The following is a 60,948-nucleotide window of genomic DNA, read 5'->3' as shown; positions in this document are numbered from 1 at the left end:
AATTGCCTGAAGCACCTCTTACAGTCAGGGAAAGAGAAGCAAAGCCAAGATTCCCCCCCCCCCCCCCCCCCACCCCACCCCACCCCCCAGAGTCACCAGGGGTCTGTGGATTCACGTCTAGTGCTGCTGCAGCCAGATCCTAACTTCCAACATAATCAGGAAACCTTCAGCACCATCTCGCATCCCAGTTCCAATACCTGGTACCCTGTCAGCCAATATCGCGCCAGTCTCCAGCAGTCCACCGCCTGGTGTGCACCCTCAAACACAGTCGCCAGCAGCCCGCAACCTGCACAGTCGCAGATTCCTCTCTGGTCCACCACTGTGCTCACCATCCCATGGGTCATCCTCTCTGCTTCTCCTTCTTAAACGGGGTTGTTCTCCGCATTTTCTGGTGCCCTGTGCCAACCTTCTGTTTCCCCAGAATCTGCAACCCCTCCTGGCACCGCCGTCTGGATGACGCCGCTGCTTTCATGGGTGACGTAACCATCTGCTGCAAATATGAACAGATCAATATTAGCTTGGGTGAGGCAAAGATACTAAGGACCTTTGATAACATACAGCACCTAATAGCCTGAATATGCCTGAGATTGTCTGATCTTGGAAGCTAAGCAGGTTCAGGACTGGTCAGTACTTGGAGGGGAGACTGCCTAGGAACACCAGGAGCTGTAGGTTTTTGGGAGGGGCGGTGGACAAAGTGGCAACTCTGTCTTCCTTACGGGAGATAAAAGTTAAAGAATTTAATGCATGTTACATTCTAAATGAGGTAGTATTGCATGAAAATAATGGAACCTTTATCTTTATTTCACTGGGAGGTGTGGGAGGAGAAGAAAACATTACAAGTCGTTTTATTTACATCTTGTATTTGATCTCATACCTCGACTATGCCTTGGTCACAAACATCAAGTCTTTCGCTCGTTTCAAGCTTAAAAGCTCCATAATCAACCATCTGTTGGGTATTAATGTCCACCAAAGTATTAAGCTTCGTATTGGCTTGAACTAAAGCCTTACCTATTTCTTTTATTGTAGAGGATAACTTAGATTCAAGATTCTTAATAAGCATATCAACTGGAATAGATTCAGGCAAAATAGAATCCTGCTGTTTCTGTGTCGCCAAAGGGTCTTCTATTTCCTTCCCTTGGTTTAACTGCTTTTCTTACAGTATGACTGCCTGTGGAAACCCCTGCCACAACCTCCGCAGCAGTATCTGGAGGCTGATGGCCAGGGTTATCCTTAACCCATATTACATCAAGAGCCTTCATTACATCGATGTCTGTTGAAGTCTTCATTACTGGTGGTGCATTTCGCAGCGCCACCGCTACATCAATCGGTAGACGTCTTTTCAGAGTCGGGTCTTCAACTGGCAGCGTCCCAGCTGTTCTAGCTGTCAAAGATTCACTGACAGCGCTCACAGCGGGCGTTGATTCACGCACACGCGCCCTGCTAGCCCTTTGTTCCAAGGGCTGCCGGGCGCCATCTTTAAAGAGCCCTACCGACAAAGAGCGGAGATCCGTTGCCGAATCTTGTACCTCTCTTCCTGGATCCATTCCACGCTGAGTCCTGGCTTCTTGTATACAAGTAGGCTCAGATAACCTCGGGAAATGCAGTTTCTTAACAACCTGTTGCCATTTTTTTTTACTTCTTTTCAGCAGTTGTACCATTAGAAACTGATTCAACATCTCTAACTATTTCTAGGCTTTTAAAAAGTTTTAACGGGCACTTATAGACAAAACAATAACAAAGAGTCAGGAGAGAAGTGGAAGGCACGTCTGTTCCTTACGCCATCTTGCCACGCCCCCAACATTACAAGTCAAAATCATCCTGATTAAGAAATCACAGGTTTTGTATTTGGGGAACTAACTATTGGCATGTGCAGGAAGTTACAGTTCTCGGTGCTTGATGTGAGTTGCACACAGAGAGAAATGGCAACTGAAGCAAGTCTTGCATTTGTTTCTTCAGCCTGACAGAATACAGTATTTTCAATTGGGAATGGGGATTTCGGGGGGGGGGGGGCAAGGGATTAATGAATTCAGTAAACAAAAAGGAAACTGGAGGCCCTTACTGGGTCAAGCAGCGTCCATGGAGAGAAATGATCAGTTGGGGCAGATGGAGTGGCCATTTCTCTCTGTGGATTCTGCCTGACCCATTGAGTCTTGCTGCTTTTCTTTCCACTCTCAAGATTCCAGCGTCAGCAGGAAAGAAATGGCGGAAAAATGAACCAGGATAACAGGAGTGGCTTTCACGGGCGTCCCGAAGCCCTTTCTATTAGGTCATTTCACGGAAATAAGCAACAAATTGACCAAATCTCATTTATAAAAATAGGACTGGTGGTAGCGAAAAAATGTATCGCTATCACTTGTGTGTGGTCATTGACCGAGCTACCCAGTGAATTGGGTAACACTGATAAATTACAGCCTCAAGGTAAATATTTTCTTGCTTGTTCCAGTTTTTACAATTTGTGTATCTATAATTGGTTAATTTGGCAATGATAAATGAAAACTTCCTGTCTCCATGTTTGTCATTCGTGTTCACTCTAAGCATCTTTAGCCATTAATATCAATTTTTAGTATGTTTCAAAGTGCTGGAACTGCACATAAATAGCAACAAAGGACCTCAAGGTTTTTATTTGCATTCAGCTCAAAGGAAGGGTTTCATGCATAAACAAATAATATTCACAGAGTAATTGGCTGAAGATGATTTTTTGCTGTGTCAATCAACCAATCAAAAGGATCTCTCAATGGCCATGGGAGAGCAAATGGTTTCAGGTCTCACTCTTTACTTTCAACCACATTCATTAATGTGACAGGGACTTTCCCCCTGTGAAGGGGCCCAGCAAGGGGCTCTGAGACTGAAGAACATCCAGGCAGGGGGCTGTTGGTGACTCGAGGCCAGGAACCCACATTGGCTGGTGACTGAGCTCAAGGGACTCACACCCAGGTGCGGACTGTTGGAGACTGGCTGAAGGGGTGCCAGGTATCGGAACGGAGATGGATTAGGGTACCGAGGGTGCTGGGAACTTCCTGTTCATGTCAGAGGTGCGTGCATCTGGAGCTTGGTTTGCTGATGGTTTGGATTTGAAGGCTGTGTGGCCACGGAGTCTGCAGGAGTGCTGAAGGTGAATCCATGGACATTCAGTGACTCGGGGAGGCAGTGGGAGGGGGGACCTCTCATTTGCTTCTCTTTCACTGACTTTAAGGGGTGTTTGGGTATTACTGCTGATAGTGAATCTTACAGTAGATTAAAGAGATTTCATGTAATATCACATTTTCTGTTTTATTACATGACAATAAAATAATCTTGAAATCAGATTTAGGCTAGTACTCTACCTTCATGAATCTGGAATGCTAACTCTCTTTCTCTCTCTTTAGCTACAGAAAATTCCCTACCTGCTGAGAATTTCCAGCAATTTCCGCTCATCTTTCAGATTCACAGAGTTGGCCCGGTATTTTTCCTGTCACTTTGTTCTGCGATTAATTAACAGTAATGGTTTCTGGTTTTCTGCCAACAAACTGATGGAGGCAGGAGGATGTCAGCCAAGTGATTCATGATCATTTCAAGGCAAGAACTTACCCAATATTTTAGGTATGGACCCATTCTGTTGAAAGGTTTCCAAAAGAAATGAACAGATTTCCAAAGGCATTTCTCTCATTTCCTATATTTAGCTTTCATTTTTTTTCATAAATTCTAGGATTTCTTTTCACTTTATGCTAAAGTTATCTTTGTTTTTCTCTTCACACATTTTAACCTCTTTCAGTGGCAGCATGACCCAAATGCATCTAGAACAAATATAGCAAATATAGGCCCATTAACTCATCAAATCCATGCTAACTATCCAGCAACCATTTCAATGAACCCATCTTATTATCCCCAAATCCTCTCCCCATATACACACACACCAATTTATATTAGCCATTGATCTTTGGAATGTGGGAGGAAACTGGAGCCCTTGGGGAAACCCATACTGGAACGTAGATGGCTGGCAATGTCACTTGCTACAAAAAATATTGATCTTTTGGTTACTTGGTACTAATGATCTTGCTAGCCTTTTGTAAATGTTTCCTTTTTTTTAGTTGTCAACTTTGTTCACTTTTCCTTTCAGACCTTTAAAGTATTTTATTCTTTAGCAACTTCTAAACAGACCAAGTTCAACTTGGCTGGCGAAGGCCTTTGGTTTAGGACAGGTTTTTCAATAGCTAACACCCTGATAATGAGCATGTTCCAGCCTGATCATATATATTTCCAGATGGGAGTCAAAGGAGGAGATGGGGTGGGGGGGGCTCTAACATTTAAAATTATTGCTGGCTACAGTTGAAGAGGAAGTCAGAAAATGCAAGGTTTTTTTTAAATCTGAGAAGACCAGCAGGTATTAATAGGGGGATTACAAGTGTGTGAGTCTAATGTTGATATTAAGGAAGTTAAGGGGGGAGAAAAAAATCTGTTGGGCAGAATAATCTATTTTGAAGAGGTAGGAGCTAATCAAAGATAGCCAACTTTGTTTGGAATAGATCCTGTCGAACCAATTTGCTTGAATTGAAGAGAAAATGGAGTTTTGAGTATCACTAAAATGTAGCAGATCAAAGATGGGGAGCAAAAGGATAACCTTAAATACAGCACGGCAATGCAGTCAATACTGCAAAAGCACTTTCAACTCTGCATTAACTCTTATTACACACTCTCCTGATTTTATCTTTTCTCTCATTCTCACAACTTCTTCTTTCAGCCACAGAATAAACAATATTATGCCTTTAAGGCATCTGATGCCACATGTTCCTTGCAAGATTAGAAATAAATAATGGCACAAGGGATTTATGGTAACCTTTTGGGGAACTGTGATTTGACCTAAAACTGTACTCACATTGAATATTTTGAACCTGACATTATTTTGTGGTTTTCTTTGGCCAATGCACACTCAACATCAATTTCTATCAGCTTATGAATATCAGAAAATAAAGCAGAGTTGATAATTATGAGATTTGGGCACTTACTAACACTGAATTTGAGTCCACAGTTTTTAATCTGGATTCTTTCTGTTCACTATGTGCTAATGCATGGAAGGTGGATTGGAAGGGTTTAGAACACGAGCATCAATAAGTCATTTGGCCCGTCGATCCTGCTCTGCCACTCAATAAGATCATCTGATGATAGGCTCATCTCCACCTACCTGCCCTTTCCCCACTGTGGTGGAACCACTGTGTAACTGTTAGTACTGTCTAATATAAAAGTATTATATGGGCTGGCCCGCCCCTGTAACTCCTCCCAAGAATTCCCATAAAGGTGGTTACACCCAAAACCTGTCTTGGAACTGGGCCAGCAACATGTGAGATTTGTCTGCAGTTTATGGTGATTAAAGCCTATTAATCACGACTTCTAATCTGATGCGAGTCATTGATAGTGTATCACCCATATCCCTTACTTCCCTACTATGTAAAAAATCAGTCCAACCTTGTCTTAAATATATTTACTGAGGAAGCCTCCCCAGCTTCAATGGACAGTGAATTCCACAGATTCACCAACCATTGGGAAAAGCTGTTCCTCCTCGTTGCCATTCTAAATCTACTACCCTGAATCCTGAGGCTATGTCCCGGTGAGTATAATCTCTCCTCAGGCTAACCCCCTCATCTCTGCAATCAACCTGGTGAAGCTCTTCCACGCCACCTCCAAAGCCAGTACATCCTTTCTCAAAGATATTGATCAAATGCAGGCAAATGGGATTAGAATACCAACTGGGACAGTATGGGCCATAGGGCCATGTTGTTTGACTCCATGACTCTATCCCAGAGCCATGTAGTTATGGCAGCACATATAAACTACTTTCCTGTAGAAGTAGGTTTTCAGACATCTTTTTAGTCTGTGGTTTCTTTGCAGGTATAAGGGATCTCCCACCCTGATACAGGAAACACGACTTGAGTAGATCACCTTTAATCCACTTAAAGCATATTACTCTCCCTTTGGCCATGTGGATTTCCATCAACTGGTCCCATATTGGGATTCATGTTCCAACAGGTTTCACTCTCTGTCTTTAACTATGTTACTGCAAACTTGTGATGTTATAACATCATCATGGTAAACACAATGTCGCGGCTGCAGTATGAAGCCCTAAAAGTATTACATCTAAATGTTTATATGTTTGGAGACTAATTTAGAAAAAGAAAGTATTTGTAATATTCCAGATATGAAAGAAATATAATCCAAAATACTCATATGGACACTCACTTAAACTATTTCTTTTGCTCTCAGGCCCCCTCCCTTCTAGCCTATTGCTTAATACACTTTTGCTCAGAAGACATTCTTAACAGGATGGTTCTACAGAGGTTCTCATGGTTGGAGTGATCAGAATCCCAAGGGCCAGGCATTCAGAAAAAAGATAAGAATTTTCTCACTAAAGAGAGGTTCAAACCCCTCCTTCTACCACTGCCTCCTCTGAGCAGGGCTGTGGAAGGTCAGTCACTGAGCATATTCAAGAAACAAACATTTTTTTAAGACTTTAAAAGGAATCGGGTGTTCTAAAGTAAATGCAGGGAAGTTGAAGGTCAGTTAAAGAAATTGACCATGATTTAATTTAATGGCGCAAACAGGAGAGGCTGTATGGCCTACTCCCATTCTAACACACTTGGAACATTAACTGGCCTGTTCCTCAAACCTCAATCCCTTGGGCAGACTTTTCCCCCAGTCTTACCTGACCTGCCCTCTCGACAGGAGAAACCTGTGAAACAGGAGTGCTCAAGGTGCACTGATCCAAATCTAGACATGTTTTTTTCTGCTGTTTAAAGAAAAATTGCAAGGTGTGGAATTTTTAAAAATTCCCTCATTCTCTTTTTTTTAAAATGATTTTCAGAAGTTAATTTTAGGTCATCCAGCAAAACATCACGAAGAAAACAAAACTATTTTAGTAATTGATCAAACATGAAATTTAGCACATAAACAGTGTTTTATAATGCAGCATTTCCCATGACAGTTAAAGCTTCATCAATAATGCACACACATTTCTGGCTTTGTGAACCAGGTTAATGGGAACATCCTCCACATGGTGGCACAACCCAGAATGGTGTTAGGGCCCAATGACAGCCTTAGTTTGAAGCCAAATCTGAAATGTATTTCACCCCACCCCCAACTCCACAATGTTTTGAAATTTGGATGGAACATAATATTCAAGTCTGTAACCCACAGAAATTAAATAAATTAAATACAAACCTTTCAGATTGGTGTTTTAGATGCGGCGAGGAGGTAGGAACTTTTTTTTTCATATCCAACTTGGTTATGCTCTGAAATAAGACAATTTTGGGTAGATTTAGTAAACTTCTTTTTAACCCAAATTACAGGAACTCAATTTCCACAAAACCCAGAATTATTTTCATTTAAGATCATTACAGGAATAAGACCCAAATTGAAACTGTCCAAATATCAAATAGAATTTGTTATAATTGCACTGGCAGTGGCCAGAAAATGTATATCTGTTGCATGGAAGTCTGATTCATATTACGTTGTGCACATTGGAATGCAGAGATATATAGTTTTTACCTACAACTTAAGAAATAAGAATAACATATTTTTACAAATTTGGCAACCATATTTACAAAGCTCAGGTGTAAATCTTTAGACTTGTTCTTCCCAACCATTGAGACCAGTGTTGAAAATTAAATAGAACATGAATTTATGATCCATGGTGTGTGCGGTGCTTTTCAGCAATCGGTTTTCTTTTTTTTCTTTCTTTGCCATCTTATCTTTTTCTTGCTTTTCCAGACATTCATTCATTCATTTCTCTCTCTTTTTTACTTTGGGGTCTTTTTGGGAGGTGGAGGTTGTGGGTTAATACCATCATGAAGTAAATATTGGACAATAAATCTGAAATCTGCCTACTTTTGGCCCATATTCCTCTGAACCTTTCCTTTTCAGATGTGTCCAATGACCTGTTCTTGTAATATGACGATAACACAAACCTTGGGTGAAGATGGGAGCAAATATTCAGCCAATGGAGTGAGTGTCTTGGTCGTGCTTTGCTCGTAACAGCTGTTTGAATAAAGTTGTGTGAAACAGCACTGGCGTCGCCCAGGGATGAAGAACTGGTTGATGCTTTTTGACGTTGGGGTGACTCTCTTAAAAGTGTTTCCTTATCCCTGCTTAGTAAAAATCTTTACTTAGCATATTTAGCTGTAAACTTGGGAGAGGGGGGTTGAGCCATGGATAGTGTAGTGGTTAGCGCAACACCGTTATAGCACCAGCAACTGGGGTTCAAATTTAAATTTACCTGAATTACCTGATTAAAGTCAACTTTACACAATCAAGGATCACAATAGTGATTTTTTTTTCAAATTGCATTTCAATTTGCACTGTCTTGTTTTTTAAAATTATTTATTCTTCATGCTGATCCATTAGTTTGGTACTGTAAGAGTGAGTCTCAAGCAACTAGAAAACCCACTTATCCGGCATCTACCAATCCACTTAGGTGCCAGATAGCAGGGGTTTTACTGTAACTACCTTGATTACACCAAGTCTTGATTCATCCACTAGCATTTAGAAATGCTAATGCTCAAATTATTTCTGGCGTAAAACCTATGATAGTTTTGTTGAATAATACATGACTGAGGTTGGTCAAATCATGGCAGTGGCTGATCTGGATTACTGTAATCCAGAGTTTTCATACCTATGGGTAATTTAGTGGGTCCAAACCCGTAATTGCACAGTGATAAACATTCCAGCCAGGCAGGGCGAGTTAAAATCAACTGGGCTCTGACTCTTGGGGGAGGACGTGTCAGAGCCCGGCTGAGTTAACGCGTTACTCCTACTGTGGTCAACTCGAATTACCAGGGTCCGTTAGTGCTTGTGTCAGTCTGTCAGAGCCCAGCCGAGTTAACTCGTTACTCCTACTGTGGCAGTGTGAATGGTCAATTCGAATTACCAGGGTCCGTTAGTGCTTGCGTCAGTCTGTCAGAGCCCGGCCGAGTTAACTCGTTACTCCAACTGTGGCAGTGTGAATGGTCTACTCGAATTGCCAGGTACCGTTAGTGCTTGTGTGCTTGCGTCAGTCTGTCAGAGCGCGGCTGGCAGGGCTGTTAGCGCGTACCTGTGCTTTAAATCGTCACAAGATTACTTTTAATACCTAATACAATGTAATGCTATGTAAATAGATGTTATACTCTTTATTGTTTAAAGAATAATGGCAAGCTGGTCTGTGGGTTTGTCCTAAGTTTGAACAGTCTGAAGCCTATTGCAGTAGATTTTTCCACAGTCTTTTATACATTGAGCGTGTATGTTTTATTCCTGCTACGATTTTACTGCTCTGTGTTTGTAATACATCACTTGTGATGTCACTGCTGAGGTGGGGACCCCCCTCCCTTTAAAATCAATGAACTGGGTAAATCATGGTGCAGTATGCCCGGTAAGTTTACCCGCTTCCTAGGAGGGTTGGCAGTGTGAAAGGGGGTTTAGATAGTGACTTGCTGGGCAAATCAAAGCAAAAATATGTATTTTATTTGGTAACTGGAATAGTTTGGTATGTTTTCTTTCTTTTGTGGCACAGAAAAAAAATTGCAGAATTTCACAAAGTCGTATTTTTGCAAAATAAATCAAGTGTAACTTAATCGGCACTTCATTTCAACTATGCTCATCAATTTCACCTACTGGAAGGGTGGAATAGTTCATCAGGGCTTATACAAACACAATGCAATTCATAGAACAAAACTAAAGTTATACTGTCACATGTTGAAACGTTGGAAGTCAAAAGCAAATTCCTGATGGTGAGGAACTTGGGACATGGTTATGGAAGATGAAACACTGTTCCTAATCTTAATAGTTTAGGTAAATAAAATTGTGCAACAGTAATCCTGCTTCCTAATGACCTTTTCTGTAAATAGTATGTTCTAGCTTGTTAATTTGATATATGCAGTGATCAGCTTTCCAGTTCAGTAAACTATTCAAGTATTAAGCAATTGATGAAAAATTTTAATCCTATTGGCATGGTTAGTGTAGCAGTGAAACACAAAGTTGTTACCAAAGCTGAAGGAGTATTGGATGCAGCTTTACTGATCTGGAACAAAAAACAAAATGAATGTGTTTCCCATGGCTATGCAGTGATTTCCAGCACCAATATGTGGGCAGCAGGAAATGTAGATGAAGTCGATGGAGGGGAGAAGGGTGTGTGTGTTGGTCTAGGATAGTATGGAGTGCTCTCCATACCACTCAGGAATACATCCACTGATTGGACAGCAGTGATCAAAGATGTTGGGACCTCTGGGTGGCAGGACAAGAGACATGCTTGTAGCATTCTGGTGGTACTTCCTTGAAGTCCCTGGATATGATGGACATTCCCTCAGATGCTTCAAGTCTGTGGATGGAGGTGACTAGTTCATAGCTGTGTTTGAGAAAGTATCAAGTTTGGTGGGTTCAGAGACGATCTGGACACAGAGGTTACAAACAAGGTAACTTTATTGAACACATGGGAGACAAACAAGGATGGACATCAAATGATACTTACTCTATTACTAAACAACTATATAGACTATATATATATAATTTTCCCCTGCAACCGCTGCAACTATATATATATAATTTTCCCCTGCAACCGCGTCTGCCTGTCCCGCATCGGACTTGTCAGCCACAAACGAGCCTGCAGCTGACGTGGACATTTACCCCCTCCATAAATCTTCGTCCGTGAAGCCAAGCCAAAGAAGAAGATATAGACCAGTGGTTCTCATCCTTTTTCTTTCCACTCACATACCACTTCAAGTCTTACCTATAAGTGCTATGTGATTAGTAAGGGATTGCTTAAGGAGGTATGTGAGAGGAAAGAAAAAGTTTGAAAACCATTGCTTTAATCGTCCCTCAATGACTCGCTATGTGCACGGTTTCAGAACTCCAAAGGAAATGGGCCTATGACAATTTTTCTCAAGCAAAATATTTCAGTAACTTTGGTCTAAAGCAGTGATTCTCAACCTTCCCTTCTGAAGTGCCAGTTGATGAAGTAGACAAAGACGATGTGGTCAAACAATAACCATGGCTTTTATGAGCAGAAACTCATGGTACAATAATGAAAGACAATAGATGCATATACAGTTATATCCAAGGGAAGTGTCCTTAACAGTAGAGATAATGCACAGCCAATGTTAGTACAGCAAGGCTCGCCAGAGGGGGGAGACAGGCAGCTTGGCAGACATTCACCACAGTCTCCCCCTGGCAGAAGAAGGGTTAAAATCAAAAGGACAGCTGCTAGGAAAGACTGAAGCAAGCAATACATGGATATCATGTTTGGCCTTGAGATACTCTAACAGCAAAATACGCCAGTATCTAGCAAGCAATTGAAATATAATGAGATGTTTTATGAATATGTCAGCCTATCAGGTCGTTTACGAATTCTGGTGCTTCGTCTCAAAACAGGTGGCTCCTTTGCAACCTTGGGAACTGGTACAGGTCCTGGGTCAGTAGTGTGGGAAAGAATGACTTCTGGACCTGCTCCAGAATCGCCAGCATGAGGCAGTGGAGCCTCAGCATGGCATCTGAAAATTGACTAGGGGGTCACTGCACTACTGCAAAGTCACTTTTTTTGTACTGGCTGGTGGGGGGGGGGGGGGGTGAGTCCAACCACTTTGAGTCCAACCTCTCAGGTTCACTCTAAGTAGGGGTGCGAGGAAGGGGTGAATCAGACAAGGCCAGATCTCTTAGGGGTACAGTGTCAGTACTCCTGTCTGGGAACCTAACATGAGCGTAGTTGGGGTTAGTATGGAGTAGCTGAACTGGTTGAACTAGGGGGTTGGTTTTACACACCCGAGCGTGGCTCTTCAGCAGCACGATTCCAGGCTCAGATAAACAGGCTGGCCAGTCCATCACAGTTCCTGATTTCCTAGGAAAGGCAAACATACGTTCATAAGGTGTTTGATTTGTTGCAGTACACAATAAAGTCCGAATAGAATGTAGTGCCTCAGGCAGCACCTCCTGCCACCGGGCTACAGGGTAACCATGTGTTTTTAAAGCAAGATTAACAGTCTTCCAGACAGTAGGATTAACCCTTTCGATCTGCCCATTGCCCTGCGGGTTGTAGCTCATGGTACGGCTGGTGGCAATTCCTTTTCATAGCTGGGCTCGCCGCAGTTCAGCGCTCATGAATGCTGAGCTTCTGTCGATATGAATGTAATTGGGAAAAACAAAAATGCTGAAAATTCTGTCAAGTGATTTAATGACAGATGCTGACGAGATGTCAGGGGAGGATATCGCAAAGGGAAACCTGGAATATTCGTCAATTACAGTAAGGAAATATACATTTTTTGTTGTTGGAAGGTAACGGTCCTTTAAAATCTAAGCTAATCCTCTCAAAAGGTCGGGTTGCCTTGATGAGAGCGGCCTCTGGAGCTTTGAAGTATTGTGGTTTGCATTCTGCGCAAACAGGACAGCTTTTAGTCAGTTTCCTGACTTCTTCCAGAGTAAGGAAGGTTGTTAGCCCTTATGTCGTGGCAGAATCTCGTGATTCCTGGGTGGCACAGTCTGCTATGAATCTCTTTTGGCCCGTCCAGCTGAGCACCAGCAGCAGATCGTGACAATGCGTCAGAGGGATCATTTAACCTGCCTGGTCTGTACTGGATCTTATAATTATAAGTTGAGAGTTCTATTCGCCAGTGTGCCATCTTATCATTCTTGATTTTACTTTTGTGTTTAGTACTGAATGAACATGTTGGCTACAGATTTCTGATCAGTGACAAAAGTAAATTTTCTACCGGCTAGAAAGTGTCTCCAGTAGCGAACAGCTTCAATAATAGCCTGGGCTTCTTTTTCCAATGGCAGGATGTTTATTTTCAGGTCCGTGTAATGTGCGGGAGAAGAATGACACAGGTCTGCCCTTTTGATTAAAGGTTCCTGCCAAGGCACAATCTGACGCATCAGTTTCCACTTGGAATGGGACTTCCTCGTCAATGGATGAAAGTGCAGCTTTGGCAATATCAGCTTTAATTCTCTCAAAAGCCTTCAAGGCCATTGGAGAGAGGAAAAGATTTAGTGTAAACAGAGGGCATGCCTTTGTGGCATAGTCCCGAACCCATTTGCAGTAGTAGGAAAAGAATCCCATACACCTTTTAAGGGCTTTTGGTGAGTTTGGGGGCTGGTAACTTCTTTCCGGGTCGGGGTGGATTTCGTCCTTGAGGACAATGTAGCCCAGAATGGGTAGCTCTGTCGCACTGAACACACATTTGCCCTCGTTAAATGTTAGGTTGAGTTCTTTAGCTGTTGCTAAAAATTTCTTTAAGTTGTTGTCGTGCTCAGCCAGTGTTTTCCAACAGATAGTGACATTATCCAGATAGGGAAACGTACCCTGTAACTCATACGTCCTAACAATCTTATCCATTTCCCTCTGAAACACTGACACACCATTAGTGACTCCAAAAGGTATCCTTTTAAAGTGGTATAACCCCCCATCAGCCTCAAAGGCTGTATAGGGTCATTCCTTTTTTTTTAATGGGGATTTGGTGGTAAGCTGCTTGGTGGTCGATCACAGTGGAATACACTTTGAATTGCGCTATCTGATTAACCATTTCATTGATGCGTGGCAGGGGGTAGGTATCCAGGTTAGTGTAACAGTTGTTTGTCTGGCTGTAGTCAATAGCCAGTCGATTCTTAGTGTGACTTTTCACAACTACCACCTGGGCTCACCACAGACTCTTACTGGGTTCAATTACTCCCTCTTTAAGCAATCTCTGGGTCTCAGCTTTGATAAACTCACGATCCTCTTTGCTGTAAGAACGGCTCTTAGTGGCAATCAGCCAACACTCGGGGGGATAGATCACTGAAAAGGGAGGGAGCTTTGATCTTTAATGTGGACAGACCGCAGTACCTAGCGCAGGGGATGGTAAGTGTAAGTAGTGGCCCACCAAAATTTAACACAACACTCTTCATCTGAGATTGAATATCTAACCCCAGTACCACAGGGGCACAGAGCTCCGGCATAATAAAGATCCACACATCAACCAGGCAATGTCCCTGGAAATTTAAAGCAACTTTACACTTGTCCTGTACAGTTTTTGTAAGTTCACTACAAGCCATCGATATCTTTCGGTTTGCTGGATATCTCCGCAAGCTTAAGGCTCTAACAACTCTCTCGTGGATGTAGCTGTCACCATTCCCCGAGTCTTTTAGACAATCAAGAGTCTCACCATTCACCTCCCCCTTCATAGTTAACCGTTCCAGTCCGTAACATTCCCCAAACTTTGGAGTCAATTGAGCTATCACAGGGGATCTCACCTCGCCATCACTTGAAGTCGATTCAGCCTGCTCGTCTGAAGATTCCCCCTTTTCACAGTTGTCTTCCATTCCTGGAGCTCCAGGATGTATTTTCTTGGTGCTTCTCTTCTTCTTCTTATCAGTGGGAGTATTTTTCGCCTTACACACTTTAGCAAAGTGGCCAACGTTCCCACAATAGCTGCAGGTAGCAAATGGAGCCGGGCACTTCTGTCTGGGGTGCCAGCTCTTATCACAGAAGTAGCATTTTTCAGGAGTTTGCCCTTTTCTTTCCTTCGGGGTTCCAGCACTCTTGGATGTTTTCTTTTCGGTTTCTAGCATTTCACTGGAACGCATGGAACTTTTCAGTGTTTTGGCTAGAGTGACTGCCCGGTCATAGGTTAAGGGATCCGTCTCCAGCAGCCTCTGTCGGATGTAACTGGAGTCAATCCCGTTGACAAAAGCATCCAGGTTCAAGGCATTGCAGTGTTGTTGCACATTGACTGCCCTGACATCACATTCATTTGCCAGTGAGTTGAGAGCCAGTGCACAGGCAGCATCACTTTCCTGGGTTTCTGGTGTCTAGTCTGCAACTGGTGTCGAGCAAGCACCACATTCCGTGGCGCTCCATAGTAAGCAGTCAGACGTTCCCGGGTTATAACCAGAGTGGTAGCTCCTTGCGTTACGGCGAAAGGGTCCTCACCCAGCAGAGAGTTCAGGTGGCCCCACTGTATCGCCTCATCGACCACGTTGTTTCGAGCCATGAAGTAATTGAAACAAGCAATCGAGTGGTTGAAAATTTCTCTGGTCCTCGGGGCATACTGGTCGATTATCAGCTGCTCTGGTTTGAGGACTGCATCCATATCTGCTAATAAAATTGAAGTGCCAGTTGATGAAGTAGACAAAGACGATGTGGTCAAACAATAATCATGGCTTTTATTAGCAGAAACTCATGGTACAATAATGAAAGACAATAGTTATACCCAAGGGGAGTGTCCTTAACAGTAGAGATAATCCACAGCCAATGTTAGTACAGCAAGGCTCGCCAGAGAGGGCGGGAGACAAGCATCTTGGCAGACATTCACCACACCTTCCCACTCACATACCACCGTAAGCAATCCTTTACTAATCACAGAGCACCAATGGCATAGGAATTACTTAAAGTGGGATGTTAATGGAAAATGGTTGAGAATCACTAATATAAATATTCATGATGGACTCCAATACCAGTGGCTGCCTATCTTTTACAGACTTTCAAACACACTCCCAATTCCCTGAACCAATGGGGGTGTGGCTCACTGAATGCACGGATCTAGGGATGAACTACAGCTCAACTTAAGGCTAGTGCACACCTTACCCATGACTCCTCCAGCGATGTAGTGACCTGGTGTGGAGCTATGTCCGGGACTTGGACCAAGAGGCAGAGAGAGAGAGAGAAATGTGACGTGCATCAATGTTTTATACTGTTCAGAGCTTGTGATGCTCTGACCAATGATTACACAGAGTCATTTAAATAAGCCAGCAGTAAGAGTCTAACCTTGACTGGTGCAGGTGAGGCAACTTCCAAATAAGTTTCAGACAGGGAGGTCACGTGACCCTCCACAATCCACAATGTTCCAGAGAGGCCATATGTTCCTCCACATATAACATTCATCTAATGCCAGCTTTATGTTTGCCTGAGGTGGAATGCAGACTGCTTTCAATATAGCTGGTGAATTTCTGTGGCATTTAGGTTTTGCAGGCCTGGGGTGCAAGAGATTGCCAGCAATGCCATTTCTGAGCACCACAAAATGTTGATGAGGAGGGCAGTCACCTCCTCCCGTCGTTCCTGAGGAGGATCCATCTGGCGGATTGAAGTTCTTCAGTTGAAAACAGTCGGGATGGGAATACCTGACCCATGTTTCAGTAAAGTACACAGCAGAAATAAGATTTTATAACAAATCAGCATAAAAATTAGAGCTTGCCTCATACATACTGGCAAAACCCACCCAGTTGTACATGGAAGTTGAAGACAACACTTACCCAAAAAAAAATCAAAGATGGGCTCAATGGCAATGCTTCAGTTTAAAAGTACAAAAACCTATGTTTTGTCATTCAAGTCCTGTAAATGTCCTTTTCCCCCAAAGTCTGCATTCTTGGAACATTCTGCATTTGAAAATTGCCCTGAATCTGCAGAAGTCTGACCACTTTGTTCATGTTTTTCATTCTCAGTATTTGAAATAAAGGAATCTAAAGAGGAGCTCAAGTTCTTGGTTTCAATAATGACAACAAGTGGATCACAGCATTCCTCAGAATCTTCCACTGATGCCAGCACGTGAAATGGAGCTTTTTGGGCCTGTTCTGTGAAACACTGCAAATATAAAATAATAAAGAAATATTTAGCAAGTAGTGTTATATTGACAGATTGAAACTTTTCACACATAGCTATGGTTGACTTTCAGACCATCAGAAGTGCTTGAGTTGTCAACAACATACATCTTGAAATATAAATTTTATACAAATTAAAAACCAGAGAATTAAAATCACCAATTATGCAGGTACTACTTAATATAAATGAAAAGGTATAGTGGTTGGTAAGGAACAAACATTCTAAGACATTTTTCATAATTCTTAAAATTCTCTACGAGACGTTTTGCCTGTTGACCACAATCACAAGTTCTATGCCAATTAATTTAAAACAGTGACAAACTTACAACCGGCAGTGACTAAAAAATATCTCTTGGAACTTGCATAAAAAAAGTCATGGGCTTGAACTGGCTGTAATAAGAGTGCTTTGGGTTGGAGCTGATGAGACAATGTCTAGAGTCGTCTGTTTAGTTTCGGTCTCTATTTTCAGATGGCCCTGCGCATAATACAGCAGTAATTTGAGGTAAAACTTGGAATGAGAGGGTTGAACTGTGAGGCAACAATGAGGAGAATAGGATAGTAGTCTCTAAAGTTCAGATATTTCATTGAAGAGAGAAGATTCTAAAGAGGTGTGGCAGGATACAGAGATTGCTTTCCTTAATTAGAGAACATCGAACTGAGAGGCCAGACTCTCAGCATAAAGGACCAAATGCTTAGGAAAGTACCCAAAAGAATTTCTTTAACTAGAAAGTTGTGAAACCTAGAATTCTTCACCCACAGGATTGTGGATCTTTAGTCACTGAGTGCCATTCACAACTGAAAAAGATACAAATTTGGAATCCAAGGAATTGAAGAAATATAAGGGATAGGGGCAGGCTTTTGTTGAAGAGTACATTCAATATCTCCATCTAGTTATGTTTGTGAAGCAAGGTCAAGATTGTTAAATGGGACATTATGGGAAGCAATTTAGCTACAGCTGGATTCCTGAAACATCCAAAATAAAGCAAAAAATGATGGTGAAAAAAATAATCACCCAATGTCAGGCAGCACAAGTGAAAAAAGAAACAACGTTCAAGGTTCATCATTAGCCAATCATCAGAACTAGGAAAAAGCATCCTCCAACTTATCATTGACCTGACTTTATGTAATTCCCATCCCTTCCTCCTTCCCAGCCAATGTCCTGAAACATAACTATAGGCCCTTTCATAGAGGGGAAAAAAGGCGTACGTAAAGACAGATTCTCTAGCTTCTATCCGACTAGGAGGGAACACTTACAGGTGGAGTGTAGTTGCTCCACCTCCTGCATAAAATGAATGCCGCCGATGATGTCGTCAGTCTGCAATCTGAGCATGAATTTTAAAGCATACACGAGAGTTAAGTGCCTTGATGATACTGAATTCACATCTGTAACTCTCGTGCCAACCGGACTCCAATACGTGAGACCATCGCGCATGTGCACAGGAATCAAGGTGGCCGCACCCAGCCTATGAACCCTGGGATGCCGACAACCCAAAGTAAGTGAGCACATTTGTGTGCACAGTGTGTTTAGATACAGGCCAATAGCAACTGTGATTTGTCTCTTAAGGATCATTATTCATATGAGTGATGGCTAAAGTATTTTCTTCTTTCGGATGGGAGGGAATGTCTGCATTAATTTTTCACTTGTCACCATGTATATTTGACATCATAGCACCACTCACCCTAGCTCCAGAAGGCGGCTTCCGACTCTGCTCTCCATAAAGGCAATGCTGGATTCGCATTATAGGCCATCACTATAAAAGGTAAATTCACCTTTCTTTTCCTTGAGCCAGCTTTAATGCAGAGTTGCACCATAAAATGGCCTTATGGTTCCATGTCAGAGAATTGTAAAGTATAGAAAGAGACTCTTCAGCCCATCACGTCTGTACCAACTATCATTTGCATCTCTATGAATTCCTCTTGCCTGTATTAATTCTATGCCCCTCCATCCCTTGCCCTCTACATGCCTCTTAAATATTGTTGGCAGCTGATTCCAGACACATCTTTTTATGTGAAAAATATATCCCTTCAATCCGATCACCTTTGTCTCCTCTCTCACATTAAATCTAGGCCCCTTATTTTCCCCATGGGAAACAATCTCTGGTTATCCATCCTATGCTTCCTGTAATTTTATATTTCTTCATCATGTCACCTCTCAGCCTCCTTCACTCAGAATACCCAATTTTTCCTTGTAACACATCCCATCCCAGTCACATTCTCTTCTCCTTTTCTCATCAAGCAGAAGATGCACGTTTTAAAATACAGCCATTCAGAATCAAAGACAACTTTTATCCCCGCTGTAATTAGACTCGTGAATGGAGCTACCATTAGTAAAAGATAATGCCTTGAACTGTTTAACTGTGCTCTTCTCTTTAACACTGTATTTTGCACTTATTTCTTATACTATGTCCTGCTCTTTTGTTTAATTGCAACACTATCCCCTGAACCTCCTGGTGTCCTACGTATAAATGATCTCTGGACAGCATGCAAAATAAAGTTTTTCAACTTTATCTTAGTACACATGATAATAAGAAATACAATGTTCCAGGCTACTGATACATCTAGTATGACAGAGGAGGAGGTTTAAGAGAAGAGGGGAAGTTTCATTACTGATTAGCAGGGAGAATTCATGCCCATTCTGTTGGATCTGCTGAGCATTTCCAATAATGTATTTTATTTTAGATTTCTAGTACAAGTACTCCCCGACTTGCAACCTATGCGTCTTGCGTCCATCCGCACTTATTTTTTAAAAATATAAGAAAATATATAAATTTACATCACTTATTTTGTATTTGACAAACTATACAGGGATACAGGGCATTTAAGAGCAAAAATGTGCTCACTTACTTGGGTTGTCGGCATCCCAGGGTTCATAGGCTGGGTGCGGCCACCTTGATTCCTGTGCACATGCACGATGGTCTCATGTATTGGAGTCTGGTTGGCACGAGAGTTACAGGTGTGAATTCAGTATTATCAAGGCACTTAACTCTCGTGTATGCACAAACCAAACTCCAATATGCAAACCCACCACGCATGCGCCAACTGAAGACTCGCACATGCGCACAGGAATCAAGATGGCCGCACCTACCATATGGACCCCGGGACGCTAACTAACAAAGTAAGTATGCACATTTTGGCTCTTACATGCCCTGTATCCCTGTTAAGGTTTGTCAAATACAACATTTGATTAAAAAGTTTGCTTTAAGACTTTGGTACTCCACGCACATGGGTAAAGTTCCGACTTATGTCCATTTCGAGATACAACTGATGCTTCAGTCCCAATTACGGTCGTAAGTCAGGGAGTACCTGTATATGTCTATATACTATATATTTCTAGTATATTTTATTTTTGGATTTCTGTAAAATCAATGGAACATACATCTGATTATCTCATTTAACAATTTTGTATGGGGAATATAGATTGACCAGAACAACAAGCATCTATCCTTTTGCAAATGGAACTAAAGGATTTTGTACTCCCATCTGAGAAGGGAGCCAGTGATTCAGGTTAATGTCTTGGAATAGTTTCTGAGTGAAAAACATGAATATTAGTCCGGCCTATCTGATATGAAGAAGTTTCTGGCATGGGCTCAAAACCTACAACCATCTGATTCACAGCAGAGAATAGTACAGTACTATTAAATTTGGAGTGGCACGGTTGGCGTAGCGGTTAGCACAAGGCCTTCACAGGGCCAGCAATCGGGACCAGGGTTCGAATCCCGCACTGCCTGTAAGGAGTTTGTACATTCTCCCTGTGTCTGCGTGGGTTTCCTGGGGGGCTCCAGATTCCTCCCACTGTTTGAAACATACCAGGGGTGTAGGTTAATTGGTTGTAAATTGGGCACCACGGACTCATGGGCCAAAATGGCCTGTTACCATGTTGTATGTCTAAATTTTTAAAAATTTGAATTGGGTTTGAATTAGGCAGGCCAGATTCTACCAATAACTGATCTTACAACATTTTTTTGTTATTAGAATCAAGCAAGTTATAAGTGAGATACTAGCATGGTTTCTGGACTAGATTATGTTATCTTTGGAAACCACATTGCAAATCAGCTGGGAACAAGACTGCCAAAAAGATTTAAAATCGCTTAAGAGACCAAATTTGGAATTTGACCCACCCAAGGATACTTTTTGAAAATTTCTTTATAATATTTGTTTAATAAATTTATATATATTTTTTTTCACAATCTTATTTTTTTTTTTTTTTCCACACCATAAATCACATTAGCCATGATATACACTATTTCTTTTCACACATATACAGTGACTTTTTCTCCCCCCCCCCCTTTCCTCCCAAACCACCCCCCCACCCACCCCTCTCATCCATTTTAGGTATACAATCTAGGTTGCATTAAGCCAGTCAGACAATGTTGTCATTCAACAAAATTACACCAGAAATTCTACTGAGTCCATTCTTTTCTTTCCTTCTCCTTCCATCAACTTAGGTAATGTTTGTCCCCGGTAGGTTTTCGCTATTGTATTTAATGTAAGGCTCCTATACTTGTTCGAATATTTCAATATTATTTCTTAACCAATATGTTATTTTTTCTAATGGAATACATTTATTCATTTAAATTTGGTAGTTTCTTCCTTTTAATTTGGTTATGTATTCCATTAATATTTAAAGACATATAGTTCAGCGTAGCCCTTTTATATTTTGTTTATCTTCTCTTTCCGTTTTTCCATCATTACCTTTCCTCCTTTTCCATTTCTGTTTTCTTATTTTCAACTCTTTATAAGACAACATTCCTACAACATCTAACATTTTCCTTATTCTCCTATTTCTATCTTATTTATCCCCAATCTCCCCTTCACCTCCTGAGTTGTCCTTTATCCCTTGTCGGACAACCACATCTCCCCTCTCCATTTGGATTTGCGAATCTACTCGCAAGCGTCAACTGATTTTGCAGTGACCGCTATTTCCCCCCACCCCGCCTCCCCCAGAAAAGATTTCACTTTTCATATGTCACAAAGGTCCCTCTTTTAATTCCCTCCTTATTCTCTCTATTCCATTACCTTCCCTTATTAATTCTTGTCTATACTATCTATATTTTCCTCTAAGTACAGATACATTCATGTATGCTCATTGTCTCTATTCACTCTAATACCTCTTTACCTGCATACATATCAATCGTGATCATTTTTACTCTCATTACCCGTCTTCATCCCTCAGTCTATTTTTGTCTTTACCCACATACATATCAGTCGTGATCATTTTAACTCTCATTACCCGTCTTCCTCCCTCAGTCTATTTTTGTAATTGTTCTGCAAATTTTCGTGCTTCTTCTGGATCCAAGAATAGTCTGTTTTGTTGTCCTGGAATAAATATTTTCAATACCGCTGGATGCTTTAGTATAAATTTATACCCTTTCTTCCATAAAATCGCCTTTGCTGTATTGAACTCTTTTCTCTTCTTTAGGAGTTCAAAACTTATATCTGGATAAATGAAGATTTTTTGCCCTTTATACTCCAGTGGTTTGTTGCCCTCTCTTACTTTTTCCATTGTCTTCTCCAGTACCTTTTCTCTTGTAGTATATCTTAGGAATTTTACTACAATAGATCTTGGTTTTTGTTGTGGTTGTGGTTTAGAGGCCAATACTCTATGTGCCCTTTCTATTTCCATTTCATGCTGTAGTTCTGGACATCCTAGGGTCTTAGGGATCCACTCTTTTATAAACTCCCTCATATTCTTGCCTTCTTCATCTTCCTTAAGGCCCACTATCTTTATGTTATTTCTTCTGTTATGGTTTTCCATTGTATCTATTTTTTGAGCTAGCTGTTCTTGTGTCTCTTTCGTTTTTTTATTAGATTTCTCCAATTTCTTTTTTAAGTCTTCTACCTCCATTTCTGCTGCTACTGCCCGCTCTTCCATCTTGTCCATTTTCTTTCCCATTTCTGTTAAGGTCATCTCCATTTTAATTATTTTCTCCTCTGTGTTGTTTATTCTTTTTCTTAAATCCTTAAATTCCTGTGTTTGCCATTCTTTAAATGACTCCATGTATCCTTTAATAAGAGCAAGTATATCCTTTACCTTGCCTATCTTTTCTTCTTCTATTTCACCATACTCTTCCTCTTCTTCTTCCTCTGGGTTGACCATCTGTTGTTTCTTTGTTGCCCTTTCCTCCTCTTCTATCTTGTTTCTATTGTCTTCTGTGGTCTCTTCTTGCTGCAGGTGTTCTGCAGCTGTCGTTGCCGGCTGTGGAGATCGACTCCCCAGCTGGTCCCCCCTCCCGTCGGTGTGTTTTTTTTCATTCGCATCGCGCATGCGCGAAGTTTCGCGCATGCGCGGTTGCGCACTTTTGCTCGGCTCTGCGAGCCATTTTTGTAGTCCATTATTTACCGACCTGAGGGAGCGGGTTTCTCTCTCCGCAGCGGGCCTCTTCGGACAGGTAAGGCCTTCACCTTTTTCCTCCTTTGTCTTCTCTTCCTCTCTTCTTACCGTTGCTTTCGACTTTTCTTTTTTTGTCGCCATCTTCTTTCCACCTTTATACTCACTTTTCTGTAACTTTTATTTCTGTGCCTTTGTGTTTTCCTTTGTTTTTCCCGACTTTTCTGGAGAGGGCTGGAGTTCACCGTCCGGCCACTACTCCATCGCGTGACTCCTCCATAAATTTATATTTTTTGATGAAAAATGGTTGTGCACCTGCAACTGATCTATTATTCTCCCCATGACGTGTGTGGGTGTGTCCCCCCCCACACCCCAAGTGCTTCAATTTCCTCCCACCCTCCAAAATGTACAGGGTCGCAGGTTAATTTGGGTGGCACAGGTTTAAATGGCCAGAATCAGCTTCTACTGCGTAGTAAATAAATAAATAAATAGATAGAAGAATGATAACTATTGTCATATTCTTTGTACAGTGTAAATATGAGCCAAAATTCTTACTCACTGCAGTTAAACAGGTAAGTTTTTTAAAAAAACTCAGAGGAAATAAGCCCAGAGCTAACTCAGCAAGAATGACTCCATCTTAAAATTCAAAGCATGCGATAACAATGCAATAGTTTATATTTAGTAGAGTTTGCATAAATATGTATAAAACCTCTAAACATTTAACGTGAACTTGGAGCTTTATTTTTTTTAAATCGAAGGAAAAAGGTGGTCCAGATATGAAAGGGATTACATACCTCTTGTATATGTTCTGGCAAGGTGTGAGGGGGAAACAAGGCATACTTTATGCACCTGTACATGAAACACACACAAAAGTAGCAACCCACAGCTACAATGAAAAACACTACTAGTGAAACATGGAAGCCAATAACAATCAGCTGCAGCGGAGCAAAACCTAGACAAAAATCAAAAACATGGTTAGTTTCACCTTTTCTTATTTATGACTACTAACTGAATAAAAGTTTTACAACAATAAATAATACACAAACAAATAAGGTACATGGTCCTTTATCCAGAACCCTTGTGGGACAGTGTATTCCGAATTTTGGATTTTTCCAGATTTCGGAAATCCAGATTTAAATCCACCTGAATTATGATGCCGTGTCCACCCCCACCCCCTTCCAATTGTTCTGCCGTCTCCCCCCTCCCTTGCACCCGACTACGTTGCCAATCTCTCCCCCCGACTCGCGCTGCCGGTCTCCCCCCCTCGACCACCTAGCTCACGCTGCTGCTCTCTCGCCTGCCCGACTCGCGCTGCCGGTCTCTCCCCTCCCTCGCCCGCCCGACTCGCTCTGCCGGTCCCGTCCCCCCCTCGCCAGCCCGACTCGTGCTGCCGGTCTCCACCCCCTCGCCCGCCCGACTTGTGCTACCGTCTCTCTTCCCACTTTCCGGATTTTGGAGCCCCACTGCTCTTCACCAGACCTTCTTCTAGATAGCATTGGTTAACATTGTGGACATTGCAAAGTAGTCTGGTAGCTTGTAGAACTATTTAAAGACCAACACAAATATATATTTCTCACATTTCCTGTCAAGTTCTTTGATAATGCAGCTAACAATTTGACCAGTTTGTGCTGGAACGAAACAGCTCTAATTATTGGATTGCCTCTATTTGTCAGCCACAGTAATATCTCCTTTCAAATGGGAACACCAAAGCATAGTAATTCATTGTTGATTTTTTCTGCTGAAGGTGCAATAATCTCGTGGCTGCATTAATATTCTGCTTGTAAATACAGTTTTATTAACTGCAACTAGGATGAATAGAGGAAGCTGAATGCAATGCAAGGCATTACTACAATGCCCATTTAGTGCAGGTAACCTCGGACTAAATTTCCGACCCACAGGACAGAATGAAAATTCTACTCCCATAACAAAGGCTTCACTTTTCTCCCCACAAACTCAACTTAAAAAGATGCATCTTGAAATTACAGTATAAATACAGGTACACGAGAAGCAAGAGAATAAAAATCATTGAACATTCAAGGTTCGAGGAATATTCTTTAAATACCAAAAAACAATACGACTTTATTTTAAAAAACTAACACACCTCCGGTCCTCTTGCACACAACCGAACTATTCTGTCCCATTTTGTTGTATACAGAGCTGAAAGCTAAAACCTTCAGACAGTATGTGGTCCAAGGTTCAAGCGTCAGCACGACCAATCTGTTGGTGCTGTTTTTCTCCTGCAAGTTCAAAAATACAGAATAAAACATTAAATTTAGCTCATATATCTCCTACAAAAAAGAATGAATTGCTTTAGTCCTATGAAAAATTCACGTTGAGCACATTTGATTCGACCAAGTCTAATTCATTACCTGGACCACGGCATATTGATATTTTTCATAACAGTTAATGTGGTAAGAGATAAGAAATTATTAATTTTTAAAGCGCTGAAAGTAAAATATTGAAATTACTGCAGGTTCTCTTGATATATCCCCAGAAATCAAAAGAACCAATTCCAAACATTCATGTCCAGGAAAGAAAAACTTCTAACAATTCCATTGCAAGGAAAAATAGAAGGGATTTTTTTTGATGATGCATCCTAAAGTAAACTATATTCTTTTTTTTATAAGGCCGAAGAAGATTATGGTCATTGTAACCCATGCCGTCCAAGTATAGTCAATTAACCTACCAACCCTGCATGTTTTGGAGGATGGGAGAAAACCAGAGCACCCAGAGAAAACCTAAGTAGTTGATGAGATGACGTACAAAGTCCTTTGGCTGGATTTGAATCTTGTAACAGTACCTCGCTAACCGTGCCACCCATTAACTTGTTACTATTAGGTTTGCGATGAATTTAGTTTGCATAATTTCAACTCAGCTGCTACCAGTATTCTCAGTAGCTGTAAGACATCGAGTAAGAAAAGAAAAACTAGCACCAAATCAATGACAGTATCGAAATTTAAAAGGTCATACTAAGCCTTACTGTTTGGGTTCCATGACTTTTCTACCAGTTTCTAAGTAGCACACTTAAATAAGAATTCAGCACTATTTATCAATTCATACTGAAAACTCCAGCAGAAAGCTACACAAAGTTGGCCTCCAACAGATTTGTTAATCCCATAAAGATGGGAAAATACTTTTTCCAAAACTTGTAATTCGGGTTTTAATTAGTTCTGTCGGGGGAGGTCTTGTTCCACGTTCTCTTCTTACGCCATCACGCCACATCCAAATAAATGACCATATATATGTTAACTCCATTATACTTTATTTGGGGTAGCTTGTAGGGGAGGAGGGTGCGAGGGAGGGGGAAAAAAGTTTTGAATATCTGTATTTTACAACATGTCTGTATACTCTATCTTTAATAAATAAAATATTAAAAAAAAGGGAAAATACTGGGTCTAGTGGCAAAAAAGTTAATGGCGAAATAAATTGAACACCGTTTTTGAAAATTGTTTTTGAATTTACCTCCAAATTCACTTCTGTTTTCAAACCTTATGATGATATCCATTTCAAGATATGAGTGCAGCATTTAGTGCTATTACAACACAGCTCCTGGGACCTGGGTTAATTTCCAACTTTGGGTGTTTATGTGAAGCTTGCCTGGTCTACCAATGACTACAACATTTGGTGTTGGGCACTTCAGTTTTCCTTACACAATCCAAAGATGTGCTGGTATATTAAATGGCTTCTGTATATTACCACAATGTGGCTCAATGGCAAAAGAACCAGAGGACTCAACAGGCATGCAAGAAGAATGTCAGAAAATAAGGGGACTGGGTTTAATGATCTGCTCTTTTGAAGCTGGTATGGATCTCGTGGACCATATTGCCTCCTCTTTTAATGAGACATATAGAAATTAATCTGCTCTCCTCCTTCCACACTTATTTAAGTTTATCCAAAACTCTGCTGCCCATGTCCTAACTAGCATCTAGTCTCGTTCATCCACCAGACCTAGCTCACTGACCAAAGCTCACTGACTGCATTAATTCCTGTTTGTGAAAAGCCTTGATTTAAAAATTCTCATACTTGCACAACCTCACAATCCTCCCAAGATTATTGGAGTCTCACTTGCCCCCATTGATGTGATCTACTAGGATTGTTGGCTAAAGAGGGCGTGCAAAATCATTGAGGTCCTCTTCCACCCTACACACAGCATCTTTCAGGTGCTCCCTTCGGAGAAGATACAGGAGTATCAGAGCCAGCACCACCAGGCTGAGGAACAGCTTCTTCCCACGGGCAGTGAGAATGCTGAACAACCAAAGGAACTGCTCACGCTAACCATCCGAGATTTGCATCGGCACAAAGAAAAATTTATTTATTTATTTATTTAGAGATATACTTGTCCTGAATATGTATTATTTGTCTGTATGTGAATTATGTCTGGTTGTGCGTCCACATATTTTTGCATCGAGGACTGGAGAATGCTGTTTTGTTGGGTTGTATTTGTACAATGAGATGATAATAAACCTGACTTGAAATCTCAGAGTACCTCAAATCTGGCCTCCTGCTTATCATCCCAATTAAGGGGTTCACCAACTGTGATAATGTATTAGTGAGAAATTCCTTCCCCAGGTTTCCAATTTCATCCCTACTTACATGTTCCTTAAAACCAATTTTCGATTAACCAGCCATAATTTACTTTTGTAACTTGGTGTCGTGTTATTCAGTATTGCCCCTGTTAAATGATGCAAAGAGTTGCCATTTCACAATGTCTACATGAATAAAACACTCAAAGAACATTCAATAATAGATAAAGAAACCTTTTCTTGTAAAGCAGAAAAAGGCACAGTACAATTTTGATTATCCAAAATCGGATTCTCCAAAATCCTCACTTATCCGAAATTTTTTTTAAAATCAGGCAAATTAGGATATCTGAAACAATTCAGAAATCCTCATTTATCTGAACTGACCTCACAGGTTGAAAAAAAATTCACTTGACATGAAATTAGAACGATGATTGCCCTTTTTTCAGGTAACTCCCTCCCTTCTCTCTTTCCATTTCTTCTTTACCTTCTCATATTGACTTTTCTCTCCAACTCTCCCTCTCGAACTGCACGCCGCTGACTCCCAGCCGCAAGCGGTTGGAAGAATCCCTTGTCCCGGCCTCATCAAGGATACCAGCCTCCCAGCAGGAGCGGGGCCTCGGTGGGGAAGAGTTAGTGATCAATGGCTGCCGCCAGCATTTTTTTTTTAGTGAGAATTAAACATTATTTTAATGCTTAAAAAGCCTTCCAATGTTGTTTGTTGTTGTTTAAACACTGTTACAAGTGACTTGCTGTTGCTACGGGGCTGTTTTTAAAAGAGGACAAATTATCTGAAAAATAAACTATTTATCCAACAAAGGGCCCAAGTCCTGACCATTTTGGATAATCAAAATCATACTGTATTGCTGTTGAAAGCAACATATAGTGCAACTTTGCTTCTCTTTACATACATTTGCATTTTCGGAAGGATTTTCTTTCCAGTATGTTATCCTGTACATAACATCTTTATAAATTTTTTTAATGGATGTGTTGCTTTCCATTTGTAGATCGGAAATGTAGACAACAAGCCCATTTCTTTGTGATTCTATGTCTATCGAAGGAGGACCAATTTCATCTGTAATTTAAAATGATTTACAATTCAGCAATCAAATACAAAATATCAAAAAAGTACACGAAATAAAAGACTATTTCAGACAATACAAAATTTGAATCCAATTACAAAATAATTATATGCCTGTAGAAAACCTGATTATGGTTGGTGAATCCTTTCAGTCAGCAGTTCTCAATACTAACTTTAGCAATATTTCTGATAAAAGAATATCAACCTGAAATACCACACCTGGTACTTTAAGATATTTCTCAAGTTTGTAATGAGGTTACATGATTTCACCTCAAACACAACTTCACTTAAAAATGGAAATTAAAATACAGTCGTTAGAGGCACAAGGGTCTGTACATGCTATAATTTGTGACAAAAATCAATTTGCTGGAGGAACTCAGTGGACTGAGCAGCAGAAACAGGAGGAAAATACTGTTGATGTTTCGGGTCATCAGTTACAACGAAGGGTTCTGAGCCGAAGCATTCTCAATTCTTTTTCTCCCATTGTTGTTGTTTGACCCACTGAGTTCCTCCTGTAGAGGCATGGAAATGAACTTCTGGGGTTCGTATCCAACATAGGCCACACAGAACAGATGAAATTCCAGATGGCTGGGCTTTTGAGTCAGCTAAACTTTTAATGCATCTTCAACATTGCAAGACTTCGCACAACCAGATTCACAAACTTGCTTCCTTATATTAGTTATTGTTCATCATCAGGTGTTTGGGCAGGACACGTTTAAAAAAGAAAAAGAACTGAACATAACTGTTGGAATATCGATCTTAGATATTCTCAGCATCCAGTCCAAAGCTGCATTTAAAACTTATTCTTCTCCATAAAGCCAACTCTTTCATAGGATGAGTGGCACAAGGACTGAATCCTCAAATCCCTCTAAATGTGTTAAGATTTCAACATGAAATGGTGTTAAACAATAGAACCTGTTCCTGGTTTCACCCAAGGTATTCTAAACAGGACAAACTCATTTGGATAAGTCATGGAAGTTTTAATGTGCCAAAAAAGGGAAAACACAATTTTGCAATACAGAAAGAAGAGCAAGATGTCATATTCTAAACCAATGGAGAAAGTTGTGACTTTCTAAATAAAGTATACAAAATTCATCTTAAAAATTCAACAAAATAATATATTGTCTCCTTGTAACAGAGGCTAACTTAAAACTATCATATTGATAAATAGATTGTCAACATTTAAATTCAGACCCAAGAGGCGAACAGACCAAATATTGTATGTATTTTAACTTTTTAAAATTTTCTTACTGTCCTTTGAGGGAATAAATGATTCTGTGCACAGCCAAGCTGACGTCCAATTCCCTTGATGGGCTCGTAGCCGCAGGAAGTATTCTCCATGAAAGATAATGTCTGCTGAACTGAAATCACACTCTGTACGGGTGATGTTTTCACATCCCTTCACAGCCTTCCAGGCTCCAACATGACTAAGAGAAACAAAAGCAATTTTGTAAAGGACATCATTGAAAAGACAAGGTAGGCTTTCTTAAAAGATAATTTGAACAGGCACAAGGTAAACGTTGTTTCAGTCAAAAACATTCAAAACAGCTGTGCCAATATTACGGATTTCATTGCACTGCCATGCTAAACTTGAATGTAAATATAACCAGCATGAGCCAATCCCAAAAGACAAAAGAAAACTAGATAGTGAATGTGATAACGGGAGGTTAGAAAAAAATGTTGAGTTCTGAGCCAGCACGTAGCAAATGAGTGTTGATTTTAAATAGCAAGGAAGATAAATTAGATATTTTGTATTATCACACAATAATAAACACAAATAGAAAACATTACAAATTCCTTATCATAAATAATTATTGCAGATTCAAAATATGATGCTTGCTGACTAAAGCTGTGTGCTTAGCCCTCTGTTCTATTCCCCATACACATGTGATTGCATAACAAAATTCAGCTCCAACACAATCTATAAATTTGCTGACGACACTACTGGTGTTGGCCAAACAACAGGAAATTACGATTCAGAACACTGGACTGAGATCGAGAATCTGGTTGCGTGGACCCAGTACAACAATCTTGCTTTCAGTAACAGCAAGACCAAGGATCTCATTTTGGACTTTAGGAAGGAGAGGCGGAGGGATTATGCAGTGGGCTTCATTAACGGGAAGGCGGTGGAGAGGGCAACTACCTTCAAGTTCCTGGGAGTGCACATTGAGTGGCACGGTTACAGCAATGCAATTACAGCACCAAAGACCAGGTTCAAATCAGCAGATGGCTGTACAGAGTTTGTCGGATTCTCCCTCTTCACTGCCGTGGCCATATGGGTTTCCTCCTAGTGATCTGGTTTCCTCCCATGTTCCAAAGACATACAATGTTAGTAGGTTAATTGGTCACATGGATATACTTAAGCAGTGCAGGCACATGAGCAACAACTGCCTGTTACTGTGCTGTTACTCTAAATTAAATATCAGAGGACCGGCACATTGAACCAACTGTGAAGAAGTCACACCAACACCTCTACTTTGTAGGAAGTCTGTTCTTCTTTGGCTTGGCTTCGCGGAAAAAGATTTATGGAGACGTATGCTGCAGGCTCGTTGGTGACTGAGAAGTCCGATGTGGGACAGGCAGGCACGGTTGCAGCGGTTGCAAGGGAAAATTGGTGGGTTGGGGGTGGGTGTTGGGTTTTTCCTCCTTTGTCTTTTGACAGTGAGGTGGGCTCTGCGGTCTTCTTCAAAGGAGGCTGCTGCCCGCCGAACTGTGAGGCGCCAAGATGCACGGTTGGAGGTGATATCAGCCCACTGGCGGTGGTCAATGTGGCAGGCACCAAGAGATTCCTTGGAAGTCTGTTACTCCATTGAATAATCTACCAAATTTCCACCGATGTATGATGAAAAGTGTACTGACTGGTTGCATCATTTGGTAACTTGAGTGTGCAGGAATGCAAAAGCTGCAGTCAGGAGGGGAAACAGCAGCAAGTGTCTTATCATGTATCTTCATTCATTCAACACAAATAAAGGGAAAGTTTGGCAATGAGAACTCAGCAATGGAGCTTGATGACAACTATAATGGCTTGTATCTCTGCAGTGCCTTGCATGCAACTGCTTCCATTTGTGTGTTGGCTGAACATTGCATGATGCTGCTGGTTCTCAACAGGCTTCTTCAGGTGCATTCTCCTCCAAGAATTCACCTGCAGAAGCGGCCCTTTGAATTGCCATTCAGGTGGCAGCGCTAAAAGCTGGTTCTCAACAGGCTTCTTCAGGTGCATTCTCCTCCAAGAATTCACCTGCAGAAGCGGCCCTTTGAATTGCCATTCAGGTGGCAGCGCTAAAAGCTGGTTCTCAACAGGCTTCTTCAGGTGCATTCTCCTCCAAGAATTCACCTGCAGAAGCGGCCCTTTGAATTGCCATTCAGGTGGCAGCGCTAAAAGCTGGTTCTCAACAGGCTTCTTCAGGTGCATTCTCCGCCAAGAATTCACCTGCAGAAGCGGCCCTTTGAATTGCCATTCAGGTGGCAGCGCTAAAAGCTGGTTCTCAACAGGCTTCTTCAGGTGCATTCTCCTCCAAGAATTCACCTGCAGAAGCGGCCCTTTGAATTGTCATTCAGGTGGCAGCGCTAAAAGCAACACGAGTCCCCACACTGTGGGGTGGCCGGCACAGGCCATCAGCATGGGAACGTCCCAATACTGAAACCACCGCCCAGCTCTCCCAACAGCCCGTCATGAGCCCCCACACCAACTCTCCCAGCAGCCCGACACAAACCTCCACACCTGCCCCCACCAACAGCCCCCGCACTGCGGAGCGTGGAGAGGCCCCGCACGGGACATCCCCACACTGACAACCCGCCAGGAGAGCAGGCGCGGGGATGCACGTTGGGCTGCTGGGAGAGCTGGGCAGCAGTATGGGGATGTCCCCACACTGACCGCCCGCCCCATAGTGTGGGGACTCACGCCAGGCTGCCGGGAGAGTGGCCACATCGTGCTGCTGGGAGAGCTGGGCAGCGGCATGGGGATGTCCCGCACCGGCCGCCCCACAGTGTGGGGATCGACGTTGGGCTGTCGGGAGAGCGGGGCAACGGCATCAGTGTGGAGATGACCCCATGCTGACAGCCCACGCCAGCTGCCCCTGCCCTGATGTCCCGCCCCCCCTTAGCAGCTGCTTTCAGGCGGTTGCATTCATGTGCGGGGGGGGGGGGGGGGGGGGCGGGACCTCAGTCCTCCGGTGATAATCCTTGAGGGTTACAGAGGTCGCTTCGCAGGACCCTCCTGTGCTTTCAAGAGGCCTCCGACAGCCACATATTGGCATAATATGCGACTTTACAATCGGGGATTTTGGCTGCCTGAAAGTGCCTATTGGGTCAGAGAAGAATTGGTCTTCAGCCTAAATCAGTGTTTACTCTGGAGTTTTACTTGTAAGCATGTCAGGCTCTGACCCCAGTGGATTTCCATTTAATTAAGCAGCTTCTCTAAACATACCCCTCCATGAAGGAAAAATAGGAATTCTTTCACTTGATTGCAGCAGTAGCAATCTGACTGGATGGATGTTATTGACGCATTGCAGTGTAATATAATAAAACATATCCTTTAAAGATTAGAATGCAAATCACAGTTTAAAAACACCTCACATAATCCTGGGATACAAATATTATCTTATATAACTCTCTCTCTCCAGGCCATTGGAATTTGAATCACAATTTATCTTTATTGTTTTCTATTCTCTCTCTTGGTTTGTTCTTATAGATTGTCCTTGTGTGTCCTCATCCATGGTCTTCACTGCAAACTGGTTTTCCCACTGCTTCCACTTTGCCATTGTCATTTTTTTTACATTCCTGAACTTTGAAACTCTCCCTTAGTTAGCCAATTTTTCAGTAACATTTCCTTGATGTATCTCCTATCTATGCTCCCTTTTTCTTCACAATTTTTATCTTTTCAATGAGATATATTTGTATAAATAGATATTAAAAACTCAACAGTAATAATTGGCTTACCTTCTGTAATTTACAGTATATGTCATTCTGTAATTTGTGCTCTGCACATGGTCCCACTTCAGCACATACTTGAGATTAAAAGACCAAATCCGAATATTTGTAGGGTCCTTTATTTCTCCAAACACTGTCCAAATAAATCAAAATTTATTGTCATGAACAAGTCATGAAATTTGGTGTTTTATGGCACCATCACAGGGCCAACATTCATATTACAACTTTACAATTAAAAAAAAAATCCAAAATAATCGAACACGAAAAGTAAGTTCATTGACTATTCAGGAATCTGCTGGCAGTGCGGAAGAAGCTGTCCTTGTCTTTAGGGTCCTGTGCCTTTTCCCCCTGGTTGTAGCAGAGAAAAGAGGGCATGACCTGGGTGGTGGAATCTTTGCTTTTTTAAAAAATATTGCCTCATGTAGATGTCCTCAATGGAGTGAAGTCTGGTGCCTGTGATGTTGCAGGGCCAAATTAACAACTCATAAATCTCAGAAGCAATAAACAGCAAACAATTTCATCACCATTTTCATCTCTTTTACACAAACGCCATTTTATTCTGATGAATTTTAATTGTTGATAATTTCTCGGATTTTTATTGAATTTGTAACTTTGCTGTTGATTATGGAAGATATTTTTTTTAACAAGACTTCCATGTAAAAAAATGAAAGAATGCTACGTTAAAAGGAGGTCAATTAAACCAATGATTAGTAGAAACAATATAATAAACTAATAAATGGGGGTATTGTTTTTCCCCATATGTTGACCAATTAAGCTCAATTTATGGGCTGATCTCGCCTCAAACCGTGCAACCTGGCACCTCACAGTTCGGCGGGCAGCAACCTCCTTTGAAGAAGACTGAAGAGCCTACCTCACTGACAAAAGACAAAGGAGGAAAAACCCAACACCCAACCCCAACCAACCAATTTTCCCTTGCAACCGCTGCAACCGTGTCTGCCTGTCCCGCATCGGACTTGTCAGCCACAAACGAACCTGCAGCTGACGTGGACATTACCCCTCCATAAATCTTCACCAACGAAGCCAAGCCAAGCCAAAGAAGAAGAAGAAGATGGGCAGCTTTTCAGTGCTGGTGAGGTGCAGAAGAAGAGCAAATAAGGAAATGTGAAACTGCTGGGGAGCTCCAATAAGTTGGTTTCCACGGCTGACTAGCTCTGGGAGTTCAATTAGATTTATTGTCGGAGTACATACATGATATCACATATAAACTTGATATTCTTTGTCCTGAAGACGAGGCAGAATTATCAGTTATTGGTAGTGCAAAAAAACTGTACTCAACATCCATGCGTCAACAAACTAACTGAAACACATTGAGAAAAAAAAAATCAAAAAAGTGACAAGTCAGAGTTCTTAAGTAAGTGCCTGATTTGAGTTTGTAGTTGAGGAGGCTGATGGTGGAGGGGGAGCAGCCTGTTCCTGAACCTGGTGGTGTGAGTCTTGTGGCGCCAATACAGTAAAACCTTGTTAGAATGTAGTAGTTGGGGTCCAAGATTTCATACCATGTTACAGACAAGTTGCGGAACAGATGCATATACGTCATGATTCAGGAAGCAGGAAAACAGAATACTGTGACTCAAACCCTATAATAAGGCCTTTAAGATCTTTAAACTCCACATATTAACATATACATCTTGTAAATGAGCCGTTAAGAGTTCATTTTTGAGTTTGTGGCTTTTAGCCTGGCATCCTAAAATCAATGTTTGGGGTCCACAGACACCCACACTATAAGCAATTCCGCGGATTTACGAATTGCGTTCTAACAAGGTTTCACTGTACTTCCTTACTAGTGGTATCAGTAGGCCCTTTCAGGTGGATGCTCCACCTTGAGGGGGGCAGCAGACTCACCTTTCAGGTGGCAGCCCTAAGAGGCTGTTTGCAGTTTTGCCTGGTCCAGCTGAAAGGGCCTGTTCAACCAGAGGCACCTTGGAGTGCCCTCCGGAGCTGGTCGACTTGAGCCGTAGCTCCGCCCATTGACGTGACGTCAATTGAAGCGCGTCGAAGCAGAAGAGCACAGGATAATGCGGATTCGGAGCAGGCAAGGGAAATACATTTGATGTTATCAGCCTGTGTCAGTGTTCGGGCTGAGATATGCCGAATCCTTGGTAAGGCCTTTAATGGTATTGAAGTTGTTCTCACCTCCTTGAGATCTGAAAATCGGATAATTGAGATCAGGAAACGGTTCCTGCAGAGGTCGTGGAGAACAAGGCAGCAATTAGAGTTGGAAAGACATGCAGAGCTTAGGCACTGTAGACTAAGGCAAACGCTGCTTGTCAGCCAATTAACTGTGATAACAAATAGGTCTCTCTGGAGGATAAACAAATTCCAGTGGGCTGAATTTTGGAGTAATATCCTCACCAAATTCGCTGATTAGTGGAGGAGACACTTTTCTATGTTGCCTGGTACCTTTCACTTCATGCTGGAGCTCATAGAACCTCACCCAAGGTCTCAGACATCAAACTGGCAGCAACCATTAGAACCTGGACTTCGATTAGCTGTCGCCCTGTGGTGGTACGCCACCTAGTGTGAGTATCAGTCCATCAGTACCACTGTGTGCATGCTGGTGCGGCAGGTGACTGGAGCTTTGAGGAAGGTCCTCGGTATGCGTTTCATCTCTCTGCCAAGTGGAACACGTCTCCAGGAGACAACTGATGGCTTTGCAGAAAGGGGCTACCCAATGTGTGCTGGTGCCTTTGATGGGTCACATATTCCCATTATTGCCCCTCTCATGGATTGCCTACTACAATCGCAAAGGGTGGCACTCAGTGGTTCTGCAAACGGCTGTTGACCACAAGTTCTGGTGAGTTTAAGGCATGGATGTTTGTCACCTCACTTGTCTCCATGTCAATAATTACAATGTTTTCCATGTTACAGCTTCACAGATGTGTTTGTGGATTGGCCTGGCCGCACAAGTGCTTGCCAACTCTCCCCATACAGAAAGGCAGAAGTCCAGGTGACGTGAGTGTGCACCTTTCAAAGCTCCTTGTGCTGACGTTATTCACGCATCTACTGTCAATGGGCAGGTTGGTGAACTATATATCTGCATTTTTGTGACCACAGGTGTCTCAAGATGTTAATGGAGTGGAGGATCCAGTACATCTTGTGGGCAATGGGGCGTACCCCCTCAGAATGTGGCTGATGAAGGGGTTCACACAGCACCGAGCACCAGCTCCAGACCAGCGAAGATTTAACAAAGCGCTGAGTTCCACAAGGATAGTGGTGGAACATGCCTTTGGTCGTCTAAAAAGCCCCTGGCAGTGCCTGTCCAAGCGCCTTGATATTTCTACTGCTTTTGTTCCAGATGTTGTTTCCACCTGCTGTATACTGAACAATATATGTGAGCTTAACAAGGATAACTTTTCGCCACGAGTTGTCATTTGTTCAAACAGATCCCCCTGCACCCAATAACCAAGACTGTAATGATCAGCAGGGCCATGGACACCAGACACCAGGCCATCTGTTCTGTGATTATGTCCATCCTGTAAGGCACACATGTCAAACTCTGGCCCGCGGGCCAAATATTATATTTGGCCCGCAAGATCATTTCAAAAATGTATTAGAGGTGGCACTACAAATCCCAGAATGCATTGGCGTCAGCCCGCTAATCGCCCCCACCTCCTCTGTTTACGTTGCAGGATCTCACCGTGGACTCTGGTTTTGGGGCCTGGTCGGTGTCAGGGGAAGCCAAGGCCGCTTCCCAGCACCCGGAACCGGAGGCCTCAGGCTTGACCTCGCCAGGACCATTGCCCACTCCCCCTCCCTGCCGAAGGCCGACCCACGATTCACGGTGACGAGGCCGCTGATCCCCCGAGATGCCGCCCTGCAGCGAGAGCCGATGCCCCCGCACTGTCGTGTCCCCCCGCCCACTCCCCCACCGCAGCGCGGCCTGGCCGGTGTCAGGGGAAGCCAAAGCCGCTTCCCAGCGCCCGGAACCGGAGGCCTCGGGCTTGACCTCGCCAGGACCGTTGCCCACTCCCCCTCCCTGCCGAAGGCCAACCCGCGACTCACGGTGACGGGGCCGCTGATCCACTGAGATGCCGCCCTGCAGCGAAAGCCGATGCCCCCGCACTGTCGTTGTCCAGCTCGATCGCCTGCAAACCCCGCCCTCCCGCACACAGGCCTGAGTAAGTATTATGAACTTTAATCTCAGGATAAAATGATCTTCCAATAGTTTCATGTCACAGTGATAAATATATTCCTGGTTAAAAATGGTCCTGCACCTGGATACAAGCTCATTAGGCATAAAACTTGAAAAGTGTGTAAATCAAAGGATATCTGTACCAATGGAAAAAGGGCATGGCAAATAACCCTGCTAGAGTTCATGCCCACAATCAGTCACCCATTTGATTGTTTCAGGAATCATGTTATTCTCCCACATTCTCAGATTTTACTATTCGACAGCACACTAGCAACATTTGACAAATCCTCTATAGAGAAATATTATTCATTGAATATTTTATTTCTCATTTGTTAATGCTTCTGGAAAGAGTTTATCCAAAACTATTATTAAACATTTATTTTAATAAGAAAAAGTTTAACATTACATATGTTGAAAGAAGAGAAAACATGCAGATGTTGTTGAAAATTTTCAATAAAGATTTAGTTTGGCCCTCAACTTAGTCCAAGTTTTTAATTTTGGCCCTCCGTGAATTTGAGTTTGACACCCCTGCTGTAAGGGGAGGGGGGAAATCTCAGGGGTTGCCACTGTCACTGGAGTATGTCCCTCCTCCACCCACAACCACCACCTGCTCCACTCCCCCACCCCGCATCTTATCTGTTGTCATCGCATGAAGGAAACAGTGTGATAAAAATGAAACACAAGAGACTTCTTGGCCTGTTGGAGCTTTAATAAAAATGGTTTTCCTTGGCACTTGTTTGGTTTCATAAATATTTGAGGTAGATAATAACGTGACATAACAATTCAACCTATTCCACTAACTAGATGTAAACCATTGAATGGCCAAAACACAGCGCAAATCCATTCAACACACAAAAAAACACTGCAAAACCACTGAACAGATACAAAAACAGTTCACAAAACTATCAACCTGGCACCACAACATCCCACTGCTGAGTGCGTTAATCCTTTAAATACACCAAAACCTTGTTAGAAGTTGGGGTCCAAGATTTCATACCGCGTTACAGCCGAGTCGCGGAACAGATGCATATATGTCAGAGTGCCCACGGATAATCAAATCCAAATAGCCCCCCTCCGCACTGCCGACAGTCCCCCAGCACGGTACTTCATGGCTGGGGCAGCTGGTGTGGGACTTTGGGGTCCACAGACATCTGCGCTATAAGCGATTCCGCGGATTAACGAATCACATTCTAATGAGGTTTTACTGTTAGTGCACAGCACATTGTACAAATCAGTGTTTCATTTCAAGAATGATGCACATTAACAACAAAGTGGCAAGTGAGTGAGGAGCATTAACGTTACTCCTGCCTGTAGTTATGTCGGACACACAAATCATTCCAGCATTGAGAAGAATGAGGTGGGGGGGAGGGTGGGGAAGAACCGGGAATCGACCCCACCATCTCACTGCTCTCCATGTGGCCACTACCGTGACGTGCTGGAGTGGAACGAAATGGCATACTGATGGGAGAGGGTTGGTACATAGGATGAGAACCTTAGGGCTGCGGGTATGGGATCTGACGAGTCTCCATTTGCGTGGCCAATCTCTGGAAAATGAAAGACTGCCTGTCCATTGCAGCACCAAGTTGATGCAGCGTAGATGACAACCCAGTCACCGCCTGCACCTGCTTGTCCACTTCCGACCAGCATACTGCATCCTCCTCCTCCCTCTGACTGGCAAGCATTGCTCTCTCCTGGTCCAGTGTGTCATTTCTGCATGCAGACAATCCCTCTCTCCATCCTCCTTGTCAGGTGCCGTCATCATGCTCTCAACTCCTTAGAGAGAAGCTGAGCTTTTGTCAACCTCTGACGCTTGCGTTTGGGACAGGGTACTGTGGGTCATATCAGGAAAAGGGCATCAATATTGGAATTACGTGCTTTTCGATACATAAAACCTCAATGATACTATACCTGTTTGTCCTGGTGATAGTCCTGCCTCGCCACTTTCACGGTCAGTGAGTTCTGCATTGTCTCTTTTGGGGACATCCATATCCGTTTCATGGAATCATCTGAGGTGACCTGCCCCTCCTTGGCCTGCATGTCTCCCCATCAGTGCTGCTGGTTGTGGCTTGAGATGTCTCAGGGATGGGCACTGGGGAAATCAGGGCTCTCCAGAGCACTGACTATGCTCAAGCGTGTTGCTGAGCAGCTGGTCCCCCAAATATTGTGGCATTGCTCGAAGTACTGCCACTCCAAATGACCACTGCCATTCCTCCTGTTGTGATCCAGCACTGAGTGGAACTTTTTCCTCAGGCTCTTTAGCTTTGTCACTACTTGGGATTTACCAACAGATGTGACCACATGCTGAAAGTGCTCTGGCCAGATGTTCAAACGCAAGTCCATCCCTCACTGTCTCCGTGAGCGCCCTTTCCTGGGCTTCTAGAGACAAATGATCAAGAAGCAGTCTGATCTCTTATCAATTTGAACCCATAATGTCCACTGATCATGTAACCCTCCAATCTACTGCAAAATGAGACCGTACCTGCAATGCCCTGTGTTCACACTGTCGGGTGTTTCAAAATTTGCGCTAATGCGTCTCATCCTGATGACGTCACTGTAATGTCATCAGCCCGCCCCTAAGCAGCCACTTACTTACTGCCTGGCTACATTTAGGTGTGCTGGGAGAGCTAGGCTCTCCGCCGATGATCCCTCCTGGAGGAGGGATGGCATCAGCCCCTCGGCAGAGCTTTCAGAGCATTCAGGTGAGTACTTCCTTAGCCGCATGGGGGGGAGAATATGTGGCTTTACAATGGGGTGTTCAGGCCACCTGAAAGGGCCTAGTGGGAACAGAGCGTGTGCTGGATGGTGTGAATCCTTGATGATTGCGGCTGCTCATCTAGCAAATCAAATGTGTCCTCAAGTAAAATTAAATGTAATCACACACAGCACCTGCAATCAATGTCAAATATTTTATCTTTGTTTATCTTAGTCTGATTATTTTAGCGGGGGGGGGGGGGGGGAATGGTTAATAATTCAGAAAGCAATGGAAATCTGCAGCAATTTGCAGTGGGACCTGCATTCACTGTCTTGTCGGAGGATGTTTACCAGTCAAATGCAAATTGATACAATTGAGTGTTTCCAAAGCATTTCTTTTCATGTGCACAGGAATGAAGGTTGGTTCAGTACAAATGTGAGCAATCTTCTTGAGATGATTCACATCAGATAATATTAGTGAGTATAGGAAATATCATGGTGCATGCTCGACTTTGCTCAACAAACATTCTGGTAGATTGAGAAGCAATTGAGGTGCAGATAATTAAGACACATGCAATATTACCAGGAAAATGTACTGTAGTTACAATTTTATCAATGTTTCTTCAAAGATTCCCACATTAAACCTGCTATCCCTGGCAAAATCGTATGTACGTGAGTGGAAAGAAAAACTTTAAATCCATTGCTCTAAATTTACTTTGCTGCAATTCCAATAGTGGACCACTGCATGGCAAACTTTAATTACCTTCTTTCAAAACTGGAAATTTCTACACCCTTATTGAGTGTGCCTTGTGCTACAGTGTGCACTATATCATTTAAATGTGACATCCCACAACTTGCCCTCCTATCTGGCCACAGAATTCACTTTATTAATTGATACTCAGCTGTGACAAGACAACTTACCGCTCAATTTTGATGGCATTCATCCAAAATTTTCATTGTCATGCTTTCTTCCTCTTGTACAGATCTCTCTCAATTTCTCAATCAATATTATTGATTAAAATAATTTTGAACAATAGTGTTTAAGTGAGGTAAAACACAAAAGCCTGCAGACATCATGGTTGTAAAAAACACAATGCTGGAAAAACTCAGCAGGTCAAACAGTGTCCTTAATTTAGCAGAGATAAACATAGAAAACCGTTATCTCGGGCATGACCCCCTTCATCAAGGTATGGGAAAGTGTTGGCAGGTGCTCAAATAAAAAGTGGGGAGGCAAGGGGGAGGAGCATGATCACAAAGGTAGGAGTTAATAGATGGAAAAGGGAGGGAGGGCACAACAGCAAGCAAGGGGAAGAGGGTGGAAAGCTGGGGGAAAGAAGACAGGGGGAAGTGAAGGGAGAGGATAAAGAAAGCAGGTTAGCAGAAACTGAAGAAGTTAATGTTAATGCCAAGTGTATCCAGATAAATGGATTGGAAACCCAGGTAGAAAATGATAACAAGGTGGTCATATTTAATGCATCTTTGTTTTATGTCCGAATGAAGTGAATTTTGTGTAATATTGCACTTTATAACATGATAATTGAATTTTGATGACGATCTACCGGGACCAATGCCTGAAGAGGGCGCACAAAATCAGTGAACCGGTGCGGACACGAAAGGCCAACGTGGCCTCTTTCCGCTCCGTAAATGGTTATACGGTTATATGGAAAATCAAGCATTGTTCCTCTAATTTACAGGTGGTCTTGGTGGGATGGTCTGTCCAATATAGACAGACCATATTGGAGTGGGACCATATTGAAATGGTTGGCCACTGGGAAGTCCCTGTCAAAGGCATTCCCAAGTGTAACCCTCCTCTCTAACATTATAACTATCTGAGAATATTACTGTTTGTATAACTACAAGTTGGTCAAAAGTGAATGGCAACAGACATTTAACTGGAACCACAAGTTCCTAACAATGTACTCTTTCATTTCATTTTATTACAGTTTCAAAACAGAAGTTCAAATACCAGGAGGATGGAATATAAAAATTGTACACCACATACTCCAACTCTAGGGTAAACCCACAAACCAAATAATATGATTTCCCTGTTAATCAGAATTTCTTTGAATAGCTCTTTACCTAATTTTAAAAATGATAAGAATTGACATTACAGGTAGTATTTCACACAAAGGGTTTGTCAAATACAGTAGAACCCCATTATAATGTGATATTTTGGGTCAAAGAAAATGCATTGCAAAAAAAGCAGGGTCACATTAAATCAGGGTTCACAAAAAAAAGGGTTTCAAAAAAAAAAAATCCTGTATTTGCAATCATCTTTTTATTTTTTACAATCATCATTTTATTTCTTAAAAAAATGATCAAGTGATCGCTGCCTGAACGCAGCAGGTCACTGGCAGCGAGTGAAATCCAAGATGCCTCTGAGCTGGAGGGTTTTTATGGGGTCCACATGCAGGGTCTCCAGCCAACATAGGCTTGCCTCGAGGTGCTCAATAGCTTTAGGCACATTTGGGGGGTGGGGGTGGAGTCATCCTCCTGTGGTTTGGGATCCAGTGCTCTAGTAACGTTACGGACGATCTCGGAGTCCGTCAGGTGCTCATATGTTGGGCGTTCATCATTGAACTGGTGTAAATCCTCTTTGTAATTTCAAACAGCCTCTCTGCCTCTTCATCTGTGAAGCTGTAGAATTCTTGTTCATCACAATTGTCTTCATCTTTCTTGGTGGATGGTTGCTGTGAAATGGCTGGACCCAGACCCTTCGCCCAGCAATTTTCCCCCACACAAGGAGTTGACTGCTGCCCAGCCCTTCCCACCAAAGTGGCAAACTTTCTTAATGTTCATGCTTTTCAGAGAGTCTTCCAGCGTTGTTGATTCATCTACAAATTAATTCACACCTGTAATTCTGCTTGAACACAAAGATGATCCCTTGATCGAGGGGGTGGTTCTTTGATGTTGTTCTTTGGGAGGGAAGAAACTCTGATCTTTCCATCATGACTTACTAGGTTGATAGCTGGCATGGGGGTAGGCTAGTTGTCAAGCAAAAGAAGAGCTTTGAGTTCTAGCTTTTGTGTCTGCAGACAGCAAGGACAAAGTTTTGTAAAACCAATCCTCAAAGATGACACTGGTCATCCAAGCATTGCATTTGAACAGTAACGACTTCACATTGACATGGTAGGAACAGTGGGGTGAGCGAGATTTGCCAATCATGAGTGGTTTTAACTTATGTGTTCCAGTCTTATTAACACAAAACAACAATGTTATGCAATCTTTGTGTTGTTTGAACCCCTCACGCTCATGGACATCATCTTTGCAATACAGCGTGCTATCTGGGATGATCTTGTAGCAGAGGCCTGTTCATCACAGTTGTACACTTGTTTTTCGACGTAGCCACCTTCTTCTAAGAGAATTTTTTAGTTTTGCTGGGTATTCGCTGGCAGTGGCACTGTCAGCTGTGCAAATTTATCCAGACACTAACGCTTGATAATCCCATGACAGCCATCCATTGCTAGCTTTGAACTGTTTGGTTTTTCCTTCGATCAGCTTGTCAAACTTCTTGGCTTGAGCTTTGAGAATAGGCCCGGAAATTGGAAGGCCCTCTGAGCGCACTTGAACGAACCACTCGTACAGGGAATAATTGAGGACAACACCTTTTGCGGTTTTCATGTGTTTGGCCTTTAGTCCCACCTCTTCCTTGACTTTCCAAAGTGACGCGTGTAAATGATCTTCCTGAGATTTCCAGCCACGAAGTGTTGATTCAGGTACGCAAGGTCTTGTGCAACTTGGGTTTGACTTTTATTTTTGATCATATCAAGTACGTGAAACCTATCTTTCACGGAAAAAGCTTTGACTTCTAACGCTACGCTCCATTTTGAAAAAGATTTAACTCCAGAAAGTGCAAAAAAAAAGGGTCCAATGGCTCTCTGCTTTTATATCCAGATTCACGTTAAATTGGGATTCCACTTATGAAATTCATGAGATCTTGTTTCCTTATTTCTTTTTAAATTAATTATTTCTAAGTCACCATCAAAAATCAACACCAGCAAATGTTTTTGGGTTCCCATAAGATCATTGTCCATTGAATACAGCACAATTGTAGACAACATTCAAATCTTACTGCAAAAGCAGATTTATTATGCACGGTGTCAACTGATCACCAAACCTGTGTAGGAGAGACACCTCAAACATTGTGAGTCACCTCAATTTATTGATCAATTTGTGCTGACCACTGTTTACTTTGCACAAATTACTACTTGTTCCCCCTCATACTATTCTGACAACTTGTAATACCTGTAGCTTAAACTTGAAAAAGAAAGTCAGAAGCATATTTAACATTAACAACAATTATTAATCCACACCGATCACTCCAACATGAGTTAGCCAGAGTTGCATTCCTGCACATTACAAAGTCTTTGAGAAGTTTAAATGAAAATGTTGTGGCGGTACGCCATTAGGCAGGCGAACCAGCCCCGCTTGTCACACACGCTGCGGGACAGCCGGCCAAAATGGCGCTGTCGGGGGTTTCCTCCCGACCTCGGCACCGGGCTCAGAAGCCTGCGCTTTGCAACCCACGTGAGGCCCTGGTGATGTCGGGGCCCCCAGCATGGTTCTCAGCCAGGTCCGGGCTGGGAGTATAAAAATAATTTTTTGCTCACTGAATTCAACCCATCTGGTTATGTGATCCTTCAGTTAGCAGTGAGCCGCCGCTACAATTGGCGACCCTGACAGGTTCAAACATCTTTGAACCCGACATGAACGACCCTTCGAGCAATGCTATAGCCATCAAGCTTCCTGACTTTCGGGTTCAGGAGCCGGAGACCTGGTTCAGCCATGCAGAGGCTCAGTTTCACCTCCGCCTGATTTCATCGGATTCGACCAAGTTTTACCATGTGGTCGCCGCCCTGGACCAGGTCACCGCCAAACGAGTGCAGCACCTCGTTCAGCACCCACCCGCGGAAGATAAGTACGGGACCATCAAGCAGGTGCTCACTGGCCTATGAGGACATACCCAAAACGGCTATCATCACCCCCTATGCCTTGTTCGAGTTCCTACGCATGCTATTTGGGCTCTCAAGAACGCCGCCCAGCCCTTCCAGCGCCTCATGGACAAAGTGGGCAGGGATTTGAATTTCATACTCATTTACCTGGACGACATCCTTGTCGCCAGTAGAGACCGGGCACAACACAAGTCTCACCTGCGCACCCTCTTCTCCCAACTGGCTGACTTCGGCCTAACGATCAATCTGGCCAAATGCCAGTTCGGGAAAGAGTCCATGCAGTTCCTGGGCCATACCATCATGGCCAAAGGAGCTATACCTGCCGCTATGAAGGTTGTTGCAGTCAGGGAGTTCCCATGCCCGGACAACCTTAAGGGGCTACAGGAGTTCGTGGGTATGGTCAATTTCTATAACCGCTCCATTCCAGGCACTGCGCGCATCATGCAGCCGCTCTTCACTCTCATCGCGGCCAAAGGCAAGAAACTCGCCTGGACTCCAGAGGCTGGCAGGGCATTCAAAACCATGAAAGAGGCCCTCACGAAGGCGACCCTACTCGTCCACCCATGCAACGGCCTGCATATGGCACTCTCTGTTGATGCCTCTGCCACAGCCGTCGGCGCCAACCTGGAGCAGCAGTGGAAACGATTGGCATTCTTTAGCTGATTCCTTCGCCTGCCAGAGCGCAAGTATAGCACTTTCGATCGCGAGTTGCTGGATATGTACCAGGCGGTGCGTCATTTCCGTTATTTCTTGGAGGGGAGGCCTCTCACCATTTTTGTCGACCACAAACCCCTCACTCAGGCACTCACTATGGCAAGAGATCCCTGGTCGGCCCTCCAACAGCGTCATCTCTTGTTCGTGTCGGAAGGCAGGGAAAGACAACATGGATACCAATGCACTCTCACGACCGGCCATTTGCACACTGACACCCGGCCTCGGCTTCGACCAGCTCTTCTGGGACCAGAAGTCTGACAAGGAGATGCGGGCCTTCAGGACTGCCATCACGGGCCTGCAGTTCCAGGACCTTGTGACTCCTCACAGTGAGCGCACCGTCCTGTGCGATGTCTCCTTGGTCACCCCACGTCCAGTGGGTCCCCAGCAGTGGTGCAGGCATTTCCACCATATCCATGACCTTTCCTACCCTTCCATCAGGTCCACGGTCCGTACGATGGCAGAACATTTTGTCTGGCACGGGCTTCGGAAGCAGATTGTGGACTGGGCCAGAACCTGAACCAAGATACACAGGCACACCAGAGTGCCTGTACAAGATTTTGAACACGTTCAGGAACGTGTTGGGTTGCCCAGTTCGGCATCCCGAACCACCTCACCAGTGATCGGGGCACGCAGTTCACCTCTGCGCTTTGGGCATAGCTTGCCAACAGGCTGGGCATCGAGCTACATCACTCCACAGCCTATCACCCACAGACCAATGGGCTAGTCGTGAGATTGCACCACCACCTTAAGTCGGCACTGATGGCCTGCCTCACTGGCCCCGACTGGGTGGACGAGCTGCCTTGAGTGCTCCTGGGCATCTGCTTGACACCCAAAGAAGACCTACAGGCATCATCAGCCAACTGGTCTACGGTGCACCGCTAACCCTACCCGATAAGTTTGTCAACGCACCTCACAACCCCCAGCAGTTACCGCACGGTCCTCTTCTCTGCCTCCAGGCCCAGTTGGACTCCTTCACACCCCCACTGCCACCCAGATACGGCACACGGGCCTCTTACGACCCCAGCGAGCTCTATTCCGCAGAGTACATTTTTGTCAGGCGGGCCCGTCCACGGCACCTCTACAAAGACCATATGAAGGGCCGTACAAAGTCGTCCAGCGTTCAGGATCCACTTTCACACTGGACATCAGTGGTAAGAGGGAACTGTTTTACAGTGGACAGGTTAAAGCCAGCCCACCTTGACCCCACCAAGCCAGTAGTTGTGGCCCAACCCAAGAAGCGAGGCCGCCCGTCAAAAAAGGACATTGGTGCCAGTTCTGGTGGGGGTGTGGGGGGCTGTGTGGCGGACAAACTGGCCCCGCTTGTCACGCACGCAGCGGGGCAGCCGGCAAAAATGGTGAAATGGTTTCCTCCCGACCTCGGCACCGGGCTCAGAAGCCTGTGTTTTGCGACCACATGGGTCGCCCCGGTGACGTCAGGGCCCCCCGGCGCGGTTCTCAGCCAGGTCCAGGCTGGGAGTATAAGACCAGCCAGGCAGCCTGCAATAAATCAGTCTGGTTGTACGATCTTTCAGTTAGCAGTGTAGCCGCCGCTACAATGTATAAATAATTGTTTTCCTAATTTCTTATCTATCCAAATTCAATTCCCCAGTCATTTTATTTCACTTTCATATTTGGTTTTCAATTTGTTTTCATCCTGTTGTTTTTTATTTCTTATTCCCAATAAGTTTAATCTCATCAATATCCCAAATGCTCCACTAGCCTTGCATTTCACAAACTGGCAAGCTTCAGCAGAAACCAAAATCTAACTAATTTTTAACACAACGTGGGATAGCCACTCCTAGTCCTTTAGATAGGAAAAAAAACTTTAGCCTTGTCTAGTCTCCTCCATGAGTCATGCATTTTGAAGGTAACCTTCAGATGGCAGGAGGTAGCATTTTCCAGATAAAGAATTAAGAGATGGAAAAAACACAAAAGCTGTTGAGCAAAATCTTTCCAAACAGTTCAACGCCTACATCTGAAACAAGTTCTGCAAGAATGTACTAACATGAAACAGAATCAGAAATGGTCTGAAAAGTTGTAGTTTTCTGATGTAATATTGTAATCATACCATTTTAATTTTTTTTATTTTTCTTTAAATGTAATTCTCTATTGTATTCATGTTATAAAATTTTAAATAAAGTCTTCAAAAAAAAAGAAATGGTCTGAAAAGCAGTGAAATTACTGGAAATATAGGGGAAATTAACAAAGCTTCACAACCATATGTGTAAAGATAAATCCACTACACTGTATCAACTATTCAGTTTAGCCTCAGTGGTGGGGAAAGGTCCTGAAGCAATAATGAAGTGCTAAATTACTTCATATGGATTGACTGGAAAAAGCCAATACTATAATGTTAATGGTATTGAATAGATTTTTATTTAAAGCGATGTGCCCAGAGAATTATAAGGTGAATGTGGTTGATGTATACAACTTCCAAAAGGCAAATTTAATGAAGTACCACATGGATCGAATGCAGAGATAACATTGGATAAGTAACAGAAAACTGAGAATAGCTAGGCAAACCTTTTTAAAAAAAAAGACTCGAGGGAAGCGCGGAATATCTCCCTAAAAATTGATTTTGGACTATTGCTTTTCTTAATATTCAACTTTGGACAATTCCAAATTTTCAAGCTTAGTCAAAACTTAGGATGTTTACTTTTGGAGTTATTAAGAGTTCAGGAGTAAAAGATATGGGGGTGGTGGGGGTGGGAAATGATATATGAACTTTAATGCTGCAAAATATAAAATGTTATAGTTTGTTGGGAAGAATAAAAGGCAAAGTAGAGACCACAATTTTAAATACGGTGCAAGAACAGAGATGGGGAAAGTATACATATGACTAGTTTATTAAAAGTGGCAGGTCAGGTTGGGAAGTGCATTTGAAGAAAAAGAATAAGCACATGATGGATGGGTTTTCTATGTTGGGCAAGTTAATCATGGTGGACCTTTGCAACTGGTTTGGTCACCACTGGAAATAGCTCTGAGCACCATTCGTGAAAAATGTTATGGCTTTGGAGATGGTGCAGAGATGAATTACAGAAATTGTTCCAGGAATGAGTGGACGGACAGGAGAAGATGGGACTGTTCTCCTCGAAGGAATTCTGATAGGAGTTCATTAAAATGAAGGGTGCAAGCAGTACTATTCCCATTGTGCCGATGTTAAGAATCAGAGGATATAGAATGACAATGTTTGCCATACAACCAAAAAGTGACGTGAGAATTTAACTTTTTACACACAGCAAGAAGTGGATTCAGGAAGGTGTGATAGATTCTAATATGGACCAACTGGATCAGAGGTTTGCAAACTGCCCCTCAAACTCCCATTCATTCCACCCTAAGCAATCCCTATGCCATCAGTGCTCTGTGATTAGTAAGGGATTGTTTAAGGTGGTATATGAGTGCAAAGTAAAAGGGTTGAAAACCACTGTACCTAATTGACTCAATATGTGCATGGTTTCATCACTCCAAAGGAAATGGGCCATTGACAATTTTTCTCAAGCAAAATATCTCAGTAAGAGTTGGGTCTGGAGCTTGTCCCTTCCCATTCACATCACACATCTCCTTAAGCCATTCCTTACTAATCACAGAGCACTGATAGCTTAGGGATTGCTTAAAATGGAATGTGAGTTCAGGAGGGCAGTTTGAAAACCTGGAATATTTACATTGAGCCAGTACAGGCATGAAAGGTGTAGCAGTTTAAGCAGTGGTTCTCAATCTTTTTCTTTCCACTCACATACCACTTTAAGTAATCCCTATGCCATTGGTGCTCTGTGATTAGTAAGATGTTGCTTAAAGTGGTATGTCACTGCTCTCGACCCAATTGTTACTGAAATATTCTGCTTGAGAAAAATTGTCACTGGCACATTTCCTTTGGTATTATGAATCTGTGCACATAACTAGGTACGATTAAAACAGTGGCTTTCAAACTTTTTCTTTCCACCCACATACCACCTTACTAATCACAGAGCATCTATGGCATAGGAAAAACTTAAAGTGGTAAGAAAAAGGTATAAGGCTAAAATCATTCTGTCATTCTATGATCAAATGTAACTTTAAAAATAATTATAAGTATTCATGTTAAAATAACCAATTTACATTTTAGCAGGGACCACATATTTTCTACTTTTAGCCTCAGGTATAATGTCACCTGCTCATTAAGATTTTTTAAATTTGAAATACTGTAGAAGCTGATTCCAGCCATTTAAACCTGTGCCACCCAATGACACCCCAGAAGTAAGAGACAAAAGTCTGCAGAAACAATGACTGAGGTAAAAACACAATGCTGGAGAAACTCAGCAGGTCAGAGTGTACTTTATAGAGCAAAGATAAAAAATACATATCCAACATTTCAGGCTTGAGCAAAATATAGGAAACCCTGAGATTCTTTTCCTGAGGACTGGGCAGAATTACCATTTATTGGTAATGCAAAAAAAAACTGTATTCAAGATGATAAGAATACATGTAAACAAAGAAATGTAAACAAACTGTGCAAAACAGAGAGAAAAAAAATCAATAAAGTGCAAAAGTAAGAGTCCCTAAATGAGTCCCTGACTGAATTTTTTGTTGAGGAGTCTGATGGTGAAGAAGTAACAACTGCTCTTAAACTTGGTGGTGCGAGTCTTGAGGCATCGATACCTCTTTCCTGATGGCAGCAATGAGTACAGAGTGTGTGCTGGTGGTGTTGATCCTTGATAGCCGACTGGGACAGGGTCCAGTGGAAAAGGAACATTGTCCAAACGTCGGCGTCAAATGACATCATTTCACACCGGGGATTAACCACCTCTACCTTTACTCATACACCCGGCATTTGCTGATGCCGGAATGCTGATAAAACCAATGGCAGCAGAGAGTCGCCTGTTTCCAGATGAAGGTAGAAACTCCGATCCCCCGGGGGATGAGTGGTGTTCAGTGTTAGTGTCCCAGTCAAGGGTGGACCAGTGGAAGCGGCACAGAGGGCTTCCTATCCCGGGACACTGCACGGCCAGTGACCTGGGATGCCAGTGGAAGGGGGGCAGCAGAAAGTCGCCCATTTCCAGATGAAGGTAGAAACTCCGATCCCCCGGGGGATGAGTGGTGTTCAGTGTTAGTGTCCCAGTCAAGGGTGGACCAGTGGAAGCGGCACAGAGGGCTTCCTATCCCGGGACACTGCACGGCCAGTGACCTGGGATGCCAGTGGAAGGGGGGCAGCAGAAAGTCGCCCGTTTCCAGATGAAGGTAGAAACTCCGATCCCCCAGGGGATGAGTGGTGTTCAGTGTTAGTGTCCCAGTCAAGGGTGGACCAGTGGAAGCGGCACAGAGGGCTTCCTATCCCGGGACACTGCACGGCCAGTGACCTGGGATGCCAGTGGAAGGGGGGCAGCAGAAAGTCGCCCGTTTCCAGATGAAGGTAGAAACTCCGATCCCCCGGGGGATGAGTGGTGTTCAGTGTTAGTGTCCCAGTCAAGGGTGGACCAGTGGAAGCGGCACAGAGGGCTTCCTATCCCGGGACACTGCACGGCCAGTGACCTGGGATGCCAGTGGAAGGGGGGCAGCAGAAAGTCGCCCATTTCCAGATGAAGGTAGAAACTCCGATCCCCCGGGGGATGAGTGGTGTTCAGTGTTAGTGTCCCAGTCAAGGGTGGACCAGTGGAAGCGGCACAGAGGGCTTCCTATCCCGGGACACTGCACGGCCAGTGACCTGGGATGCCAGTGGAAGGGGGGCAGCAGAAAGTCGCCCGTTTCCAGATGAAGGTAGAAACTCCGATCCCCCGGGGGATGAGTGGTGTTCAGTGTTAGTGTCCCAGTCAAGGGTGGACCAGTGGAAGCGGCACAGAGGGCTTCCTATCCCGGGACACTGCACGGCCAGTGCACTGGGATGCCAGTGGAAGGGGGGCTTGTGATGCCATGTATGTACAGTGTAACCTGCACTGGTTTTACAGCACCCGGAAGTTCTGGGTCTGCGGAGCAACGCCGGGATTCGAATCCCGGTTCACACCGTGAGAGGAACCAGGAGCGGCTCCCAGCGCCGTCACCCGCCCGGCTCTTACCTTCCGGCACCATCGCAGCGACGAAGGAAAGCCAGAGCATCGCCGACGCCATGTCACCTCGGCCCCGAGCGACGGTCGCAACGCAACGTTCATGGGATTGACAGGAAACGCGGCCTCCTGCCCCTAGCGGCACCCCGGCGACGCGGCACGCGCCGCGCGCTGGCCCTGCTGCCTCCAGCGGCCCACCGCCGACACGACACCGCGCCGCGCTCCAGCCTCGCATCGGCGTGACGGCGGCACCTGCCGCACGTTGAACCGAGCTGCCCCTAGCGGCAGATCCGTGGACCGACCACCGTCGCACCTGATTGGCCGCATGTCGGCCCGGGAGCTGCGCGTGGACTCACTCTGGAGCATCCGGGATGCTGGTGGATGGCACCTTGAGGGAGTTGGTCGCACTGTAGTTTCAGAGGACTGAGGTACAAGGACTGCCTAAAGAAATCTCTTGGTGCCTGCCACATTGACCACCGCCAGTGGGCTGATATCGCCTCAAACCGTGCATCTTGGCGCCTCACAGTTTGGCGGGCAGCAACCTCCTTTGAAGAAGACCGCAGAGCCCACCTCACTGACAAAAGGCAAAGGAGGAAAAACCCAACACCCAACCCCAACCAACCAATTTTCCCCTGCAACCGCTGCAATCGTGTCTGCCTGTCCCGCATCGGACTTGTCAGCCACAAACGAGCCTGCAGCTGACATGGACTTTTTACCCCCTCCATAAATCTTCGTCCGCGAAGTCAAGCCAAAGAAGTAGAGTTTCAGAGAGTAGAGAAGGATAGGGACTGGGTGACCAACAGCAAGAGAAGAAGTAGGAGGAGTCTCCTGCCTTTGGTCATCTCCCTTCAGAGCAGATAGGCTCTTTTGGATGCTGTTGGGGGAGATGGCTCACCAGGAGCGGGCAGCAGGAGCCAGGTTCATGGCACCATGGATGGCGCTGCTGACCAAGAGGGCAGGAGAAAGAGTGGTAGGGCAATAGTCATAGGGGATTCCACTGGAAAGGGAATAGACAGGAGTTTCCGTGGCCAGACTCGAGACTCCCGGATGGTGTGTTGTCTCCCTGGTGCAAGGTCAAGGATATCTCAGAGCGGCTGCAGGACATTCTGGAAGGGGAGGGAGAACAGCCAGCTGTCGTGGTCCGTATCGGTACCAACGACCTAGGAAAAAAAAGGGACGAGGTCCTACAAGATGAATTTAGGAATTATATCTCTGGATTCCACGTGCCACGGGCTAGTCAGCGTAGGAACGAGATAGCTAGGATGAATTTGTGACTTGAAAGGAGGGAAGGTTTCAGATTCTTGAAACATTGGAACCGGTTCTGGGGCAGATGGGACTGGTACAAACAGGACGGTCTGCATCTGAGCAGGGCCGGGACCAATGTTCTTGGGGGTTTTGTTTGCTAGCGCTGTTGGGGAAGGTTTAACCTAATGTGGCAGGGGAAGGGGACCAAGTCCAGAGAGTAAGGGGGTGTAAAATGAGAATAGAAGCAAAGGGTAGCAAGGTGAAAAGCATGAGTGACAGGCAAGTAAAAGCAAGGGGAAAATCAAAAAGAGCTATTGATTTACATAATGGTAAAAGGGATAAGAGTGTGACTAAAGAAAGGCTGAAGGCCTCGTGTCTCAATGCAAGAAGCATTTGTAATAAAGTGGATGAATTGCACATGGAGATAGCTATTAATAACTATGATATAGTTGGGATTTTATAGTCACAGAGACGTGGCTTCAGGGGAAACATGACTGGGAGCTCAACATTCAGGGTTACTCGACATTCAGGAGGGATAGACAGAATGGAAAAGGAGGTGGAGTAGCCCTGTTGGTTAGGGAAGAGGTGAATGCCATAGAAAGGGAAGACATCAGTGTAGAGGATATGGAAACACTAAGGGGCAGAAGATGCTAGTGGGAGTAGTGTACAGGCCGCCTAACAGTACCAGTGAGGTTAGTGAAGGAGTCATGAAAGAAATTGGTAATGCATGCAACAAAGGGACGGCAGTTGTAATGGGTGACTTTAATCTACATGTAGATTGGGTGAACAAATTGGTAAGGGTAAGGTTGAAGAGGATTTCTTAGAATGTTTGCGGGATTGTTTTCTAAATCAGCATGTTGAGGAACTGACGAGGGAACGAGCCATTCTAGGCTGGGTATTGAGTAATGGAGAAGGGTTAATTAGCAATCTTGTTGTGAGGAACCCCTTGGGCAAGAGTGACTACAATATTGTGGAATTCTTCATTAGGATGAAATGTGACAGAGTTGATACGGATACAAAGGTTTTGACCTTGAAGAGGAGTAACATGCGGAACAAGGGTATGGCAGACTGTTTGAATGACTATTTTAGTTCTGTCTTCAACCAAGTAAGACATAACTAATCTACAGGAAATTATTGAGGATCGGGGATCTATTGTGATGGAGGGACTAAAGGAAATAATTGTAAGTTAAGAAGTTGTATTAGTTAAATTGCAGGGATTAAAGGTGGATAAATCCCCGGGGCCGGATAGTCTGCATCTGAGAGTGCTGAAGGAAATAGCCCAGGAAATAGTGGATGCGTTGGTGATAATGTTTCAAACCTCTTTGGATACTGGATTAGTTCCTGAGGATTGGAGGGTGGCCAACGTAACCCCACTCCTTAAGAAGGGAGGGAGAGAGAAATCGGGAAACTACAGACCAGTTAGCCTGGCCTCGGTATTAGGGAAGGTGCTAGAATCGGTTATTAAAGATGCAATTGCAGTACATTTGGAAAGTTGTGGTATCATCGCACAGAATCAGCATGGTTTTGTGAAGGGGAAATCATGTCTGATGAATCTAATTGAGTTTTTTTGAGAATGTAACCAGTAGAGTAGATAGGGGAGAACCAGTGGATGTGGTATATCTGGACTTTAGTAAGGTGTTTGATAAGGTTCCGCACAGAAGACTAGCGTATAAACTTAAAGAGCACGGTACAGGAGGTATGGTATTAAGGTGGATAGAGAATTGGTTGAGGGACAGGAACCAAAGAGTAGGAATAAATGGGTTCTTTTCAGAATGGCAGCCAGTGACTAGTGGGGTACCGCAGGGCTCAGTGCTGGGGCTGCAGTTGTTTACGATATATATCAACGACTTAGATGTGGGAATAGATAGCAGTATCTCAAAATTTGCAGATGATATGAAGTTGGGTGGCAAGGTTAGTTGTGTGGAGGATGCTAGGAGAGTGCAGGGTGATTTAGACAAGTTAGGTGAATGGGCCAGGATGTGGCAGATGCAGTATAATGTTGATAAATGCGAGGTTATCCACTTTGGAGGTAAGAACAGGAAAGAGGATTATTATTTAAATGGTATCTGTTTAGGAAAAGGGGAGATGCAGCGAGACTTGGGTGTTGCTGTGCATCAGTCGTTGAAAGTGGGTGTGCAGGTGCAGCAGGTGGTGAAGAGGGCGAATGGTATGTTGGCGTTCATAGCGAGGGAATTTGAGTACAGGAGTAGGGAGATCCTGCTGCAGCTGTACAGGCCCTTGGTGAGACCACACCCTGGAGTACTGCATGCAGTACTCTGAGAAAGGACATCCTTGCCTTGGAGAGGGTGCAGAGAAGGTTCACTAGGCTGATAGCAGGAATGGAGGGGCTCACATATGAAGAAAGGTTGGATAGACAAGGCTTGTATTCTCTGGAATTTAGAAGATTGAGGGGGGATCTTATAGAAACATAAAATTCTTAAGGATTTAGACAGACTAGATGCAGGAAGGTTTTTTTCCAATGCTGGGAAAAACAAGAACCAGGGGCCACAGTTTAAGGATAAGGGGGAAGTTTTTTAGAACTGAGATGAGGAAAAAAATTCTTCTCAAGAGTGGTAAATGTGTGGAATTCTTTTCCACAAGAAATAGTTGAGGCCAGTTCCCTGTCAATATTTAAGTGTAGGTTCGATTTGACCCTTGTGACCAAGGGGATTAGGGGGTATGGGGAAAAAGCAGGAACCGGGTACTGATCAGCCATGATCAAAATGAATGGTGGTGTAGGCCTGAAGGGCCAAATGGCCTACTCCTGAACCTATTTTCTATGTTTCTATGGACACTGATCCACACTGCCTCTCGCGGCAGATCAATGGATCTGGAAATATTGCACAGGTCGGGGAACTGCAATATATTCATATCATTTTGTTTTCTACTGACTTTATTAATTTCCCAGTTTTGTTTGAAATTAAGTTAAATACCAGTAAAATATTCAGGCTTATTAGTCTGCTCCACATTAACCTTCTGAACAGGCTTATTAAACCGTTCCACATTAACTATCTGAAAATACCTATAATTCTGAAATGTATTTTTGTGAATTAAGGCAAATTCGTCTGCTAATCTATCCGTTTGGCACCATGTCCCCACATCTCTCTCATCCAGGTATAATTTAATCTTATTTGGAACACACCTTTTAATGCCCTCAATTAACATCAATTCTCTCAATCTGTCAAAATCATTATTTATTCCTTTTGAGGCGCACCAACGGTCAAAACATACAGATTTTTTTCAGATCAAAATCCACATAAGATTGATTCCATGTTTTTACCAAACTCCTAAATTTTTGCCCATATGTTTCTGGAACCAACTCATAAGCTTTCAATACTGCTTGTATCGAAACACTTGCCACTTGTTCTGTATGGAATTTGTACTTTTCCCTTCAATACACTTTGGAGCATAAGAGGCCATTTTTTGGGCCATCTTGAGCTCTCAGCAACCTTTTCAAAAAGCTGAAAATATGTATCTATATCTCCCTCATCAAAAGGAGGAATTAGATTTACCCCCTTTCCATTAGAATTTCCTTATTATTTTCTTTAGCTCATTGAAGAATTTCTCTGTTAAGGGAATTGGTAACGATTGAAATAGGTATTGTATCCTTGGGAAGATATTCATTTTAATGCAATTTACCCTTCCTATCAGTGTTAGTGGTAAATCTTTCCAATGTTCTAAGTCATCTTGTAATTTCTTCATTAATGGCTAATAATTTAATTTGTATAGATGGCCTAGATTATTATCTAGTCTAATACCTAGGTATCGGATTGCTTGTGTTTGCTATTTAAATGGTGATTATTTTTTAAACTTTGTGAAATCCGCATTATTCATTAACATCGCTTCACTTTTATTTGTGTTGATCTTGTACCCGATATTTCTCCATATTCCTTCAATTTCTTATGTAATTCTTTTATTGATAATTCTGGTTATATTAAGTATACTATTCTTTTTTCTTTGGCTTGGCTTCGCGGACGAAGATTTATGGAGGGGGTAAAAAGTCCACGTCAGCTGCAGGCTCGTTTGTGGCTGACCAGTCCGATGCGGGACAGGCAGACACGATTGCAGCGGTTGCAAGGGAAAATTGGTTGGTTGGGGTTGGGTGTTGGGTTTTTCCTCCTTTGCCTTTTGTCAGTGAGGTGGGCTCTGCGGTCTTCTTCAAAGGAGGCTGCTGCCCGCCAAACTGTGAGGCGCCAAGATGCACGGTTTGAGGCGTTATCAGCCCACTGGCGGTGGTCAATGTGGCAGGCACCAAGAGATTTCTTTAGGCAGTCCTTGTACCTTTTCTTTGGTGCACCTCTGTCACGGTGGCCAGTGGAGAGCTCGCCATATAATACGATCTTGGGAAGGCGATGGTCCTCCATTCTGGAGACGTGACCCATCCAGCGCAGCTGGATCTTCAGCAGCGTGGACTCGATGCTGTCGACCTCTGCCATCTCGAGTACCTCGACGTTAGGGGTGTGAGCGCTCCAATGGATGTTGAGGATGGAGCGGAGACAACGCTGGTGGAAGCGTTCTAGGAGCCGTAGGTGGTGCCGGTAGAGGACCCATGATTCGGAGCCGAACAGGAGTGTGGGTATGACAACGGCTCTGTATACGCTTATCTTTGTGAGGTTTTTCAGTTGGTTGTTTTTCCAGACTCTTTTGTGTAGTCTTCCAAAGGCGCTATTTGCCTTGGCGAGTCTGTTGTCTATCTCATTGTCGATCCTTGCATCTGATGAAATGGTGCAGCCGAGATAGGTAAACTGGTTGACCGTTTTGAGTTTTGTGTGCCCGATGGAGATGTGGGGGGGCTGGTAGTCATGGTGGGGAGCTGGCTGATGGAGGACCTCAGTTTTCTTCAGGCTGACTTCCAGGCCAAACATTTTGGCAGTTTCCGCAAAGCAGGACGTCAAGCGCTGAAGAGCTGGCTCTGAATGGGCAACTAAAGCGGCATCATCTGCAAAGAGTAGTTCACGGACAAGTTTCTCTTGTGTCTTGGTGTGAGCTTGCAGGCGCCTCAGATTGAAGAGACTGCCATCCGTGCGGTACCGGATGTAAACAGCGTCTTCATTGTTGGGGTCTTTCATGGCTTGGTTCAGCATCATGCTGAAGAAGATTGAATGTCATCTGCAAATAGACTGATTTTATATTCCTTCTCTTTTATTTTATTTTCTGTTCTTATCAGTTCTGCCAATGGTTCTATTGCTAAAGCAAACAGTGAGGGAGATAGCGGACATCCCTGCCGAGTTGATCTGCTTAATTTAAATTGGTTCGATATATATCCATTTACTGTCACCTTCGCCATTGGACCCTTATATAATGCTTTAATCCAATTAATATATTTCTCTGGTAGGTTGAACCTCTGTAGTACTTTGAATAAATAATTTCATTCTACCCTGTCAAAGGCTTTCTCTGCATCTAAAGCCACTGTTGGAATCTTATTTCCTTGTACTGCATGGATTAAATTAATAAACTTACAGACATTGTCCATTGTTCATCTTTTAATAAATCCAGTTTGATCTAGTTTTACTATTTTTGGTACACAGTCGGTCAATCTGTTTGCTAATAGTTTTGCTATTAACTTATAATCTGAATATAGTAGTGATATTGGTCTATACGATGCTGGTGTTAGTGGATCTTTCCCTGTCTTTGGTATTACTGTAATTATTGCTGTTTTACATGAATCTGGCATGTTTTGTGTTTTTTTTATCTGGTTCATTACTTCCAGGAGAGGAGGAACTAGTAACTCTTTAAATGTTTTATAGAATTCTATTGGGAGTCCATCCTCCCCAGGCGTTTTAGTATTCAGTAGCTTTTTGAATATATCCTGTATTTCCTCCATTTCAAATGGTTTTATCAATTTGATTTGCTCCTCTTCTTGCAATTTTGGTAGTTAAATTTTAGCTAGAAACTCATCTATTTTGTCTTCTTTCCCTTGGTTCTCAGTTAGGTATAATTGCTCGTAGAATTCCTTAGTTTTCATTGATCTCTGTTGGGTTATATGTAATTTGTTTGTCCTTTTTCCTTGATGGCAATACCATTCTTTTAGCTTGTTCTGTTTTAAGCTGCCAAGTCAGTATTTTGTGCATTTTCTCTCCTAGCTCATAATACTTCTGCTTTATTTTCATTATGTTCTTCTTCACCTTATACGTTTGTAGTGTTTCGTATTTTTTTTGACCAATTCTCTTCTTTTTGTTGTATCTTCCCATGTTGCTAGTTCTTTTTCTGTATTTACTATTTCACTTTCCAACTGCTCTATTTCCCGATTGTAGTCTTTCTTCATCTTAGTTACATAACTTATTATCTGCCCTCTGATGAAGGCTTTCATTGCATCCCATAATATAAATTTGTCTTTCACTGATTCCGTATTTATTTCAAAGTACATTTTAATTTGGCACTCAATAATTTCTCTAAAATCCTGTCTTTTAAGTAGCACGGAGTTTAATCTCCAACTATACGTTCTTGGTGGGATGTCCTCCAGTTCTATTGCTAATAACAGGGGTGAGTGATCAGATAACAATCTAGCTTTATATTCCATTTTCCTAACTCTCCCTTGGATATGGGCTGGCCACAGGAACAGGTCAATCCTTGAGTACATTTTATGTCTACTTGAATAATATGAATATTCCTTCTCCTTTGGGTGTTGTCTCATCCATATATCCAAAAGCTGCATTTCCTGCATTGATTTAACCATAAATTTGGCTACTTTGTTCTTTCAGCTAGTCTTCTGTCCAGTTTTATCCATATTTGAATCCAAATTAATGTTAAAGTCCCCTCCTATCAATATATTCCCCTGGGTATCTACAATCTTCAAAAAAATATCTTGCATAAACTTTTGATCCTCTTCAATAGATGCATGTATATTGACCAAATTCCAGAGTTCTGAATATATCTGACATTACGTATCTCCCTGCTGGATCTATTATTTCCTCCTCTATTTTGATTGGTACATTTTTATTGATTAATGTAGCTATACCTCTGGCTTTTGAGTTATATGATGCTGCCGTTACGAGCCCTACCCAGTCTCTCCTTAATTTATTATGTTCCACTTCAGTTAGATGCATTTCCTGCACGAATGCTATATCCAGTTTTTCTTTCTTCAGTAAATTTAATAGCCTCTTCCTTTTGATTTGGTTATGTATTCCATTAATATTTATAGTCATATAGTTCAACATGGCCATTTTATACTTTGTTTACATCTCATTTCCGCTTCCTCACCACCACCTTTCCCCTTTTCCATTCTCAGTTTTCTTTTTTTGAATGCACTGTATGACAACACTTCTAAAACATAAAATATTTCTACCATTCCCACATCTAAAATTCCCTTAACCCCAATTGTCCCCCCCCCCCTCTCTGAGTCACCCCTTGTCCTTTGCCAGGCAACAACTCCCCTCTCCATTCGGACTGCGAACCTGTTCACAATTGTCAACTGATTTTGCAGTGACTGTTATTCTCTCCCACCCAACCCCCTCCAGAAGACTTTTATCTTCACATATCAAAGCTCCCCCTCTTTTTCATTTTTATTTAAATATTCTTATTTTTTAAACCCCTCCTCTTTTTCCCCCTTCTCCCTTACTTCCTTTTTCTTCCCTCCTTTACTTCTTACTTATACATTATTTTTACTTCTTTATATGTAGTTTGTCGTTGTTCTTTGTTCTTGTTACATCTCTTCATCTCTTTCTGTCCTGCAGGTGTTCTGCAAATTCTTGTGCTTTCTCCGGATCAGAGAATAGTCTGTTTTGCTGCCCCGGGATAACTATTTTAAGCACTGCTGGATATCTT

The 60,948-nt window shown here is 43.1% G+C and overlaps 1 protein-coding gene and 1 long non-coding RNA gene across 4 annotated transcripts; one reads left to right on the top strand and one right to left on the bottom strand.

The window, feature by feature from the left end:
* The first annotated feature begins 2,941 nt into the window (after positions 1 to 2,941).
* LOC138738500 (uncharacterized) lies at positions 2,942 to 16,571 on the top strand. 2 transcript variants are annotated; one of them, XR_011341574.1, is made up of 4 exons: positions 2,942 to 3,032; positions 3,366 to 3,579; positions 7,891 to 7,971; positions 16,402 to 16,571. It is a non-coding gene; the product is annotated as an uncharacterized lncRNA (long non-coding RNA). The 2 variants fall into 2 exon arrangements; XR_011341573.1 differs by lacking the exon at positions 2,942 to 3,032 and adding an exon at positions 3,033 to 3,112.
* Positions 15,107 to 52,189, bottom strand: LOC138738499 (interleukin-10 receptor subunit beta-like). Of its 2 annotated transcripts, XM_069888796.1 has the most exons (7): positions 51,952 to 52,189; positions 33,425 to 33,548; positions 29,738 to 29,913; positions 28,317 to 28,480; positions 24,987 to 25,122; positions 23,680 to 23,837; positions 15,107 to 16,540 (listed from the first exon to the last, which is right to left on the bottom strand). In XM_069888796.1, the coding sequence occupies exons 1-7, from the start codon at positions 52,172 to 52,174 to the stop codon at positions 16,271 to 16,273; spliced, it is 1,251 nt and encodes a 416-aa protein (XP_069744897.1). In that variant the 5' UTR covers positions 52,175 to 52,189; the 3' UTR covers positions 15,107 to 16,270. The 2 variants fall into 2 exon arrangements, with proteins under 2 accessions (XP_069744897.1, XP_069744899.1); XM_069888798.1 differs by lacking the exon at positions 23,680 to 23,837 and having other exon boundaries at positions 16,387 to 16,540.
* Between the last annotated feature and the right edge of the window lie 8,759 nt (positions 52,190 to 60,948).

Source organism: Narcine bancroftii, chromosome 7, assembly GCF_036971445.1.
Source record: "Narcine bancroftii isolate sNarBan1 chromosome 7, sNarBan1.hap1, whole genome shotgun sequence".
Classification (NCBI taxonomy): Eukaryota; Metazoa; Chordata; class Chondrichthyes; order Torpediniformes; family Narcinidae; genus Narcine; species Narcine bancroftii.
This window is presented reverse-complemented; position numbering and strand designations above follow the sequence as displayed.

What these genes read in the sequence shown, in the direction of transcription:
- LOC138738499 (XM_069888796.1), bottom strand. Translation starts at nt 52,174, where the DNA reads ATGCGAGGCTGGAGCGCGGCGCGGTGTCGTGTCGGCGGTGGGCCGCTG. An exon ending in CGCTGCGATGGTGCCGGAAG is followed by an intron (nt 33,549 to 51,951) that starts GTAAGAGCCGGG and finishes TTATTTGGACAG; the next exon opens with TGTTTGGAGAAATAAAGGAC. An exon ending in TATACTGTAAATTACAGAAG is followed by an intron (nt 29,914 to 33,424) that starts GTAAGCCAATTA and finishes TGTTTCTCTTAG; the next exon opens with TCATGTTGGAGCCTGGAAGG.